Raw genomic sequence first — 72,089 nt, 5'->3', positions numbered from 1 at the left:
ATCTTTGTCATGCATAAGTACTCTCTTCATTCTCCTTGCTATTTGACCCCCTTTTCTAATTAAGACCTCTACTCTCCTGACTAATGCCTCTTCCTCATTAATACTATTGTTGTACGGGTCACAATAATATAAATATAAACTGCTGTTATTTAAAAACACTTTAGTTTGATGTGTTTTTTTTCTTTTTAATGCTTTGGGGATCTTCATACCAACCTTTTTTGCTTTGGCCTTGGTAGCTTCCTCTCCTGTCTCTCTATTTCATGCACACAACTGTAGCATTTATGTTGTTTAGAAGGAAATGGACTCCTTAAAATGTAAGATTATATTCAAGAAGAGTCCTGACATTTTGAGTAGGATTTGTCATGGAACTCCACATGGCGAAGAGTGAATCAGGAACAGTCTTTCTTTATTGTGACTCATTTGCAAAGGTGGGTGTCCTATGGGTAGTCACACCCTTGGGGTGCAAAAGTACAATCCTTTATTTCCTATCCCAAAATGCAAATTGGTCCTCTGATTCCCAGTTGGCTGGGTACTACAGAGGTTACAGACTATACAAAGCCCTATTGCGATCCCTGTCCCTGCTTACATCTCCCACTCCCCACAATTTGGAAACCCAGGCCCCTATTTATTTTTTACCTTATTATGTCAGCGCTCCTTTTACCTGGCATTCTGATATGTTAATCTATACCTAACTTCAGAACAGGTTTTTGCTGGTTAGTCTATTCACCCACCAATTCTACTTTATGGCTTCCTTTGTTCAACTTCCACCTAACCCTTAGATTGCATTCCTTAGGTATCATGTGACTTTTGTGGAAATAAAAAACCAACAACAACTAGCTATTTCTCACCTTTCAGAAAGTAGTTCTTCACTCGAGGGATCATTAAGAGGACAAAGAATCAAGGTGAACCCATCTCATGCTCACAAATGTTTGGGGGGCCGCAATGGGCCAAGAGCCTGAGGTTCCACGGTAAACATGGATAGTAAGTAAAGAACTGACTCTGAGCCTTGAAACCACCATAGAAAGTGTTGGTGGAACTGTGGTTATAGAGGTTGCACCATTCCGTGTGGGGGTGACCTAGAAGTTCTCCATAACTTCTGCCTGCAGTGATCTGAGCTCAGGCAGCAGGGCTTTCTGCAAGGTCTTCATGAATTACTGGGCCATGGGGAAGAGGGAGAGTACAGAGGAGGCAGGCTCCAGCACGGCTACACTGTCTCATTCTCTATTCTCAGGATCACAAGAGATAGTATGTGAAAACTTTTAAAAAACTGTCAAGTGCTATACAAAGGCAGATATGACATCAAATGTTTTGTTGAGGTTTTATTTAGACTCAAGGTGAGACCAGAAAGTGTTGTATACAGAGCTGCTGAAATATGTAGGTAGTCCACCTACCTGAGTTATGTGAAGAGCTCTATACAGCTTGAAGATGATGATAGCTAGCACATATGTAGCACCTATTGTGTGCCAAGCGCTTATAATTATCTTGTTTGATCTTCACAACAACCCTGCAAAGTAGGTGTTATTTCTATCCTTATTTTATAGATCTTAGGTGGGATTTGAACTCAGTTCTTCCTGACTCTAGCTAAGCTCAGTAGTCTACCAGCTAGTTGCTCCACCTACTGACTCTGCCTTGGTGACTGAAATTTCCAAATCAATTACTCCTTTGGATTAAGTCATCAGGAATTCCCCTCATAAAAGGAAAATATCGTCTCCAAGAGTGAATAACATAAAACCCGTCTTCAACATCAATTAACATTTTTGCCATGAGTTAGGTTTTGAATTAGTTCTTGATTTCATTTTTTTTTCAAATTAGCTGTAATCATCTAGTTGGGCTCTGAAGGCAGAGGGCACTAGGCAGGTAAGTTTTGAAGGTGGATGAGGAGGGAAATGTCTAAGATATACTCCTTGGGAGAGTTGTTATGATGCATATGACACTATTGCATGTAGCTCTGGGTAGCTGGGAATAGGAATATCACACTGGTCTGCTGGGAGAAGGAAAGTGTTCCTAGACTAAAAGGGCCCAAAAGGACATGAGAAAGGAAGCTAAAAACAAAAACCAACAACTTTCTTTTCCAATTTTTTCCCCCCAGGGCTAGGGATGGTGACATTTGATAGTGAGTAGGATAATTAAGTGATTGAGTTAAGAGTCAGGAGTTCTGGATTCTAATACTTCTAGTGGTAAGGCCACTAAGTGTTCTCAGTGGAGACAAGTTCATGTATCTGTACCTCTGTTTCCTAATCTGTAAAATGATTGGAATCAGTGATGTTTAAGGCCTCTTTCAGTTCTGAGATTTTGGCCCCCTGAAGTAGGAACACTACTGAGAGTGACCTAGTTTCTCTTTTGAGTCGAAAACACAAATCTGTCCCTATTTCACGATGTCATTTTCCCAGAAGCCTCTGAGAGAAACAGATGAGGCCAGCAACAATTTACTTTTGAGTTACAAAAGCTCCTCTTTCCTGAGTCTGAACCTAAGCTGGAGTTTTTGCCTAGTCTTGCTTCTCTTCACAGAAAATCTCTTTGGGAAATGTGATGAGGAGAATCCTGTTTGTGCTACATTTGTTATCTTTCTTCTCAGCAGTGATTCCGTGATAATAAATGTGTTTAAAAATCCATTACAATGGCGAATCTGTGGATATCAGGTTGCTTTGAATTTGAAGTGGTAGCATAAACAATTTTGGATTTCAAATGAAATTCCTGCTGAAACACCCTTGCTGAAGCATAATGCAAAATGTAAGCAGATTGGAATGAAAGCACTGCAGCTTTGTTTTTAAAATATTGGCATGGATAAAAATGTATTATTCATGTCAACTCTTCCCATTGCTTTTAAAACAGAACATACTTTTTGCAGCCAACCTTGTGTAAAATATGTGTTAGTAGCTTGAGGAACTGTGGCATGTCTGCCCAGCTATTTGCTTACTCACTGTACAGTCTGGAGCTTCCATCACATACTCCACAGGGGTGCCCTCTGGGTTTCAAAGTCTCATTTTGTTTCTACCTTAACGAGGAAACCACCCTTCCCATCCTTGGGGAATGGCTATGGTCTGCATTTCTGTATTGTTAAAATATTTGTGATATAAAACTGCAACATGAAACTCTGAGAAACCCTTATTCTTCTGGATGGTTGAGCTAGTAGGTCTAAAATGTGCCTAAGCTTCTCTAGCTACAGTAACTCTAGTTCATAGTTCCATAGTACTTTACAGTTTGCATCTTATTTTGCAATTTTCATGATAAGCATAAGCAAAAAATATCATCTTGAAGGTAATTGCATCTCAGGTACCAACATTTGTTGCAGAGAATAAAATAACAGAAAAATTTAGGAAGAACTTGACAGAATCCTCCAAACCAAGTCAACACATCTTTGATGCTTATAGGTACTTCAGTGTGAAGGCAGGCACAGGGTAAAATTCAGGTTTAAGAAAGAAGAGAAGCCAAAAAATTTATAGATTCCTTGGATTCATTCCCTTGTACATCAGAACGTGTGCAGAATGCCTATACATCATGAAAACTTCTTCAAAGAATCTTGAGAGTTGGAAGGTTCTGTACATGATAAGCACTGAACAACATCACAGAAAATGAATTTAACTGCATCTTAACTGCCAGGAAATGACTGGTTTTTGGTGAGGAAGACATATTGGAATCAATTGTCTTTGTGTGGGCAAATAATTGACTAGTCAGAACAAAGGCCAAAATCAGCATCAAATTAGAAAGATAAAAATGAGATGAATGAGATAAGGAGAATCAAGTGAAGAAATATTGAAAACAGTATGACAGTCTTAAACCATTTTCCTCACATAGCCCTGTAGGGTAGGCAATGTGATTGTTATTATCCCCATTTTACAGACAAGAAAATGAAGCACAAGGAATTCAAGTGACTCCCATGGTGACCAGAACTCAGACACAGGAACCCTGATTCAAAATCCAGGGCTCTTTCCACTCAGCCATGTTGCATACTGCCTGTGTGACTCTGAGTAAGTCATTCAGCCTCCTTAGGCCTCAGTTTCCTTATCTATAAAATGAGAAGGTTGGATTAAATAGTTTGGATTAAATGTGGTGGCTTCTGGTTCTGAATCTACAATCTTATGACTACCTAAGGTGAGAGCCAGCTTTAATAGCAGCTAATATGTATGCTTAAGCTATTCAGTCAAAGCTAGAAATGAGCATGAATCCATTGGACTAACATTGAAAATCATGACATTACTATTCCCCTAAATGGTGGCATAGATAGAGAAAGGCCTAGGTTCCCATACCCTAAGCATTACAGCTACATTTCTACACCTCCCACTCTCCACCAGTCATTATTTGTATTCACTCTTCCCACATTCATTCCTAACCCTAAATTCATAGAACTCATGACACCATATATAAGTCAATCTGCTCAAAACAGCAGCCTATCTGGCTTACCTATATATTTCAGTGGAAGTTCTGCTATGGCCAGTTTCAACCTCCATACCAGAGTTTGTTCTAAGAAAGAGATAAACAAATTAGGTTGTGTCCAGGTTTTTAATTTCTCTCAAACTGATGACATGCATTGCACTGGGATTACCATTCAGAACTGGCTTGATTTCGGGGTTGGAATACTCAGTTTATATATCTTTTCAACTGGGGCTGATATCACCCCACCTTTCCACAGAGGAAATACCTCTTCTATCAGATCACCCTGCAACCATACCAGACCACTCCCAGCCTCGGGCTATCTAGGTAGAATAATCTGTCTCCATCCAAGGTAGAGCAGAGCACAAAGGAGCTTCCATGGGTTGGGGTTTGACTAGTAGGAGACTCAATGCAATCTCATTATCAGTAATGTCCTTCTGAAGAATTTTGGGAGAAGGGGACTGGGGAAGCTCTGAGCCTCCAAGATACTGATTACTAAGAAAAATCATTTTTTTTTTCCACACCAGCCTTTAGTTTTAGCTGAAGCCCTGGCTCCATGGAAGTGCCCTATACATTCTTTCATGAGAAAGAATGCATAAGAGAACATTTCTACTCTCACCTCTGTGCCCTGTAGTGCCTCATTCTTCCTCCTATGCTGATGAACAGAGCATCTGCTGGGCATAGACTGTTATCAGTACAACAATCCCTTTGCTTTCTCATACTTCTATGGGCCATAGATAGGATCACAGACTTTGAGCTAGAAGGGACCTCAGAACACCCTTATTTTACAGATGAGCAAACTGAGCCCTAGAGAGGTCCACTGACTTCTCAAGTTCATACAGCCTATTCCAGAAGTCTTAGTGCAGTTTTAAGCTTTTAAAGCACTTTTGGAACACCCTGTATTGGTAAATAAGTACTAGATAAAGGATGTAAACATAGATTGCCTGACTCTATATCCTGTATTCTTCCCACTATGTCGTGGCATTTCAATTCAATTTAATTCAGCAAACATTTATTAAATATTCAACTCTATAAGGCACTGTACTAGGTATTGGCGATACCAAGATAAGAAGGAAACAGTTTCTGCTCTCAAGGAGCTCACATTCCGTGGGAGGAATCAAAATGTATAAGGGGAAGTCAATAGAGTAATATAAAGTAATTGTAAGAGACTGAACTCACTAACAAGAGTTGGTTCCAGGGAAAGGGCACTGAATGTGGAATAATGGGACCTGGGATAGAATCCCAACCTGCCACTTATGACCTCTGTCAGTCAACAAGCATTTGTTAAGTGATTTCTACATGCCAGGCACTGTGTTAAGTGCTGGAGATAGAAAGAGAGGCAAATATGCAGTCTTTGTCCTCAGTACTCTTACATTTTTATGGGAGGGACTACAAAAATATTACATGTCCAAGATATATAGTGTAAATGGGAAGTAATTTGTGACCTTGGACAACTTGTTTAAACTCAGTGGTCCTCAGTTCCCACATCTGTAAAATGAGGGTTTGATTAGATAGCCTTTGAGATTTTTCCAAGTTCTTGATTAGTAAGCCTAAGAGCCCATGAATGGCCTCATTTAAGTGTTGGTACCTGAGGGCTGCCTTAAGAGGTTGCATGGGAGCGTTCTAGATGCTGTGGAATGGGGGTAGTTTGTTCAAAGTTTTCTTGGCACTTCTGTTTTTGCTGATTTTAGTTAATATATTTTTTCTGCCTAATAGTATTTTATTTTTTTCCAATTACATGTAAAGATAGTTTTCAACATCCACTTTTATAAGATTTTGAGTTCCAAATTTTTTTTTCCCTCTCTCCCTCCCCTCTGCCCTCCCCAAGACAGCAAGCAGTCTGATTTAGGCTATACATGCACAATCATATTAAACATATTTCCACATTAATCATATTGTGAAAGAGGAATCAGAACAAAAGGGAAAAAACGGAGAAAGAAAAAACAAACAAAAAAGAAAATAGTATGCTTCTATCTACATTCAGACTCCATAGTTCTTTCTAATATTAAAAACATATTCTCAGCTTTAAGGCTAGATGTCATTGTATGTTTTATATATGAAGTAGGTAGATGGTACAGAGTCAGGAAGACTTGATTTCAAATCCTTCGTGGACCTGGCCAAGTTATTTAACCTCTCCTAGACTCAGTTCCTTAATCTATAAGACGGAAATACTAATAAGCACCCATCTCACAAGATTGTTGAGGATCAAAAGTCATAATGATGGGGCACCAGTGATGGACCCCTAAAAGGCCCTGGACTTTCCCAAGTTGCCCAGGTCCCTGGTGTTTGTCTGGGGCACTGTGCTCTTTCCAGTTAATAATCCTTTCAACTGTTCTTGTGTTGTGGCTTTGACCCTGCCCCAATCTCCACTTCTCTGTTACCTCTAACTTAGCCCAGCCCTTCATTGTCTGTTATCTCTAGAGTGCCCCCCCCAATTCTATCTAGGCCCCTTCCCTGTTACCTCTGGGTCAGCCCAGACTATTTGGCCATTCCTAGATTCCATCCAGATCTTCCCACAGTCTTTCTGTATAAAATGTACATCTTGCCTCCATTAAAGTGCTCAGATTCTTTAAGAGTTTGGACCACTTGTCAATAATACAAGCATCACAAATGCTCAGATTTTTAAAATCTGGCCAATAGCATGGATTCTTAAAATCTAGCCCACCTCAACTGGTATTTTAATAAGGCTTGTCTCTGACTGAAAGAAGAGTTGAATTCTTTTGAGGCAAGAACAGCATTTTTTGCCCTTGAATTCCCAGTACCTCTAGACCTTGACAATAACATGCATTGTTTTAAATTTCAAAATGCTCTATATGTGCTAGTTATTAGCGCTATTATACCTATATCCTTGAGCAGGCCATGCATTAAAGAGATGCTTTCACTTCTTTTTCTCTTAGTGTCTTCTTAACTCTCTAAAGTCTGGCTTCTGACTTCATCATTCAACCAAAACTGCTCTCTCCAATGTTACTAACAATTTCCTATTTGCAAAATCTTTTCTTAGTTCTCATATTTCTTGACTTCACTTCAGCCTTTGAAAGTCAATGATTCTCTTCTTGATATTCTCTTCTTTCACAACACACTTTTTCCTGATTCTCCTATTATCTTTCTGGCCACTTCTGAGTCTCCTTTGTTGGATCTTCATTCAGGTCGTGTCTACCAATAGTGTCCCATAGGTCTCTGTCCTAGGCCCTCTTTCTACGTGTAGTTTCACTTGGTGATTTCATCAGCTCCCGTTGATTCAGTTATCATCCCTGTGCTGATGATTTTCAGATCTTCTATCCTGCCCTAATTTCTCTCTCCTGACTTCCAGTCTTGTATCTCCTACTGCTTATTGGACAAGTTGAACTGGATGTTCTGTTGACATCTTAATTTCAGCATGTCCACAACTGAACTCATTATCTTTGCCCCTAAAGCCTCCCCGCTTCGTAACTTCCTTATTGCCATTGAGAACACTCCTCCAGTAACCCAAGCTCCCAACCTAGACATCATCCTTGACTCTTCACTCACTTTTACCCCTGTAGCCAATCCCCTCCCCAGTTATCCAATCTGTTGCCAAGGTTTGTCAATTTCACCTTCGTGACATCTCTTGCTTATGCCTCATTCTTGCTTCTTGTGCTACCACTGCTGGTATAGACCTTCATCACCTCACCCCTGCAATGGCTTGTTGGTTGGTCTCCCAGTCACAATTTTTTCCTTATTCTAGTCCGTCCTCCATTGTCAAAGTAATATTCCTAAAGTGCAGGTCTGACCAAGTCAGCCCCCTACTCAGTAGTGTTAAGTGACTCCCTATGACCTCCAAAATCAGATATAAAATCTTGTGATATTCAAAGCCTTACATAGTCTCCCCCTCTACCTTTCCAGTTTTCTTGCCATTCCCTCCTACTCTGGGACTCTGTGAGTCAATGAATCAAGCCTCTTTACTGCTTCTTGCTCAAGATTTCTCACCTCCTTACTCTGGGCATTTCCACTGAATTTCCCCTATATCTGGAATGTTCTTACCTAATGGCTTCCCTGGCTTCTTTTAAATCTCAGACAAAATTCAATCTACTATAGGATGTCTTTCCCACCGCAGCCAGTCTATTAATTCCAGTGCCTTCCCTCTACTAATTATTTCAAATTTATCCTGTAAATAGTTTGTTGGTGCATAGTTATTTGCATGTTGTCTCCCTCATTAGACTGTGAGCATCTTAAGAGCAAGGATTGTATTTTACCTTTCTCTATGTCCCCAGTGCTTAGCACAGTAGCCGGCACATAGTAAATGCTTAATAAATCCTGATTTTCCTTTGATCATGCACAAATTGTGGACCTTGGTAGATAAGCTGCATTTCTTCCACCTTGCTAGTCACTCAGGCAGCAACCATTTATTAAGAGCCTCCTATGTACCAGACTCTTTGCTAGTTATTGGAGGGGAGAGTACAATGACAAAAATAAAGAACTATCAATAACTTCCTCTGAAGATGCAATGTGAGTGCTACATTTGGAAGGGCTAGGAAATGCATTTTACACACACTCTCTAGAGTGGCACTGTAGTAGCATAGTGAGAAACCTGCCAGGATGTTTTAGAGATATAGTAATCATAATTGCTCCCATTGATAAAGCTCTCTTATTCTGCTGGAATATAGGTGGCAGTATGCTGTGGATGCAAGGTAAGGAGCTGAAGTTAGATTGGAAGGATCAACCAGGTACCAGTGGTCAAAGTAAGGATGCCTTACTCACCTGGTTCTGACTCACAGAGTTGGGGTATCAGTGGCTAATCTTAGCTCATATTCATGTAGCACTTTATGGTTTACTCACTTTAATAAATTCCTTTTGGGTGTATTATCTCCCCCCCCAAAAAAAAAATCCTGTTGAAGGAGTTATAAAAACATCCCTATTTTACAGGCAGCATTAGTATATTGTAGTGGAATAAATGATGGGCTTGGAATCATGAAAACCTTGGTATGCAATCTACTTTTGAAACTAGTTATGAGTCCCTGGGTAAGTCCTTTAAATTCGCTCAGCCTTAGGTTATCCATCTGTAAAATGGGGATAGTAACACTTGTACCTCCCCCTCACAGACTGACATCTTTAAGGCCTGCTGAGAAGCTCAAATAAGTCAATGCAAAACATTTTTATATATGTCAGCTATTTCACAGATGAGGAAACTGAGGCTTTGCTCATACAGCTAGTGTCAGAGCTGGCATTAGAACCTGAACTACCTGACACCATAAACAGGGCTTAAAGAGAGAGGGTCAAGACAAGTAGCAGGTAGAATCTAGACCAACAGCTAAGAACCAGGAGAAGTTCAGAAAGTCAATAATAATAATAATAATGATAATGATGATGATAAAAATAATGATAATAGCTAGCAATTATATAATGTGTAAGGTTCATGAGGCTTCATAAAGGTTCATAAAGTACTTTACAAATATCTCATTTAATCTTCACAATAACCAAGGGAAATAGGAGCTATTATTATCATTCCTTCTATTATCTCTTTTTTACAGATGAGATAACTGAGGTAGATAAAATTTAAATGACTTGCCCAAGGGCAAATAAGTGTCTGAGGCAGGATTTGAACTCCAGCCTACTTGATTCCAGGTCTATCCACTGTGCCATTGGAAGAGACCAAAAACCTGTATTAAGTGCTGGTAGTAAGAAGGACCTCGACAAATGGGACACTGATTTACCTCAATCAGAAATCATGTCTGTGCTTAGTACGGGCTAGTGCAAAGAGTGCTAGTTGTGAAGTTTGGAGGCTTTGGGGGTGGATCTTGGCTTTGTAGCCTGTGTGACCATGTCAGTTATTTGACCTGGGACTTGATTTCTATACCCGTAAAATTGAGTGGGTTGGACCAAATGATTGCTCAGATCCCTTCCAGCTCAAAATCATATGAATCCTATGCTCCTATTGCTGAGTATGACCTTGTAGGTGAAGACAAATGAAGAGAATTACCTGGAGAAGGGATTGAGAGTGGAGAAAGAGGTGGCTAGTCCTCTGAGCATGACAGCTTGCCATGTTTCAGAGCACTCGCACAGACATTAGTACAACAAAGTGAATACTAGCAGCTTTTTTCCCTGCCATCCAACTATGCTGGATGCTTCCAAAGTTTCCCCATTGGGGGCGGGGTATTTCCTCTATCTGTTCCTTTCAGTGTTTTCTATATTTCCCTCCCCCCCCCACCTTTTCTTGCCTTCTCTATTTGTTTTAGGAGAGATTTAAGAAAAAAAATCTTTGAAAAGTCCAGTTTATAAAACAAATAAAGAAGGGGGTACATCTTTGCCTGACAAAAGGAATCACCACAGGAGACCATTACACACCAAGGTTCCCAAATGAATTGCAAAATAAAATTTAATTGAGTCAAACTCTTTCAGGAATAGGTCTGTCACCTAAAGGGAAGTCTACCTGGGAAGCCGTAAAAATATGTAAAAAACTTATTTTGAAAAAAGATAATCTTATATTTATCTACCAACTTATTTTTATTTTGGGAGCCTGCAGGCAATTTACTTTAACTGGGATCTAGAGGTAGGATTGCTGCAGTCTAGAAGCAATTTATATACTTCACTGGACAAGTTACATAGTTCCTCTAATCACTTTTGTATTTTCAGTCCCTGACAATCTCCAGCGGTATTGATTTGAGCTGCAGCTGGGTTTCTGTTTCTGTTTCCGCTTTTGGAAACTTTTACATACTTTATCCAAAGCGAGTTGGCATTTGCCAGGATCTAAGGAGATGAACACAGGAGGAGTTCTAAGTAGAGCGGAATAGCCAGAGCTTGGTGCCCACTGAGAGCAGTAGCTACTGAACAGAAGTGGGTATAGCAAGGCAAAGGCTGAGATGCGTCCAGCTGTGACACGGTATGCGCCAGTCACAGCCCAGGCTGGGCGTCAGAGAATGGGTGAGGATAATCCCCAGTCAGATATTCATAGATTGTTAGAGTTAGTGCAATCCCTTCACTTTTCTGAGGCTCAGAAAGGTGAGATGATTTATCTAAATGTAGACAGCAAGTTAGTGGGAGAGCTAGGCTTTGAATTCACAAGCCCAAACTGCTTGACTTAGTGTTCCTTCCACTGTACCTTAGCTTAGACTGATATCAGGCCCAGAACATTTTCCCTCTTCTTATTATTAAAAGGCTGTCTGTCGTTCAGGGCCCAGCACTGGCATCATCTCTTCCATGGAAGCTTCCCTGACCACCCTAGCCTCACCAAGCTCTTCCTTCTGCGAACTGTTCCATTTAAGAGTCAGTGCCATCAAGTTGAACATTTCACTTGTCTTTCATTGCCTCTCTTATGTTGGTTTTCTCTCTCCATCTAGACTGTAACCTCCTTGAAGGCAGGCCCCCCCCCTCCCTTTTTGATCCCTAGTCCCTAATAACTTACAAATAATAGGCCATAGCTAATGAATGCTTATGGAATTGAATTGCCTTTTTTGTTTTAAAAAAATATTTTGTTTTTTACAATTGCATGTAAAAACAATTTTTAACATTTGCTTTTTAGAATTTAGAATTCCAAATTCTCTCCCTCCCTCTCCTCCCCCCTTCCTGAGACAGTAAGCAATTTTATATCAATTATACTTATGCAATCATGCAAAACATATTTCCATATTAGTCATGTTGTAGAAGAAATGACAAACCAAAAAAATGGAAAAAAAAGAGAAAAGTAATGTGCTTGAATATGCATTCAGACTACATCAGCTCTTTCTCTGGAGGGGCATAGCATTTTTCATCATGAGTCCTTTGGTATTGTATTGGATCATTGTATTGCTGAGAAGAGCTAAGTCATTCACAGTTCTTCATTGTATAATATTGCTGTTACTGTGTACAGTGTTCTCCAGGTTCTGCTAGCTTCACTCTGTATCAGTTCACATAAAACTTTCCAGGTTTTTCTGAAATAATCTTGCTTGTCACTTCTTATAGCACAATAGTATCCCATTACAGTCATATACCACACCTTGTTCAGTCATTCCCCAATTGATGTCTAATTCTTTGCTACCACTAAAAGAGCTGCTATAAAAATTTTTGTATAAATAGGTCTTTTTTCCTTTAAAAAAATCTCTTTGGGAAACAGACCTAGTAGTGGTATTGGTGGGTCAAAGGGTGTGTACAGTTTTATAGCCCTTTGGGCAGAACTCCAAATTGCTCTCCAGAGTGGTCAGACTAGTTCAAAACTCTACCAACAATGCATTAGCGTCCCAATTTCCCCCACATCTCCTCCAATATTTGTCATTTTCTTTTTCAGTTATATTAACCAATCTTATAGGTGTGAGGTGATACCTCAATGTTGTTTTAATTTTCATTGCTCCAGTCTATAGTGATTTAGAACATTTTCTTCACATGAGTATAGCTAGCTTTGATTTCTTCATTTGAAAAGTGCGTGTTTATATCCTTTGACCATTTATCAATTGGGGAATGACTGATATTCTTATAAATTTGACTCAGTTCTTTGTATATTTGAGAAATGAGGCCTTTATCAGAGACACTTGCTGTAAAAATTTCCCCCCGCCTTTCTGCTTTCCTTCTAATCTTGGCTGCATTGGTTTTGTTTATCTAAAACCTTTTAATTTAATATCATAAAAATTATCCATTTTATATTTCAAAATGCTATCATTTGTTTGGTCATAAATTTTTCCCTCATCCATAGATCTAACAGGTAAATTATTTCATATTCCTCTAACTTGCCCATGGTATCACCTTTTATTTTTATTTATTTATTTGGTGAAGCAATCAGGGTTAAATGACTTACTCAAGGTCACACAGCTAGTAAGTGACAAGTGTGTGAGGCTGGATTTGACCTTAGGTCCTCTCGATTCCACTGTGCCACCTGGCTGCCCCTATCACCTTTTATTTTTAAATCATGCACCCATTTTGATCTTATCTTGGTATGAGATGTGGGTCTATGCCTAATTTCTCCAAACTGCTTTCCAGTTTTCCAAAGAGTTTTTTTTATCAAATGTTGAACTTTTTACCCAAAAGCTCAGATCTTTGGGTCTATCAAACACTAGGTTACTGTGGTTACTTAGTACTGTGTATTGTACTATTGCATTGATCCACTGTTCTATTTTGTAGCCAGTACCAGATTGTTTGGATGATTACTACTTTATAATACAGTTTGAGATCTGGTATGACTCAACCACCTTTCTTCACATTTTTTCCCTATAAATTCCCTTGATATTCTTGACCTTTTGATCTTCCAGATGAATTTTGTTATTATTTTTTCTAGTTCTACAAAATATTTTTTGTTAGTTTGACTGGTATGACACTGAATACATAAATTAGTTTAGGCAGAATTGTCATTTTTATTATATTGGCATGAGCAATTGATATTTTTTCAGTTGTTTAAATCTGATTTTATTTGTGTGAAAAATGTTTTGAAATTGTGTTCATTTAGTTCCTGGATTTGTCTTGGCAGGTAGACTTCCAAGTATTTTATGCTGATAACATACAGAAACCATGATGATTTATGTGGGTTTATTTGGTAGCCTGTAACTTTGCTAAAAGTTATTAATTATTTCAACTAGTATTTTAGTTGATTCTCTAGAATTCGCTATCTCATTATATCATTTGCAAAGAGTGATAGTTTTACTTCCTCATTGCTTATTCTAACAACTTCAATTTCTTTTTCTTTTCTTACTGCTAAAGCTAACATTTCTTGTATAATATTGAATAATAGTGGTGATAATGGGCATCTTTGATTCACCACTCATCTTCTAGAGAATGCTTCTAGCTTATTTCCTTTACAGACAATGCTTGCTGGTTGTTTTAGATACATATAACTTACATTTTAAGGAAAACCCCATTTATTCCTATGTTCTCTAGTGGTTTTTTTTTTAACTTTTTTTTTTTTGGTGAGGAAGTTGGGGTTAACTGACTTGCCCAGGGTCACACAGCTAGTAAGTGTCAAGTGTCTGAGGTTGGATTTGAATTCAGGTCCTCCTGACTCCAAGGCTAGAGCTCTATCCACTGCACCACCTAACTGTCTCACTCTAATGTTTTTAATAGGAATGGATGTTGTACTTTCTCAAAAGCTTTTTTAGCATCTATTGAGATAAGCATATGATTTCTGTAGATGTGATTTAGTTTTCCTAAAATTGAGCCAGTCCTGCATTCCTGACATAAATCCCACCTGGTCATAGTGTTTGATCCTTATGATATATTGCTGCATTTGCTGTTATGATATATTGCTTGTATTTTATTTAAAATTTTTTGCATCAATATTCCTTAAGAAAATTGGTCTATAGTTTTTTCCTTGGTTTTTGCTTTTCCTGGTTTAGGTATTAGCACCGTATTTTTGTTGTAAAAAGAATTTAGTAGAACTCCTTCTTTGCCTGTTTTCCAAAATAGTTTATATACCATTGGAATTCATTGTTCTTTACATGTTTGGTGGAATTCACTTGTAAATCCATCTGGCCCTGGGGAGTTTTTCTTAGGAAGTTTGTTGATAGTGTGTTCAATTTCTCTTTCTAAGATGGGTTTATCTAAGTATTCTACTTCCTTTTCTGTTCATCTGGGCAATTTATGTTTTTGTAAATATTCATCCATTTCACTTAGATTGTCAGATTTATTGCCATATAATTGGGCAAAATAGCTCCTAGTAATTGCTTTAATTTCCTCTTCATTGGTGGTGAATTTATCCTTTTCATTTTTGATACTGGTAATTTGTTTTTTTCTTTTTTAAATCAAATTAACTAATGTTTATCTATTTTATTGGTTTTTCATAAAATCAGCTCTTAGTTTTATTAATTCAATAATTTTTTTACTTTCAATTTTATTAATCTCTCCTTTGATTTTCAGGATTTCTAATTTGGTGCTTAATTGAGGATTTTTTAATTTGTTCGTTTTCTAGTTGTTTTAGTTGCATTCCTGATTCATTGATCTGTTCTTTTTCTACTTTATTGATGTGTCATGGAATTGGATCGAGTAAAACATAGTTCCTGCCTTCATGGAGTGGCAGATGATGTACATATACAACCATAACTCTATCTCTTTCTCTGTCTCTCTCTCTCCCTTCCCTTCCTGTCTTTCTCTCTTCCTCCCTGTCCCCACCCCTTCATGTATGTACACACATTTGTATGTGTCTGGGCTATGATTTCATTGATATGGGGACCTCCCAGTGAGAAAACTCCCTTAACCTGTGCAGATTATCAACTGCTGTGCACCTTATAGTTTTTGAACATTGCCTGCAGCACAGAGAGTTTAAAGGACTTGTTGTAGGTGCCATAGTCAGATGTCTCAGGTATGGAACTTGAACCTAGGTCTCCCTGTCTCTGAGACCAGCTGTCTTTCTATCATGCTCTGTTTACTTGTCAAATGAGGAGTTTGGACTACATGACCCCTAAGGTACATTCTGCCTTTTAAATATTCTGTTATTCTGATCTCAGAAGTATATTCAAGAGTGTACAACTTCCTGCGTGAAATCTGAAGGCAATCCAGGACTAGTGATTCTTATTCCCAGTCGGGTAAATGAATAAAGCATTCATTAAACTCTTACTATATACAAAGCATTGTGTTAAGCTCCTGGGGATACAAACAGAAAAGTAAGACAGTCCCTGATCTCTAATGGGGGGAACAACCCATATGGAAGGTCTTATCTGCAAGTCAAATGGAACAGTCCCATGGTGTACTCTTTAGGAGGCAACAGCAAAGCAGATAATACTCCTTCATATTTAATGTTATTTTTACTGATAAATTCATCAGTTTCTGAGGTTGAAGCATTTGACACTGCTAAGGACTTTGGAGACAAAACTTTGTTTTCTGGGTCTTCTATAGATGTGGCTATAGCACCTGCAGGAGTAGTTGCCAGGCTGTATGGCTACAGAGGCTCTTTCTCAGGATGATGGCTGCAGTATTAGACGGGAAGCATCAATTTACTCAAGGGTCTGTCTGCATTGGGGTGTGAAGGGAGATGGTTGTTAAATGGTGGTAGTGGCTCGGCTTTCTTGGTGCCTAGTGCCTGCTATCTCTCCTTAGGGTGCCTTGCTGTAGGTAGGCTGATTTGTCTGCCTATGATTGGCACTTAGTGAGGATAGCTGGTTTCCTCCCCAGGAGTGGCTTGTGAGGCTTACTGATACTTCATGAGGACTTTTGGAACAATACTGTGCCCTTTGGGCTCTTTCCTACTGTTATGTTGTTCAGAGTTCCTAAAACAGTGCTGGCACATAGTAAATGCTCACAAAAGATTGTAGAACTGTCAGAGGACCAAAGCCCTCTCTCAACCTCTCTATAAAAATAGGAGAGAAGAAGGAGGGACTGTGCTGTAAAAGTCCAACAAAGAGAAAGATAGCATCATGAAAAAAGGATGTTCACAAGGAATCAGACTTTCCATGAAGAGGTCAATTTTGGAGCCAACCCATAAAAGGCAGTGGTAGTGCTCCTGTTGTGAGGGGCTGTTTCCCATCTCGAGCAGAGAGAACAATGAAAGATGTCCTTATAAGTGTATAATGGCAGAGCAGAGACAAAGAAGCTATGAGAAGACCTAATACAATAATGTTTACGAAAACTATTTGAAAAGTGGGAAGTCTCTTACAAATATGCTATGACATTATTAACATCATGTCCTTCATGTTACTAATATGTATGAATTCAGATTAGATAATTGTGTTGGGAGGATTCTCTGGAAGGCATTTTATTACCTATCAACCAGTCTCCACAAATGACCACACCCAAATTCATGCCAGAGTATCTGTATTATTCTTAGATAAGGGTCCTAAATTGAGATTTGAAGTGCCCATTAACACAGGAAGTTCAGCATTTTCTAGGTGACTGAGTTATTGTAATCCTGGGCATGCACTTAAACTTTCTCTGTTTCAGTTCCCTTAACTCTAGAATGAGGAGCTTGGAGTTAATGACCTCTGTGGTGCCTTCCAACTTTCGATCTATGATCCTATGAACCTTCAGCTCAATATGGTGGAAAGATCATGGGTTTGGGAGTCAGCTGACTTGGACTCAGTCACTGACAAGCTGTGTGACCTTGGGAAAATCTTTTCAGTTTTCTAGGTCTTAGCGCTTTCATCTATAAAGTAAGAAAGTTTCACTCAGTGACCTGTAACATTAACATGTCAAGATTCTATTACCTGTCATTTCCCACCTGGTTGATCTCCTGGACTTGTCTCCAGTAACTCATCTTTCTTCAAGAATTCATCAACTCTGAAACTCACATTTCCTCAGTAATTCCTTGCTCTGGGCCCCTCTCTTCCTCTGATTGGAGAAAGTAAAGATCAAAGAGCTTCTTCCAGATCCTTCATTTAGGGAGGGGTCCCAGGGAAGCTGTGTTATCATTTCCATCTGGCTTCAGATCTTTGGGGAATACTTTTCCCACCTACCTCTGCAACTCCCCACCCTTTTCTGTTTCTTTTTGTGTGTTGTCTTCTCCCATTAAATTGTATACTCCTTGCTTGAGGGCAGGGGCTGTCTTTTGCCTTTCTTTGTATTCCCAGTACTTCTTAGCATAGTGCCTGACAAAGAGTAAAAGTTTAATAGATGTTTATTGATTGACTGAAAGGGACCAGATCTGGTAAAGCTGGGAGATCAAGCTTTAGGAAAACAAAACAAAATTTTATATATATATATATATATATATATATATATATATATATATATATATATATATATACACACACACACACACAGATATGTATATATCTATGTGTGTGTGTGTGTGTGTGTGTGTGTGTGTGTGTGTGTGTGTTAGGAGAGACGTGCACTATGAACTTTCCAGGACAATGACAGAGTCAGAGAAATGTTGAATATTTGGCTTCTTTGAAAGTTTGATTTAGTTGCCACTTCTTGTAATGGCTTTTTCCTCTTCTAATTTTCTTTACTCTAGTTGTTATTGCTCTCTGTCCTCAAATTATTTTGTGTATTTATCTGTAAATTTTGTATCTCTGCCACCCCCACCCCCATCCCAATAGAATATGAGCTCACTGTGGTCAGAGATTGTTTTTCATTTGGTCTTTGAGTACCCATGAAAAATGAAAAAAAAAAGTAAAAAAGTATTCATTTTCCAATTATACTGACTTGGATATATTTGAGGTCAAATAATTTGCTCTCAGAAAGAATTTTATAGTATAAAAATCCTGCTATAATAGGGTTAGCCTGAGATCTACTCTCCCTCCTCCCAAGTGTTATGGGAGGGTCACTAAATGTAGCTACCATACATTTCTCTCTTGTGTTCTCTTTCATTAGCTCACAAGAATAAAGCTAAACTACCTAAGTCAGGTAACTAGATAGACATAGCATTGTGCAGTCAATGTTCCAATGAGTAGAAATGTCTATTTGTTGGCTATTACTGTGCTAAGGCTTGGGATGGCAGCACCCATTTGATTTTTGTAAAATATGAAATACTTTGGAAATAATAACCCATAAAGTTAACAGAATGTCCACAAGGTGGCACATGAGATGCAAAGATGACAAATTAAAAAGTTCCACCTAAAGGAGATAGCTTGGAGACTAAAGATGAACTTCCTCTATCAGAGCACTCCCTAAGAGAGGATATCCCTATGCTTCACAACCCTAGTACTTGTCCATAATCCACATCCATGCACTAGATGATAGGCTCTTGTATAATCCTTTGGTTGTCTTTGTGCGAGTAAGAGCTTGAAAAATGGAAAAATGTTTGTTGGATTGTGCTGGTGGTAATGGTGGTGGTGGAGAGAAGGGAAGAAGCATTTACATAGTGCTTACTACATGTAGACACTGTGAGCTTTATAAATATTATCTCATTTGATCCTTCCAGGTAGGTATTATGATGAATTAATTATCATAATGTATTAATTATTTAAACATATAAATTGTTTTGTTATATAAAACATATATTTTATATATTAATATTTCTAATTAATGTGTTGATTTAAATATATTATCACTAATAATTTATTGATTAATTATTAATAAAGCACTGTGTGCTTTTTGACTTGGGTGTTGGATCATTTGCTCCAACAACCCTGTGAGGTAGGTGTTATTATTACACTAATTTTACGATTGTAGAGATTGAGGCACAAGTATCATAGTTAGTGAGTATCTGAGGGCAGATTTGAACTCAGGTCTTCTTGATTCCAACCCCAGTGCTTTACTAGTGTACTGCTAGTGGCCTGAGTAGAACTAAAAAGTTTTGTCTCCCCAACCAGAATATAAGCCCTGTGAAAGAACCACCTTCTACTTCTTCCATATCTTTCCAAGGTGTCTAGCACAAAGTAGGTGTTTTTTATGTGCTTGTGGACTGGATACCTGTTAGAACACCAGTATGTATTGCAGCTGGGAGTATAATGGGAAGAACACTGGATTTAGAGTAAGAATCCTTTCACTAAAATCTGGCACTGTTTACTAGCTGTGTAATCTTAGGGAGTGTTCCTAGGCTTTTGTTTCCTCACCTAGAAGATGGGAGATAAATGATAATAACTGACATTTATAAAGTGACTGAAAGTTTGTAAAGTGCTTAACATACGTGATCCCATGTGAGCCTCACAATGACTCTGTTAGGGAGGCACTACAGGTTTTATTATCACCCCCATTTTGTAGATGAGGACACTGAAACTTAATGGTTAAGATAATTACCTATGGACGTAGAGCTAGTAAACACCAGAAGGGGGATTTGCAACAAGGTCTTGATTTGAAGCCCAACATTCCATCTATTATACCATACTGCCGCCCTTAGATCACCTCATGAGTCTCTTCCAGTTTGGAATCTTATTATACTATGGTGGGAGTGACTTCTATTATAACGTATAACTTATAACAAGGCAAGCCAGGTGATGCAGTGCATATAGCATTGGGCTTGGAATCAGGAGGACGTAATTTCGTGAGTTCAAATCTGGCCTCAGACACTTAACTGGCTTTGTGACCTTGGGTAAGTCACTTAACCTCTGCCTTAATCTACTGGAGAAAGAAATGGCAAACCACACCAGTATCTTTACTAAGAAAACTCCATGGGTGGTATGGTCCATGGAGTCATAGATATAGAAACAACTGAACAACTAATATGCCACCTGGGGTTCTTGTGAGATTTTAAAAGAAATAATCTATGCAGGAATTCTTTACATGCTGTAAAACATTATACAGATGCAAGGGATTATGATTATTTTGACATAGTAGCTACCCATACTTTTTAGGATTTTGTTTTAAGTTGTGGCTAAGAACAAAGTTAAATGTGAAGTCATCATATCTTTAGGTCATTTATAAAATGAGACGATTTGACTTTGAGGTTCCTCTTAGCTTTAAATCTAAGATTCTGTGGTCTCTTTTCCCCAGGGCATTCATCTTTCAGCAGGGGGTGCCCTAGCACTTCTAGATTCCTGAGAGATCATAGGATAACATTACTATACAAAATGTGTAATATCCGGCTAATGTAAACCATTAACCTGAAGACCTGGCTAGCATTAATTGTAAGATGAATTGGCAGCCATTTGAGGTAGAATTGCACTTTTAAATTTCTGGTTGTGGCTCTGAAGATTGACTTGGTAAATTAAACTTCCCATTTTGAAGGTGTGGTGGGATGTTCTGGTATTCAGCTTTACACTGATTGAATCTTGAACATTAACTGGTCCCTGAGGCTAGCATTGGACATTAGTTTGTTGAACATTAGCCAGAACATAGGTATCTCCTAGGATTCTCATTGAATTTTTATCTTTTATTGCCTCATTGCCATCAGGAAAAGCTTTACGTGTTGGAGAGATGCTAGGTCAACCTCAGTGTATTCTGTAGCACAAATTCAAATCTTGTGGACAAATGGTAAGGAGGCTGTTGCTTGCTAATGCTGGAAAGCTCTAGCAAATGAAATTATAAAGTATAAAGCCTCTTTATTTGGTTTCCTTGTCTAGGGGAGGAAGTATTTCCTTATTTCTAACCCACATTTCCATGCCCATAAATGTAAACCCAATTTTATCTTTTATTCTTGAGCAATGGAAATTTTGACTTAGGTCTCCCCAGTTGAACTGTTAATACTTCAATATGTCTGGAGGATCAGTGGAAAAGGTCATTCAAGAGTTAGAAAACATCATTCCAGCCTTCAGAGTTAATTTGGTTTATAGCTCCCTGAATTAGAAGCCAAAGCCCTGTAATGTGTGAAGTCTACGTGTGTCTGTTACAGAAGATGAATCATACTCCGGAATGAATTTGTTGAAGTCACAGAATCATAGAATGTTAGGGTCAGAGAGTGCATCTCAAAAGAACTTAATGCTGTTTTTTCTTCAGTGAAGCATGAGGCTAGCAAAAAGACCAGCCTAGTTCTCAGTGAACAGATGGGAAAGATATTTGTGTATTAATGGAGTCAGTATCATGTAGTGGAATGACCCCTGGCCTGGGATTAAGAAGACATATTCAAGCTCTGGTGCTGCCACTGATTTAGCTGTGTGATCTTGGACAAATCACTTTAATAACAACAATATCATCAGTAAAAATCAATAGCTCACACTGATAAAGTGCTTTAAAGTTTGCCAAGGGCTTTACTTGAGTTCCAGTTCTCCCATCTTAAAAATGAGGGTAATGATACTTATATCTTACTGTACACAGCATTGACAGGAGGATTGAAGGACATTAGTGCTTGCAACTGTAAAATGATATGTACTTTCCTCATCCCCCTGCCAGCTGCGATAGCCTGCCCCACAATTGCCCTGTATTTATTTCATGTATATGCACTCTTTCCCAATAGAATGCAAATTTCTGAGTGTAGGTATTGCACTTTTATCTGTCTCCCCAGAGCTAATACAGTGACTGATACATGGTAGGCACCTAAAAGATGCTTATTGTTTGATAGATTGCTATTATTATGATGATTATTAAAACTAGTATTCTTGCCTCCACAGATCATGGTCATAATTATGGAACAGATCAGGCTTCCTTTTGTTGTGGCCCTTTCCACACTTTTCTACCACATGCCTTGTTTCTCTAGACCTGCACTCCTCATCCCTGAATCCTCATACTTTTACCGTGAACTAGGCCTTGTGGCTGACATACTTCCCATTCCCTTTACCTTTCAGAAACAAACCAAAAAAACCCCTTCCCTGTCCTGTTTCTCAACCCCTCAGGGGCAGCAGGCTTTTTGTGCTTTTTAAAGCATTGGCTAGCTCATCTGATAAAATGAAGACTGATATAGTACACTGTACCATAATAGAAAGGTTGGTGGGCAGGGATTTGGGGGACCTGAGATCTAGTCCCAGCTGCCTTACTAACCAGGTATATGACTTGGGCTAAGCTGCCTTGTATTTCTGAGCCTTAGTTTCCTTGGCTGTAAAATAAGGACACTGGAAGGTTGTTATCTTTTAGCCTTATGGGCCTATGATTTCTATAATTCGTAAAGGGCAAGAGTAGGCTGTGATAGAAAAAAAGGAGACAGAAAAAATTGCAGTAATTCTCAACTGGGGACTAGGAGCTGCACTTGGTTGTGGAATGAATGAAAAGCTGCTGCTGAATTTCTCCCTACATCTGGGGATGAGCCTAGGCATAGCTGTAGAGCATATATGATGTTCTTGGCTCAGTGCCCAGGATCCTTAGGAGGTATTGGCATAGAATTAACCCCATGAAACATACTCTACAGAGAGAAAGGATGGTTGTAGTAGTTCAGGTGTCTCTTGGGAAGGAGCGTGAGGGAGGCATGTATGAAGGAGTGATTCCTGCAGAGTATATGTTGATTGATAAGACTTTCAAGTATGGTTTCTGTAAGGATGCTGGTGTGCTTATGTGTGTGGTGTATTTATGTATATATATGTATATATATACACACACACACACATTTTGATATATACATATGCACATATATGATACATGCTATATATACACACATAATAAGTGATATATATGTATACATATGTATACAGATATAAATATAGCTTGTGGTACATACATATGTATATATGTATACACTCACACTCAACTGGATTTGGATTAAAGGAAGAGATTTGGACTAGGCGGATTTTTTTTCTAGTCAATTGGAGTAAAGTGACTTGTTCAGGGTCACACAGCTAGTGTCAGGTGTTTGGTCTGAGGCTGGATTTGAACTCAGGTCCTCCTGACTTCAGGGCCAGTGCTCTATCCACTGTGCTGACTATGTGGTTTTTTTAAGTTGATCCCAAGCCTGAATCTATACATAGAGGCAACTACATGGTGCAGAGGATAGTGCCCTGATCCTGGATTGAGGAAGAATTTAGTTCATGCCCAGCCTCTGACATTTATTAGTTGCGTGACTTTGAACAAGGCCCTTAACTGCTTTTTTCCTCAGTTTCCTTATCTGTAAAACGGACAGTACCTACGTCTGTGTTGTTGTGAGGCTAAGATGAGATAACACTTATAAAGCCCTTTACCAACTTTGAAACACTATATAAATGCTTATTACTATTACCATTATTATCATTTTAGCCAATGATTGACAGTGGAAAATGAAAGGGAGATGTGTGTTCTCATCTTCCGTCTTTGGACGCTCCTTGTTGCCATGTCCCTCTCACCTCTCCTTGTCTTGTTTGTGCACTGACCAGTGATCTCAAATGCTGGCTCTGCTTGGAGGCTTCTTTTTTTTTTAGCTCTTTTGATTCATAAGCTTTCCAACATTGGAAGAACAAGTAGATTTCATCTGTTCTCTGCAAAGGCTTCTTGGCTCTGAGAGTCATTGAGAGAAACCCCTAAAGGTAGATGAGACAGTTCACTCTTCTGTCACTCCCTGTTGCCTTTTTTTTTTTTCAATCTTTTGCTCCATCTCCTATTCTTCTTCCCCCTTGGTCCCTTGACAGTTTTTACTTCTTCCAAAGGTGTGACTCAGGATCTGATAACAGTCAAAATACTGTTCCTGGAAGCATGTGTTACAGTGGAGAGGGAGCTGAATTTGGAGGCAGGAAGTCTGTGTTTAAATCCTGACTCTGCAACTTACTGTTTGAGTGTTGTTCACTTGTTTTTCAGTTGTGCTGACTCTTTGTGACTCTATTAGGGTTTTTTTCTTTTTCTTTTTCTTTTCTTTTTTTCTTTTTCTTTTTTTTTTTTGTTGAGGCAATTGGAGTTAAATGACTTGCCCAGGGTCACACAGCTAGTAAGTGTCAAATGTCTGGTCTGAGACCGGATTTGAACTCAGGTCCTCTTGACTCCAGGGCCAGTGTTCTATTCACTGGGACACCTAGCTGCCCCTATTAGGGATTTTCTTAGCAAAGACACTGGAGTGGTTTGCCATCTCTTTCTCCAGCTGATTTTATAGATGAGGAACTGAGGCAAACAGGGTTAAGTGACTTTCCTAGGGTCACATAGCTAGTAAATGTCTGAGGCTGGATTTGAACTGAGGAAGATGAGTCTTTCTGACTTCAGGTCTCCCACTCTATACACTGTACCACCTAGCTCAGTGACCTAGGTTAAGTCACCTAACCTTTTTGGGACTCAGGCTACTTACCCATACAATCAGAGGGGGTGGATTACACAGTTTCTGAGTTGCTTCCAACTCAGAATCTTTGAAGCCATGTCTGTAAATAGTTACAGAGCATGTAAACATGAAAGTACCTGTAATAGAGGTGGCCTCTAGCTGGGGCCAAAGTTTCCTCAAATGGAGCACTGCCCCAAATTTCCAAATGTGGTATGGCTTTGGCCAGAGTTATGTTTCTGTGCATCAGTCCTTATAAGGAGATTTGATGAATGTGGCATTTATCAATGAGATAGGAAAGTCCCAGTTAAACAGGGAGTGCCTGCTAATTATTAGCATAATGTGAAAAATAAATGGTGCTTGTTAACATTGGTGCTATTAGGATGTTATCTTATTTGAAATCCTTTTTACCAAATGATTAAGTAGCTATTGAAAGGGTGGCATGCCCAAGAGGGCCTTGATTTTTATTTGCTATTTTTTGTATATGCACATGCCCACCGAGTTTTTGATGCTACATAGGTGGAGAGACGTATGTGCCAGGCTATTTTTCTACATTTTGTAGCTAAATTCATCCACAACCAATTGTAAGAATGCCACTGGGAGGAGATTCTCTTGTTATAAATAATTCACCCACTTAATTAAAAATTCTAACTGAAGTGGCACTGGGTTAATTTTTTGTGTTGTTGTTATTGTTTGCAAAATTTAAGAAGCTTTTGATTATCCTACTACCTCTTATCTGGAAAAATAATTTATTCAGCTCTAGTCTTAGAGTTGTTGGCTTTTATGGAAGTATAACTGTTTTGATAAATTAAGACATTTTCTGCTTGCAGATGGCAAATATTGTGCTAATTGCTTCAAACCTTAAGGAGCCATAGAACACCCTCTATTAGATCCATGGTCACTCAGAAGAGATAGACCTAGCCACCCACAAAGAAAGCACCAAATGGACGAAGGATACAAATTACCCAGACTACAACATTCAGTTGGCTGGGCAGCCAATTGAATTAGTCCATCAGTGCATGTACCTTAGATATTGCAAATGGACAATGATCTGGGCCCAGAACTGAATAGAGAAGGTGACCAGTGGATTGCATTTGGGAAATGGTGATGTGCTTTCAGTGGTCCCAAGCTGCCCCATGACACATTTAAACTGTCTTTTCTTTCACTGTTATTCTCCCAATGATGCAACATAACCGTAAATCACGGAACACGGTGGTCTCCAGAGAAACACAATTTTGAGTGACTCAAAGGGCAATGGAGACATACATGATGCATATACATAAGTACATAGACTGCAGCATTATTAACGGTGACTGGCATGCAAAAAATAGAGTAAAAAACCCTTTAAAAATATGTATTTTGGGGCAGCTAGGTGGCACAATGAATTCTATTCACTGGCTCTTGAGGCAGGAGTACCTGAGTTTAAATCAAGCCTCAGACACTTAATAGTGTGTGATCCTGGGCAAGTCACTTAACCCAGACTGCCTCAAAAAAAAATCGGTATTTCAGTTATTATAATATCTCATGTTTATGTAGTGTTATATTTAATATTAATTTTTATATCATAATGTGATATGCTCATGTAATATTTATGATCTTCAAAGAGCTTTTCTCACAGTAATCCTGTGATAGACTTAATGTTAAATATTATTAATCCTATTTTACTGATAAGAAAACTGAAGTTCTGGAGTTTAGAGGAGTTTCTTGTTTTTACATAATTCACTCAGTTTCAGAAGTTGGATGTGAACCCAGGTTCTTTCTGATTTCAATTCTAGAATTTTTTCCACTATATCATAGTGATGGGAAAAAGAGTCTGGTTCCTCATGTATTGATAGTGAAGAGTAGAGTGCCCAAGTGCTGCACCTAAGGCCCATGAGATTTTAAAAATCTAAAGGAAGTCCTACCGCACACCAGATAGATTCTCTGTGAAGTGTTTATGGAAGTTGGTGGATAAGAGTTGCATAAGAGGAGAAGGCTATTGATAAGTTGTAATCTGTATTAGTGGAGAGAGTGCCTTTCATTGCTCCATCAAAGGTATTAAGTTCCAATTACTATTTAATTTGGAGACTTACATACAGTTTCATATTCTCTAGTGTTGATTTAGTCTGACAATTCAAATAGGAAAATGAAGAGGTGCAGGAGGAGGAAAAGATAGATCCCACTCAGAAAAGATAAAAAGATACTTGAGTTTGATGGTATATAGGGCTGTCTTGCCAGCATCATTGTGAAGTAGGCAGCATTTACAGGGCTCTTCTGTCCCCTTTCTCACTTTCTGCCTTGCTTTGTAATACCCTGCCTTGACCTGCCATCAACTCAAGATATCAACATTTTATTTTTCTACCCCCTTGTTGCTAAACTTATAGAAAAAAAGTATCCTCTAGTGTCACTCCCTCAGCACTTAGTATTTCTTCAACCATCTGCAACCTGGTGGGTACTGAAGCTGCTTTCTTCAAAGTCACCAGTTACTTTTTAATTGCCAAATCCGGTGACCTTTTCCCATTTTCATCTTCTTTGACCTTTCTATAGGATTTGTCAGTTGAACTTTAATTAGCACTTGAATCTTGGATTCCATGACTCTCTCTCTTCTAATCCTCTTTTAGCTTATTTGACTAATAATACTTCCTTGTCTGATTCACTCTACTCCCTTCCCTTTTCCTCTCTTCCCATCACCAAGTATAGGCCTGTTTTAAGGCTGTGCTTTCTGTTTTTTCTTCATTCTCTATACTCTTTCCTTTGGTGATCTCATCCACTCACTGTTACTTTTATCAGCTTGGCTCCTGTGATCAGTTAAGAGATAGGTCAGGCCAATTCTCAGACATGCAATTTGGGCAACTTACATTAAAAGAATGCACTAGGATGCAGGTGTGAGCCTGGGCTAGCAACTACCGAGGGGGACCTTCATTAAGGAGTACATAAGGATTACTCTGTTCCTCAATGTCTTCTTGGAATGGCTGAGAAGACTTGGGTCCTTTGACCTGCTGAATAGGTAAACATTGTGTGTTTGAGTGAAACTCTTGCTAAGGCAGTCATTGTGAATGCCTTCATTGGGAAGAAGGACACAAGAAGTTGATATTTTCTATGTCTCTTCCATGTAATTTCCATTTTACTGGCTAAGAGTAAAGCTGGTCTTACAAACCACAACTTGGATTTAAGTGCCTCACTATACCAAAGAAAAAAACAGCTTGCTGTTCCTATCCATGGCAACTCATGTTGTGTATATGTGTGAGTGTGTGTGTGTGTGTGTGTGTGTGTGTGTGTGTGTGTGTGGCTATGTCCAGTGTCTTCTGATTCTTCTTGAAGAAAGTATGTGTGGTTAAATGGGTGGGTGGCTTATAAATTATAAGCGTCTACTTTCATTTCTTAATATTGAACCATATTTTCAAACATATTTGTACCTTCCTGCCTTTGTATTAAAGATTATATTGACTTTATAGGATCTAAATAAGTTCTTCATAGTATTTCTCTACCTCTTCATCCCCTCAAACAGAAGTTAGTGAATAAGATGAAACTATCTTCATGAAAGTCTTTTAAAAAGTATGCTTATGATTAATATTTCAAGGCAAAATGACAAGTGCAGCATGAAATGGCATTTCTTGTTGCTCTTGTGTAAATGAATTCAGGTTGGTCAACTTGTTTGTCTCTCCAAGGAGAAAATGGTTGCATTTACCTACGTCTTTCTTATCTACTTGTTTCATTGAAAGTGAAAATGTCAATATTGCTCTAGTTGAGTTCACTCATCAGCAGTGTTGTTTTTTGGATAATAATTTCACTTTTAGAGGAACAATAGTTCTCTGAATTATTTTTATTATTATTATTGGCGAGGCAATTGGGCTTAAGTGACTTGCCCAGGGTCACACAGCTAGTAAGTGTCAAATGTCTGGTCTGAGACTGGATTTGATCTCAGGTCCTCCTGACTCCAGGGCTGGTGCTCTATCCATTGCGCCACCTAGCTGCCCCATCTCTTAATAATTAAAGATAGTCTTAGAACATATGATTGTTAGATCTCCTTTTTCTGACATTTCATCACTGTATTGTAGAAGCAGAAGAGGTATACATAGGATTGAAAGCTTTTCTTTTTCCTTTTTTTCATGTGTTTACATAGCCAAAGATGTCATCATCTAGTTACCAGCCTTCTAGCAATGAACCTCTCCTTCCTTAGGCAAACTCTCCTTCAAAGACCAAACAGAGCTTACCAGTGGGACTCTACTTCCAGCCTTTCCAACACTGTTGAACTTTCCAGAGCTTGGCCTCTGTTGACATAGCCTTCAAGAACTCAGGGTTACATTCCTACCTTATTAGGTATTTTGCTTTTGTTGTTCAGTCATTTTTTAGTTGTGTCCAACTTGGCAAAGATACCAGAGCAGTTTGCCATTTCCTTCTCCAGCTCTTTTTGCAGATGAGGAAACTGAGGCAAACGGGGTTAAGTGACTTGCCCAGGGTCACATAGCTAGTGTTTGAAGTCAGATTTGAACTCAGCAAGATGAGTCTTCCTGATTCCAGGCCCAGCACTCTATCCTCTGTGCCATCTAGCTGCTTCTGATTAGGTATTAGAGTAGGACTTTTATGGAGATTTTTACTTTTGTAAAAACTTTACATTTGTGCCTGTCAAATTTCATTTTATTAGATATGGCCCAGTGTTTTAGACTATTGAGAGAACTCTTTTGGATTCTGATTCTGTCATTTAACATGTTAGCTGGTCTTTCTACTTTGAGTCATCTGAACATTTGATAAGCATGCCATCCATAGCTTTAGCTAAAAATATGAAACAGGAGGACCAAGAATTAGATTTTTGGGACAGTTCTCTAGACTACTCTCTAAGTTGACTCCTTGCTGAAGGGTCCTGAGGGAACTGTTCTGGACTTGTAAATAATAAAGGTGTCTGATGTCTTCCTGAGACACATATCTGAGATGTGATAGAGAGACTCCCCAAAACTTGAAAATTTGGCACCCTCTATCAATTCCAGGGTTTCATGTGGTAATAAATGATACTGCCAGAAGAAAACTATAAAGAAATGCTAAGAAGTATGCTTGGCCAAGACATTGGAGATCTTAGGGGAACAGGTGGTGTTTTCATCACTGTTATTGATTGATAGTGGAGCCTCCCAAACAGAAGTTTGATCTTTCTAGATCTTATTTTCCTCATCTCTAAAATAAGAGATTTGGACTAGTTGACCTTTAAGGTTAACTCCCAGCCCTACGTCTATTATCTTGTTGTCCTAGGAAAGGCAGATTTGGAAGAAGAACGTCTGTTTAAGCATAGTGTCTCCAAACAGGATTTGAATTTCTAAATCATTGTTGAAAAGATAGGAATGATAGAAGGAAGGATGATAAGGAGCTCAAGAAAACGATCCCAAACTGGCATGGAGGAATAATAAAGTAGTCATGAAAGACTTCCATTACCAAGTCATCCGGTACAACTCTCTTTACGCCAAAAGTAGCATACTCTTTGGATTCTTGATTCGCCTTAATGATAATTTCATTCTTCAGAAGGTGAAGGATTGACACAGCAAATTATTTCTAGCCTCTGATTTTGACCAATGTGGAGGAACTAACTGCTAGAGTAAAAGTGGTGGGAACTTTGAGGAAAATGATCATTCTATTTTGGAATTTGTGGAAGATAAAGGGAGAAAAGCCAGATTAGCTTAATGTACATTCTAGATTTTAGCAGAGCAGATTTCAGTGTATTCAAAGAAGGTCTAGGTTGGATTCCATGGCCTGACATTCTAAAGCAGTAGTTGTCTCCCAAAGGTTTGTAAATTTCTTAAGAATTAATTCAGAAGACAGAAATAGAAATTATTTTGATGAAGAGCAAAAGTAGAATTTGTTTAAGGAAATGTATGTGGATGTACAGGAAACTTTTATCAGTGAACCTAAATAATAATAAAAAAAAAGACCTATAAAGAAGATAGAACCAAGTTTTGGTAATGCATGATGAATGCCAAAGATTGGCATGGGTCTATAGTATGAGGATAACTAAGGCTTTTCTGAATAAATGCACTGAGGCTGATGGTAAATTTTAACAACTGCTAAAAGGATGTTTTGGGGGGGACAAGGCGAAGATCAAAGAAGGCATAGGACCATGGTTTAGGGTAAATTGAATGATATTAATAAATAGTGGAGAGAAAACAAAACTACCCAACTCTTATTTAGTTTGTTTTCTCTTTTAAGGATAGTGACCTTTAGACAGGGCAGGATAACACAAAAATGGTTAACAGGGAGTTAAAACTGAAGATAAATAAAGAGGTGGTAAGAGAGAACTGAATGGCATTCAACTAATTGAAGTCACCAGGCCAAGATGAACTACAACCTAGAATATTGCAAAAACTGAAAGATGAGATGGCATAGTCATTGCCAGTCATCTTTGGAAGAGGATGGAGAAAAGGACATGCCACAATCCTAAAAACAGTCTGTGCCTTCTAGGAGCTTAGAATCCAATGGAGAAAGACAAAACACCAAAGAAAGATTTAAAAAGGTTGGTGGTGATATAGAGACGTCAGTCAGAAAAGTCCCAAGGTAATGCAGCCAGGTGAGAAATGAGATGTCTGGGTGGAAGTCTCTCCCTAAGTGGAATTTTGGAGTTTCCAGTCAGAGAGACAGAAGGTAGTGTAGTGTAGTATAGACAAGGTATAGTAGCAAGATTAATGAGGTCTCACAGGATGATGAGGTTATCCCAATAAGGAGCTCTCTGGGGACATGGTGGAGAAGTCCCTCAGAAAAGTCCCAAGGTAGTACAGACAGATGAGAAATGAGGACACAGTGTTCACCATGAAATTTTCCCATTCCTTTTGCGGTAACCATGATTGAGAAATAAAAGTACGTGAATGGAGAAACACATAAAATTATTCTTATTTGTCAGAATGGTAATACTTTGGTAACATTTTTTGACTTTGTGATCATGCCCCCTTAGTGTCCTTATTTGTAAAATGAGTTGGAGGTGAATTAGATTGAGAGAGGAAGTATGGTGTAGTAGTGGATAGAACATTGTGCTTGGAATCAGGAAGACCTGGTTAAAATTCTTCCTCAGATACTGATGAGCTGTGTGACCCTTGATAAGTCCCTTAATTTCTCCATGCTTTGGTTTCTTCATCTGTAAAATGGGGATGATAATACCTGTAACACTTAGCTTACAGGGTTGTTGTAAGGCTTAAATGAGATAATGTATGTAGATACATTTATAATGTATGTAGTTATAATGTATGTAGATACATTTAATTTTTTTTGGGGGGGGTAGGCAGTGGGGTTAAATGACTTGACCAGGGTCACACAGCTAGTAAGTATCAAGTGTCTGAGATCAGATTTGAACTCAGCTCCTCTTGACTCCAGGGCCCGGGCTGCATTTGTTGCACTACCTAGTTGCCTTGTAGATATATTTAAGATAATGTATGTAGAACTTGGAAAGCTTTAAAGCATTATATAAATGTCAGTTATAATAACAACATCTATTATTATTATCTCTATGTTCCCTCCAACTCTAAAATTTTGTGAATCTTATTTCCAGAGAGCTACTGATATCTTAGTGTGAATTAGGAGAACAGTGATTATACCTATTCCTTCTCTCTCCTCATATTATCCCTAATAATGGCGTCTTGAGCCTGTTTTTTGAAGCCCATTTTTCTTGTCAAGCAGAAATCAAACTCACCCTTAAAAAGAAATTTGGCCAGGCATGTTTGCACAAGATTCCAATGAGGGCTAAAACACTTGGAGTAGATAGCTCTAGAACTGAAAGGGACCTCAGAGAGCATCCAGTCTAACACTTGTTTTATAGATGAGGAAACTGAGGCCCCCTGGAAGTGAAGTGACTTGCCTGGTGTCACTAGGTACTAAATAGCGTAGGTATTTCTTCTGAGTCCAGAGCCCACATTCTTAGAGCTCTTCCCCAGTTAGAACGCTCAGGCAGCATTTGTGACAAGCTATAGTGGCTGAATCATCACCATAGCTGAGACTAATTAGGACTGATTTCAGGACTCAGGGCTTGGATTAACCCAATCAGAAACTTCTCAGTGTCCTGAGTGCTGATACTTTAGCTTAAAAACCAGTGTGCCCTTTAGCTCATGCCCAGCTCTCGCCTGGTGTGATTTGATTGATCATCTACCATTTTCCCACTGTTGGTGCTCTGTGCACGTAAGTGACATTTCCTGGAATCAAACTCTTTAAAAGCTTAGAGAAGTGAGTGCTGGCTGTGATGGGTAGGTGATTTATTAAGCTGCTGGGTCATTTGGGGTTTCTTCGACTGTGGTACAGATGTGGTTTTGTGTCCCAGATGATGATAAATGATGCCTGGTCTTTGGGAAGGCCTCTGGGTTTGGTTAGCAGTGCTATTTCCTTGGTCTAGAGTAGGCCCACATAACCAGTATTAGAGCAGGCACTGGCAGATGCATTGTGGATATAGAACTCTTCAATGCACCCTACCACTTTGGATTCAGTAGTAATAATAATACCAAACGAATAGCTCATATTTAGATATCACTTTGAAGTTTGTCAAACATTTTACATATATTTTGATCCTTACAACAGTCCTGTGAGCCAGGTGCTATTGCTTTAACACCAATTTTATAGAAGAAAAAACTTCCTCTCAGGTTAACTGTCTGATAAAGAATTATCATAATACCTCACATTGATTTAGTGCTTTAAGGTTTATAAAGCACTTTCCCCACCATACTGAAGAAGCATTATTACCTCCCTTATACGGATGGCGGAATTGAGGCCTAGAAAGTTTAAGTGACCCATCAAACATCACCCAACTAGTAAATGTTGAAGGTAGGATTTACGTGAAGGTCATAGGACCATACAGCCACCAAAGTCTGATTATGTCACCTCCCTACCCCAAAACTGGTGCGGCTCCCTATCGTTTCTAAGGTAAAATACAACTCCTATTTAGAATGTAAAGCCCTTCACCCCTTGACCCCAACCTACCTTTCCTACTTTTTTTTTTATACATTATTTCTCTTTACTCATTTTGTGGCCTAGCCAAACTGAATATTCTGCTGTTCTTCATGTATTTCCCATTTCCAAGTATTTGCACGGATAGACCCTGTGACTAGAATTCATTTCTTCCTCACCACAGCCTTTCGAAATTCCTGGTTTCCTTCAACTTAACTGAAGCACCATTTTCTGTGTGAGGGTGTTGTTCCTGGTCCCTTCAGTTGCTAGTGTTTCCCTGACTCTTACCCCCAGGTTGCCTTGTGTCTGTTTTAGATATACCTACATATGTGACTGTTGCCTCCTCTGCTAGATTGTAAGCTCCTTGAAGGTAGGGACTATTTTGTTTTTCAAGTGCCTAGAACAATTCCCAACACATAGTAAATGCTTGTTGATTGATTCAAATCCCATTTCTCTTCCACAACACCACTCTGTTTTTCTAAATATAATCAAGCCATATCAGAATCCAAGACTAGGAAATGGGCATGTATACATGGTTCCTCTGTCTCCTGGTTGTTGCAAATCAGAATGTGACTGAAGTTTGCTGCCTTTGAAAGACTACTTGACTGGGATTTAGAAGAATGGGAATCTCATCCTGGCTTTGCCATTCACTCATTGTGTCCTATCTGAACATCTCAGAGCAGGAGCAGAACCGGCAGGGAAAGCAAGGGTTTCATGGAAGAGATCAGAAGTTTTAAAACAAAGGACAAAGATGGAAAGCAAAACTTGCTAGTTCAACTAAACAGCAAACAAGGTTAGAAGGAGTATGGCAGACTTTGGTTAGTAATTGAAAGCAACCTCTGTGGAGACACGTCAGTGGAGAAACAAAGGGTAATAAAGCTGGTAAGGCCAGTCAATGCAGGGACAGAACAAGTGGGCATTCAGTGTGGAGGCAGCCAAGTGCATATCTGAGTCATTCAGATGCTGGAATGCTCAGCAGCTTGGTAAGCCTGGGAGTGTGAGGTTGGTCACATCTCTCCACTTCACTTAATGCAGCATAGCTAGGTTGGATAATTGTGTGAGTTGAGAAAAGTCACACCATATTCCTGACTCATATTAGACCTGGAGTTCACTAAAACTCCCAGAAACTCACTTCCTCCCTCCCTCCCTCCCTCCCTCCCTCCCTCCCTCCCTCCCTCCCTCTCTCTCTCTCTCTCTCTCTCTCTCTCTCTCTCTCTCTCTCTCTCTCTCTCTCTCTCTCTCAGTGAGGTAATTGAGGTTATCTGACTTGCCCAGAGTCACACAGCTAGGAAGTATTATGTGTCTGAAGCCAGATTTGAACTCAGGTCCTCCTGATTCCAGGGCCAATGCTCTATCCACTGCACCACTTAGCTGCCCCCAGAAACTTTTTCTTACGGAATGCTTTTATTTATAAAATACTGCACATTTAAGCTCCTGTGTTCCTTCTCTCAGAGTATTTGCAGGTGAAGCTTATCTCTCTCACTTTGGAATGGAAGGCTTAGTATTCTGATAAAAGGGATTGTGAACAAAATTAACATCAACAAGCATTTATTAAATGTGTCCTAGGTGTCAGGCACTGTATGTACTAAGTACTGGGTTACAAAGAAGAGAAAAGCCATAGTCCCTCCACTTAAGAAGCTCACATTTTAAAGAGGGAAAACAACATAAAAACAACTGTGTAATAATATAATCAAAAAAGTGTCCCAAAAGTCTTAGTGCAGTTTTCCACTATTAATGCTTAATAGAGTCTTTGCCATTAGGGAAGTTCCTATGTTTTGGGTAAAACAATGCATAAACCTCATGAGATAGCTAAACTATTAGAATAATCTGCTAATTGTTTTCCGTTCCTTGTCTGTCCCCATTCCTGGCCATCCTCCACTCAGCTACCACAGTGATTTTTCTAAAGCACAGGTTTGGCCCCATTCACAATCTGACCCCTTTTTATATTTCTGGTCTCCTTACACTTGATGCCCCTCTACATACTCTACCATTCAGCAACACTAGCTGTTCTTTGCAAGGGACACTCCATCTCCCAACATTACACCTTTTCACTAGCATAGAGGCTCTCCCTCTTAATCTCCTCTGTATCCTGACTTCTTTGGCTCCCTTCAAGGTTCAGCTCAAATCTCATCTTCTATAAGAAACCTTTCTAGTCCCCACCACTCCTTGATCTGGTGCTTTTCCTCTTAGATTACCTCCAATTTACTAGGTGCTATAGATATATAGATGAGGATGGTAATCGACAGATGATGGAGAGATAGAGATAGAGATAAAGAGGGTGTCCCAAAAATCCTAGTGGAATTTTAAGCATAAATAGCTTGCTAAAGGTTAAGAACTCTTATAAATGAAGTTTTGATTATACCTCTTAGTTGTCATAGTACTTTTCGCTCTATGAAATTATCTTAGGAAACCACTGGAGTTTATTTTAGGGGATGTGTTTGACATGGCCAGAGGTCATACCTGTTCTTTAGGAAGATCGTTTTGGCAACTGAGTGGAAGATGGACTGGAATGGGGACAGACTTGAGGAAGTGAGTGTTGAATTACTCCAAGGTAGGAGAATTGAACTTAGTGATGATAATAGTGGCCCTAATTGGAACAGAATATAGACAAGGCAAATCCTCATCTATCCTTTCCTTGATAAATTTAGATTTTCCAATTTAGATCTCTGTATGAAATAGAACATCAAACTAAAAAACGTGTTGTGGTTGCTTGAAAAAGATTGTTGGATCTGGGTCTTGTTCCAGGCTCTATTATCAATTAGCTATATAACCTTGGGTGAGTCACTTCCCTTCTGGCCTCAGTGTCCTCGTATGTAAAATGGGGGAGAAGGCTCTTAACTTTTTTAATGTCGTTGACCCCTTTGGCAGTTTGGTGAAGCCTATGGGCCCCTTCTCTGAATAATATCCTTAAATGCATAAAATAAAATACATAGGATTACAAAGGAAACCAATTGTATGGAATATATATATATATATATATGTATGTATGTACACATATATACATATATGTATGTATATGTATATTCATACATATATGTATGTATAGTGTTCACAGACCCCAGGTAAAGAACCCTTGCTCTAGGTCTTCATGAGGATTCTTTGTCTATTCATTTTTATTTGCCCTTCTTTTTATGTGGTCATAATGAGTGTGTTCTCCATTCTAGAAGTTTCCTTTTTTTATTCTGCATTATTTCAGAAGACTTTCCAGATTTCTTTACATTCCCCCAGGAGAACGGAAACTCTTTGAGGGCAGAGACTTTTTGTTTGGTGTTAGTATTCTTTGAACCTAGTAGGTCCTTAATTAATGCTTGTTAAATGGACTTAATTTATTCAAATTGTCAATTCTAATTATTTTCTAGTCAGACATTTGTAACTGTAGTTCAAGAACGTCTAAAGTTTGTTGTGTAGATTGGGGAATCATCTGTGTAAAGATGACAACAGAAGCCATGATCAGTTTACCAAATAAGACAGTATAGAACAACAAGACAAGAAGTATGAGGATTAAATCTTGGGGGATTAAGGTAATTAGGTGATGTGATTTAGGAAGAGGCAGCAAACAAGACTGAGAAGTAATAGGTAGGAAGAGAACTAAGAGAGAACAGCATCGCAAAAACCTAGAAAGAGCATCTAAGAGGAGGTCATTAATAGTGCTAGAGGCTGCAGAGGTTAAGAAGCATTAGGTTTGGGAAAAAGTTGGGTTTGGCAATTAAGAGATCTTTGATAACTTTGTACATGGTAATTTCAGTTGAATGTTGAGGTCAAGAGTCAGACTGCAGAGGGTTTAGAAGAGAATGAGAGATAGGAAATGGAAGTAGCAAGAACAGGTGGCTCTTTCAAGTTTATCCCCCAAAGGGAGAAGAGATATTGGGTAATAGCTAGCAGAGATAACAAGATCAAATAAGGATATCTTAAGAATGGGGGTGGGGAATGGAGATGTGTTTGTAGGTGACACAGAAGGGACCAGTAGGAAGGGATAAATTGGAGATAGAAGAGAAATAGTGGGGAATAATGAGGAAAGGGAGGGGGGAAGGGAGCTCTTACAGAATGGTGTAATTTTTTTTTTTTTTCAGTGAGGTGAGATCCTTAGCTGAGCACATGGAAGCACAGGTTGCCTTGGATGGCTTGAGGAGAGATGATTTTTGGAATAGCTTCTGGTAAGATGAGATTAGCAAACAGATCAGAGGGGAATAAAATGGTTGTCTTGCAGCTTGTGTGGGTTCGGTTAAGATCAGAAAACAAATTGGCCCCCTAACTAAGGTTCAATTAAATAATGTTTGTTAACAGTTCAGGATTAGCTAGAAGGGTTCCTGACTGTATCTAAGTATTTGTATTTCTTTATGTCTTTTTCTACAATTGTATTTTTCAATATGGCATATTTTAATTCTTGTAATTAACTATTTTAATACAGGTTTCTACTTAGTAGACAAATAAAGATTGAGTGAAAAGGGGTACTATTTTTTTTAAAATTTAACTAATTATGCTTAAGGATCCCTTATCTGTTTAAATCACAGGATCATTACCAAGATACTACATGGTTGCCACTTACCCCAATGGCAGGCAAAACATCCAAAAGGAAATAAATAGACTTCAAAATTCTTACTGTACAAATTTAAGCCTATAAAGTAAGAGTAAACAACAGAACAGTTTTTATGGTATTTTCTGAAGCCTTGGAATAATAAATTAGAAGAAATTGATCTAAGTTCTAAAATAAAAAGAAATAAAATAAAAAAGAAAAAAGTTCTAAATAATAAAATAAAAAGTCAAATTTCTAAATTCTTGACAAGGAGAGATCATTTTTACTATAATACCCTTTCGTGTGTGTGCATATCTTGTATAAGCTCTGTGTTTCTCTCCACATATGATCATAATTTCTAGGAAGATAATCTAAATGTTCCTAAAATATCCAACCTACAAACTGAATTGATGTGGACCTCTTTTTCTTTCAATACTTATCTTCCACTTCAATAACATTACAAAAAGAATATCAATAGTAGGCACATTCAGTATTGTCTTTGACAGTCTATTGTCAATTTGGGGCCTTAGCAGAGCTGGATGCTACCGAGTGACCTACTCCTAAAACTTGATTTGACATTTTCCCCGTCTAGGCTCATAAGTGTGAGCATTGTTATTTCCAGTGTCTGACCTTACCAGTGACTAAGGGAAATCATTTGAAATAAAAAAGACCTCTCTCCTGGCCATCTATCTTCTTTTCCTTGTCCCAGCTCCTCTTCTTCTGTGGCTAATAACTTCTCATCTGAATGGAAGTCCATTTTCTACAGCTCCTTTGTATGATTGCCGATGGAGTCACTATTCTGTAACGATGATAAAATGTCACAAGTGATTTTTTTTTCTATCACATATTGGATTTGGCCTAAGATTGTTGGGACATTACTGTGATGAGGAGAGATCCTCCTCTTTGAAGCTCAAAACAAATGAGGCTGGTTCCCATGTGAAGCATGCAGTTTGGCACAGTGAAAAGTATGATAGGTCAGAAAAGTGTGATGCTATCAGAGATCTGATTCAAACCCCAGTTTTGTCATTTAATATCTGCATGACCTTGGGCAAGTCACTTCAACTCTTTCATGATTCTTAAAATGAGTTTCCTGATTCTTAAAATGAGAGTGTTAGATGAAATTCCTTTTAAGATCCTTTCTACCTCTAAATCTTTGAAACAATGAAATTCCTGGAAAGTTGCCTTTGAATTGCTAACTTGTAGATGGCTCCCATACTGCATACACACACACACACACACACACACACACACACACACATATATATATATATATATAAAATTTTTTTTTGTGGCAGGGCTAGGCAATGGGGTTAAGTGACTTGCTAGTCACACAGCTAGTGAGGCTGGATTTTGAATTCAGGTCTTCCTGACTCCAGGGCCAGTGCTCTATCCACTGCACCACCTAGTTGCCTCCCATTGCATATATTTTTTTAAACAATTGAGGAAGAAAACAAAATTTTTACCCCCAAACCTAAGTATATGTGTGGAATATTGTTTGATAAGACTTATGAGGAGGCATAGTTGGAGTTTGTATCTTGTCTGCAGTATCTTTTATATTAAAAAGACTGTGGATAAAAATAGATTATTTCATAGGGAATGGGTTCAATGTTTAATAGCACCATGAATTTTTATAATGGCTTACAGTTCTCAAAATATGTTCTCACACATTCTCTTTTGATCTTCATGGCAATCCTGTGAGATGGACTGGGAAGTTGTTTCATGCCTTAACAAATTGGAGATCAAAGAGATGAAATGATTGTCTAGGATCACATCTTGAACTTCCACTATCATAGAATCTTGGATGCTAGAGCTAGAAAAGGTCATTTAGTTAACTACCTCATTTTACAGATTATGGAACTGAGGATGAGAGATGATGTGATTTACAAAGTGTCATGGAGATTACTAACTATTGGCTTTGAATGCAGAATCATAGCATTTGAATCTCTGATCTTTGAATCATAGCCATAATTTGAACTCAGGGTGTTTGAATCCTAGTCTGGTACTTTTCCTCTTATGATACATTTCATCCCTTGAGATATGCTTGAGGTTCCTTTCTTGGAAAAAAAACCACAGTACTTTAGTTATTCATGCTATTCCTTTTCCACTCTGAACAGTAAGAGAGACTGATCTCTCTCTCTCTCTGTAATCTCTCTCTTTCTGTTCCATTTCCCATCATATATTTCCTTACTGCCTTTTTGTCCCTTCCATCTTTTTCTTTCATTGATGTCTTCTCTTCCTCTTCTCCTTTGTTCTATCTCTCATTCTTCCCTTTATTTTTTCCCTCTACTCATCCTATCATCCTCCATCCTTTTGCCCCCAGCTCTGCATTTTTCTCTCCCTATTTCTATATTCCTCATTTCCCATCTCTCCTTTTTCTCTTAAATGCCAAAGTGAAAGATACCTAGTAACACCATATTCAAGGTTTGGAGCAAAAGGTCATAGGCCATTCAAGTTCCTTTTTTTTTCTCATCTTAATCCTGAAAATGATCTGTATACGTGGTTAGAAAAACAGAGAAAAACATACTTTTATTACTGGGGAGTTGGCTTACTAGCTGTCCAGTGCATATGCTCCTTTTCCTACTTCTGTGCTTTTGAAGTGACTGTTTTCTATGCTCAGAAAGCACTCCCTCCTTGTTTCCACTTTTTGGATTACCTGGTTGTCTTCATGATTCAGCTTAAGGACCATTTTCTACATGAAATCTTTCTTGCTTTCCCCAGCTATTAGGGTACTTCCTCCAAAAACTAAGTTGTATTTACTTTGTATACAAATGTATATACATACATCTTATCTCTCTCTCTCTCTCTCTCTCTCTCTCTCTCTCTCTCTCTCTCTCTGTCTCTCTCTCTCTGTCTCTCTCTGTCTCTCTCTCTCTCTCTCTCTCTCTCTCTCTCTGTCTCTCTGTCTCTCTGTCTCTCTGTCTCTCTCTCTCTCTCTCTCTCTCTCTCTTTCTCTCCCTCCTCTCTCTCTCCCTCTCCCTCTCCCTCTCCCTCTCCCTCTCTCCCTTTCTTTCCCCCTTCTCTCTCTGTGTCTGTCTCTGTCCTGTCTCTCTCTCTCTCCCTCCCTTCTTCTCTCTCTGTCTCTCTGTCTCTTCCCCTTCTCTGTCTCTGTCTCTCTCCCCCCTTCTCTCTCTCTCTCTTTCTCTCCCTCCTCTCTCTCTCTCTCTCTCTCTCTCTCTCTCTCTCCTCTGTCTCTCTCTCTCTCTCTCTCTCTCTCTCTCTCTCTCTCTCTCTCTGTTTCTCTCCCTCCTCTCTCTCTCCCTCTCCCTCTCTCCCTTTCTTTCCCCCTTCTCTCTCTGTGTCTGTCTCTGTCCTGTCTCTCTCTCTCTCCTCCCTTCTTCTCTCTCTGTCTCTCTGTCTCTTCCCTTCTCTGTCTCTGTCTCTCTCCCCCTTCTCTCTCTTCTCTTCTTCTCTCTCTCTTCTCTCTCTCTCTCTCTCTCTCTCCTCTCTCTTCCTCTCTCTCCTCTTCTCTCTTCTCTCTCTCTTCTCTCTCTGTCTCTCTTTCTGTCTTTCTCCTCCCCCTCTCCCCCCTCTGTCTTTTTCTCTCTCTGTCTCTCTGTCTCTGTCTCTGGCTCTGTCTCTGTCTGTCCCCCCCCCCCATTACAATGTAAACTCCCTGAAGGCAGGAACTCTTCCACTGTTTTCCTTGTATTTCCAGCACTTAGTTTGGTGCTCAGCACTTGGTAAGTGTTTAATAAACAAATGGTTATTTACTGACTGGTGGATTGATCATATGTTAAATACTCTTATCCCCTGGCAGGTGTATATTGGAGATCAAGTCTACTAGATCATGTTTGTATCCATGAAAAATTAAGAGAAAAGGAGCCACATTTTGAGTTTGTAAGTATGAAATTATGAAATACCCAGATTTGGGAAAATGACAATGGGGCAGGGTAGGAGAATAACTGACTTGAATTTCTTAGGTAATTATCTTAGTCACAAAAGTCTTATACTTTTTTTTTGTTGCATGGATAACCAGAGACACAATACACTTAAGTGACTTTTACATCATAAAGAAAATCAATAAACACATTAAAACATATTCAAAATAGCTAACAGAAATAAAAATTCAAACAGGTTTAAGATTCTACCTAACTCCCATTAAATAGTCAAAAAAAAAAAGACAAAATTCAATGCTGGTGTGGTTGTGGTAAGATAGGTCTTCTATATTCTGCTTGTGAAGTTGTTAATTGGGCCAATCTTTCCTGACATCAATATGAAATTATATAATAAGCATTACAAAATCTTGTATACCCTTTAACCCTGTGGTCCCCCTGATAGGACTATACCTTAAGAAGGTTATTAATGGGGAAAAAAGACCTATCTGTGCAAAAAATATTTAAAACAGCATTATTTGTAAAAAAAAATTCTGGAAATAATATAGATGTCCACGAAATGGGAAATGACTGAGCAAATGATGGTATATGAATGTAATAGTGTATTATTATTGGGCACTGAGGAATTAGAAAAATTCAGAAATACATATGGAGGATTTGTAGGAATTGCTTTAGAGTTAAGAAAGCAGAACCAAAAAAACAATATATATGATTGGTTCAATTGAAGGTAACAATAATGCATATGGAGTATAGAAGGTCAACATATCCGTGTTATTTATATGATAAAGTAGGTCCAAAAGAATGAGAAGGACAAGAAATATGAGTACTGCTATGTTAAGGTTGACACAGTCATATTTATATAGTCATGGTAAGAGAGAAAGTTTACAGATATATACAATTTATAGTCTCTTCTTTCTTCTTGCATGTTATTTTTTCTCTTTTCTAATTGTCTTTTTTATTTGAATAACCACACTTGTCAAGGGGAGCTAAGATAACATGTATATTTGGAAAGAGATGGAAAAAAGTGAGTCTGAGGTTGAGTTGCTTCTGTTAGTGCTTGGAGCCATTGCTCCACTGCAGCTCTATGGCTATTCTCGGAAGTAGTCTTGACATTTTCAGTAAACATTTGCTTTCCATTGATGAAGAGGGCTCCTCATTAGGAAGGAGACAGATGGCAAAATAAAATATGCGTGGGAAGCTGTTTCCCATAAGAGGAAATGTTGTGAAACTAGTGACAGTGCCTAGTAGGCACTCAGGAAATATGCAGTTGGTTTATTGGGAGAAAGGGGTCTGGCCTTACCAGTAGGAGGACTAATCAGTCGTACCACCTGGTGTGATAAAAGAAGCCCCTGGAAAGTCCTTGCCTCCTCATTTCTCTCCCATTGATGTCTCAAATTTCACAATTAGTAATTAATTTGCTTGGGTTTAAGCATTGCCCTCTTAATGTGGTCTTATAAAATGCAAATAACTCTGAAAATGGTAACCCATTGATCCTTTATACTCCAAATAGAATGTCTTTCACAAGAGAGACATATGCAGTAGGAGTATATGGGACACTGGGAAGTAGAGTTGGATGGCAAATGGAAAGTTTGAGATGGCAAAGACCAGTGGAGAAGGGGGGGCATTGAAAATAAACCTGCACTGTTTTTACAGTTTTGGAGGGCCTGCCTAGTAATGTGTCCTCATGAAGCACTTTGATCCTAGGACAAGGTATTCAGTGTGTGATGCTAGGAGTCAAATTCACTTGATAGGGACATCTTGGAAGTATGCCATCATGTACTAGTATCAATAATAAGCATCAAAAGGCTAATGTTACAGCTTCCCTAATTTTTGAATTATAAATCAACTGTAATCCTTTACTGTGAAGGGGGTATGTGGAGGTAGGAAGTGTAAGAATGAATCGCACTTAATGTTAGCAAATTTGGTATGCTCAGAAGCATGGCTGTCCCTCTGGATGCTCATTAAATGAGTTGATCTTCTTAATGCTACACTTTATCATATGAATTCCAAGACTGGGACATTGTATCCAGTTCTCAAAAATCATCTACCCATGGATTCACTGTGCAGTCTTGTTGAGGACAGATGTCAAAGCATTTCTAAAGGTTTTTTTTTTCTTATTCTGTTACTGTTTGAATTACAAACAAAAACTTTGCTGAGACAAATCTTGTCTAAGCTAGGGAAGTAATCTTCCCTGAATTGTACTGGCCTGTCAGGTGTCTGAAAAAAAGAAAATTTAAAAAAACCTAGTATTTATGCCAGTTATAATACTAATTTTTCTTGTTTGTTGAAGAAAGATATTTTGGAAGAAGCTGAAATAGATATGAGACAGAACAGTGCAGAAATGTTGCTTTTAAAGAACTCTTTATGGTCTAGTGCCTGAAATCTTTGCATTAGGATCAGAAACAAAGAACATCAGCATTGGAAGCACCCTCAGATATTGTCTAATTCATTTGCCATGCACAAAAATCTCAAATTGCTATGTTATTCTAATATTTCTCTTGAATTCCAGTCCTGTAGCATCAACTGCCTGTTGAACATCCACACTTGGACCGTCTGTAGGTATCTGGAAATAAGCACATCCAAAATGGAACTGATTATCTTCTCCACTAAAACATATCCCTCCTCCACCATCCTCCCAGTAATTTTGATTCATAGCATTGGAGTAATATAGACTTCTCCCTCTTTCCTAACTTTTGTATCCAATCAGTTGTCCAGTGTTGTCAATTCTACCTCCCTGATAACTATCACATCTGTCCTATCTTCTTTTATCGCATGGCCACTACCTTATTTCATATCTTCATCACTTTTCATCTAGATGATGATTATATCTTAGTAATTGGTCTCCTGATTCTGGTCCCTCCCTTGGAGTATAGATCCTCCATACAGATGACTAAAGGACAGGTCTGGTCATGTCATTTCTGTCTCAGAAACTTTCATTGCTACTCTGTTGTCTCTAGGATAATATACAAACTCTTCAAACTGCTATTTAAGGACCTCTTCAATCTAATTCTAGCCTATCTTTTCAACCTTATTTCCTTTACTCTGTTTTATTTTTTTAAAACATAGATTACTAATTGGATAAATCAGGGAAGTGCTGGAGATATAGTTCCACTAAATTTTAGCACTGTGTTTAATAAAGTATCACGCTATTCTTGTGGGGGAAAAATGATGCAGAGGTATAGAATAAAATGACAATACAATCAGAGTTAGACGTGGTTGAATGACTTGAATTAGACACCCGGTTCAGTGTCAGCCTAGAAAGTTTCCAGTGGAGTGCCCCAGGAAGCTTGCTTGGTCCTGTACTATTTAATGTTTATTACTAATGAGTTAGATAATGGCATAAATGGAATGAGTACCAAATTTGATAATAATGGAAATTGTGAAGAATGTATAACATGCTGGAAGATAGGATTCAAAAAGACCTTTTTTTGAGAATTAGGTTTAATCTAAAAGAGATGAACTTGAAAAGAGACGTATTAAAAATGACTTCACAAGTAGAAGAAGCAGAAGTAAGAGAGAGCATTTCATCTGAAAAAATCTGGCAGTTAGGGTGAACTGTGAGTTCACATGAATCACCAGGATGATATTGGAGCCAAAAAAGCTACTATGAATTTTGGCAACATTGAAAGAGGCATTGCTTCCAGCAATGAGGCGATAGTGCTGCCATATCCTGCCCCAGTCATAAAACATCTAGCATAATGTATGGAATTTTTTGTTTGTTTTTACATGTACCACAATTTTATTTTTTGGTTACTTTTTGAGTTCCAAGATTTCTCCTAACCTGCATTAGAGAAGACCAACATTTGGTATAGATACATAATGTGGAATCATACAATACATACTTTCATATATCGGTTCTTTCTCTGGAGGTGGTTAGCATTCTCTTTCATGAGTCCTTTGTAGTTGATTTGAATGATCACATTACTCAAAATTGCTTAGTCATTCAGTTATTCTTTGAACAATTATGCTGTTACTGTATACAATGTTCCCTTGGTTCTGCTTGATTTACATTTCGTGCAAATCTTTCCATATTTTTCTAAAATCAACCTGCTCCTATTTTCTTACAGCACATTAGTATTTCATCACAATCATATACCACAACTTATTCAGCCATTCTGCAATTGATGGGAATCCCCTCAATTTCCAGTTCTTTGCCACCATGGATTGAGTTTTGAGGAATGACACCAGTAAGCTGGTGAACACACAGTACAGGGCAATGACACTGGCAAAGAGTGTTGAGTCCATGACATATACAGATTAATTGAAGGAACTGGGGACGTTTAGGCCAGAGATTAGAAGATTCTGGGGAGAAAGGATAGGTCTCTTCATGTATTTTGAAGGCTCTCATGCTTCTTACTTTGTTTAGCACCAGGAGGAAGAAATAGGAGCAAGGGGTAGATGTTGAAAGGAGGTTGGTCAATTTCAACTTGATTTCAGGAAAAACTTCCACATGATAAGAGCCATCTGAAAGTGGAATGAGCTGCTCTGGGATGTAGTGCATTCCCTTTCCTTGGAGATCTTTAAATAAAAGCTGGATGACCACTTGTTGGGTATATCAGAGTGCTGACTCCCCTTCTCTTCTCCCTGCTTGGCTTAGTTGCCTGATAAATTCCCTTCTAGCTCTGAAATTTTACAATTCTAACAGACTACTGTGTTAGGTCTGGCTAGAGATATGCTGGGCATAGTACAGAAAGTTTACAATCTTATTAGGGAGAAAATGCTTCCATACTTCAAGTAATTAGATAAAATGGAAGAAAGCCCAGAAACCATAAGCAAAGTGATAATCTGAGAGTAATCAAGGAAAAAAGGCATGATGGTGACAGCAAATACTCTGACCTGCCTAAAAAAAGGAGACATCAGTGTTGATAGGAGTTAACAGTGCTGAGATAAGTATTGAAGGATGAATAGTGTAATAAAACCAATTTAAATGTCTGTTAAAATATTTAAGTTTTTTTTTTATTTTGTCCTGGACTCCTAGTTTCTAAAACAAAATCTCCCTGGTTACCCTAAGCTACCTTCTCAAGCTGTTGATAGTGGAAAACAGGCTCTCAGAGAAGGAAACAAATAATTTATACAAATTAAATTATTGCTAGCTCTAGGTAAAAAAGTTTTATTGCTAGTCAATGTGGGAGTGAAGAGAATTCAAAGGGGCCGCTACATATGTCTTCTTGACTGGATGAATATAGTCAAGCAGACTTTTTGTACTTTCATTGGCAAAACATACATAGTTAACCACAAGCAGAAAAAGTAGGAGAAATGCTAAGAGCAAGGAAGTTGAAAGTGACAAGCTAGGACCTTTCCTGTGATAAGCTAGAATGGCAAAGGCAAGGTGAATAGACAGTTTGTATTTGAGACAGAGTTGCTGGTTGCTGAGTGATAACCAGGTGGGGAAAAAATTAAGGTTAAGCCAGTTTGAAGGATAAGGCACCCCTCCCCTTGCCTTAGGAAAGATGCATTAACAGACACTCAGAATCAGTATGAGTTGATAAAAGAAAAATTTAAGATTATGTGGAAATATACCAATTTATATTCCTTTGTTTTATATTCATCAGTACATATTTATATAGAGCTTATTATATGCCAGGCACTGTACTAAGTGCTGGGGATACAAAGAAATAGCAAACACTTTCCCTATGTTCAAGGAGCTTACATTTTTTAGTAACAGTAATTTATACAGCGATTTCCCTAATGAAATGTTTCCATATGCATAATTTCATTTGATCCTCTTAACAACCTTGTAAATTAAGAAGGATAGGTAAGATTATTCTTATTTTCTGGTTGAGAAATCTGAGGCTCAGAGAGGTTATATAACTATTAAGAGGCAGAGTCAGAACTTGAACTCAGATCTTTTGTTTCCTACAGTAGTGTTCTGTCCACTATACTATGATGAAACATCACCTTTAATAATTATGTGTCTGTTATCTCTCCCATCTAAGCAATAGTCACTAGATAGCAAGAATCATGCCATTGATTTCTCTTGTACCCCTCAACATTTTGCATAGGGCTGATTGCATAGTTGTCCTCAGTACTTGTTGACTTGATTTAGCTGATGAAATCAAGTTAGGATACACCAGTTACCAGAGAAGTGCGCTTTTTCCTCTGGCTGCTGATATCTGCATCGGAAATGTCTGAGGAGAAGGGCCACTTGGTAGTGAGAGCCAAGTTAGCAAATTACTGCCACGAAAAGCACAGGTGTTTAAGCAGCTGCCAGTTAGTTAGCTCACATAACCAGAGAAAGGAGGTTGTGAAGAAAAGATGAGGTAGGGGGAAGTGGGGCTGAAATGAGAGGGAAAAGAGATTGTAGACTTCAGTAGGGCCAAGATGCCTGTCTGTATTCAGGGTCATTATTTGTATTCAGTGAGTCTACTTTGAGATCCTCATAGTTTTCCTAATTTATTTTATTTGGTCACCCTCAACCCAGCAGCTACTTTGTCCTGGCTGCCTCACTTGGTGTATGATGTAAAGATCAGTTCAAATGCTCTGACAGTTCAGTCCAGTTATTGAATAGCTGCAGTTGTCTAAAGTTCAAGATCTGGCTCACAAATCTTTATTCCTATTGGTTTTTAGAGGAGGGTGAACCCCCCCAAATAACTCAAAATCTCACCCATAGTTAACATTTATATTCAATTTTATATATAAGCCCTCTGAGATTTGTAAAGTGCCATTCTTGCAAAAATGCTCTGAGTTTCAAGTACTATTGTCTATTTTAAAGATGGGGTAACTGAGGATTTTTGTTGAATGATTTGCCTAAGGTTACAAGATGAATTTACATCATCCTAGGCAAGTTATAACCTTTGCTCACCTGGAATATGGGGACAATAATGGTACCTATTTCCCAGAGCTATTGGAAGGATCAAAGGAGATACTATCTGTAAAGTGCTTTGCAAACCTCAAAGAGCTCTATAAATGCTTGCTATCAGGTGAAAAAGGAGGGAAAGAGGGGGAAAGAATACTCCCTCATTCACTTGCATCATTATTTGTGATTACACAATGACAATCTAGAATGATCCTTGGAATGGTTATTCTTAACCATGGTATAATTGAAAGAAGAGTAAACTTGAAATTTAGAAACCAAAGTTGTAGTCCTAGCCCTGCTGCTTTCTATCTTTGAGGCCATAGTTGTCTCATGAGTTGTCTCATCTCAATGAATCTGCAAATGGTATAATTATACTTTTACCAGCCTTTTTTGAGGGTGGTTATGGATGAGGTCATCATAAACTTAACATGCTCTAGAAACGGAAATTGTCATTCTCCATGTTCATCAGCTACAAACATGCTTAGGGGTTATCAGGGTTTTGGACTGACTGCTCATATCTATAGCTACTGGAATTTGATTCATGAGATAGCATAGTACTCGTGAACAACTTGTCCTTTTGACAGTTTTTTGAAGTGGGTATCTTTATCTTTGGTACCCCTTTCTTCCTTTTTGTGTCCCTCACATATATAAAACCCTTTATAGGTTATAAAGCCCTTTATGTATGTACCCTAGAAGAATTTTGCCTCAAATCCTTACCTCTGTAAATTCACCTTGGGCTCAGGAAGGAGGCACAGAGAGTTCTACAGGGAGTAGGTTTCTAGATCTTGTTACCAGAAATGAGATTTCCCCTTGTGACCATGCTGATTCCTTTGTCAAAGGGCAGAATGAAATAGACAATGGTCTTTTCTTCTCTGTTTAGTATTAGGAACTTCTTGGAGTCAAGAGACAAGTTGCAGTGGTAGAAGCAGCCATGAGTGAAGATTATCTAACAGGTAGGAGGATGCTGGAGCAACTGGAAACAGTATGAGACATACAATCACTTAAACTTGAGTGCATGGAGCTCTACAGACTGTTATGAATCCTGGTTACAGTTCCAGGGTGCCAGGAAGAAGCTTTACTTTTTTTTGTTGTTGTTATTTTGTTGTTCCTAGGATAGAGACCAAAATCTCTTTTCCTTTCTGTTTTTGAGCCCCTGATGTGGGAACTTGAAGGTTTTCCCTATCTGCATGGAAGATCTTGGAGGGAAGAGAGAGAAGGAATGGATAAAAGAGATAGTTATGTCTGTTGCAACAGGATTAAAAGAGTTATATCTATTTTCTTTTTCTTTTATGTACATTAAATCTGCAGTTAACCTTTATGTGATATGTCTAAACCTTTGGTTACAGTGGGAAGTGAAGTGAGGTACTGAATACTGGGGAGGCAGTAGAGATGCTTTTAGAAGTCCCTACTTTTAAATGTTAATATTTCAGCTTCTAAATTAGGACTTGAACAAAGAGAAGCCTATTTCATGTCAATATGACAATTTGGGCACAAGGAAAGCAGCCTTAGGCGGTGAGACTTTCTGAGGCTTTAAGCATTTTCTAGTGGCTATGAAAAGGTAGACTAGCCCTATGTAGGAAGAGCGTTCTGGTACAGTACCATCTATTGACTAGTCTAGGTATTTTACTCTGAGGTAATTCACCTGACAGCAAGCATGAATCTCAGGTAATTTGCTAATGTAATAGCACGAACAAGTGAAATCCAAATACCCATACTTTAAGTGAGTGCCATGTATGCATAATTTCCTTTAATCCTCACAGAAATCTTGTGAAGGTATTTTTTAAAATCAGACCTCTGGCATCATTTGTATAGGGTACTCCTATAAAGAAACTCCATTACTCTTCACCTTATGTTCTTAGAGACTTACTTGGGGGTACTAAGCAGCAAAGTTCCTTGCCTAGGATATCATAATCTGTAGGTGGTGTCTGAGGCAAGAAAACTCAGATCTTCTTGGCTGCAAGGTTATCTCTTTATCCACCACACCATGATGTACCTCATTGAGGGTACTACTGTCCCTATTTTAAAAAATAATGAAATTGAGAGAGGTCAGGGGTCCTGGCTTACACAGTGAATGACAGATTAATGACTTAAGCCTAGAATTTTTGAGTCTAAAGCCATTATTCTTTTTTTTCCCCCTTTGGTGAGGCAATTGGGGGTAAGTGACTTGCCCAGGGTCACACAGCTAGTAAGTAGTGTCAAGTGTCTGAGGCCGGATTTGTACTCAGGCCCTCCTGACTCCAAGGCTGAAGCACTATCCACTGTGCCATCTAGATGCCCCTTGAAGCCATTATTCTTTACACAGTGTTTCAACTATCTCTTTGAGTTCATTCTCATCCTGTCTCCTAAAGTATCTAGTATCCTCACCCTGGTACCTGGCTGCTCAGGCCTCCCACTCTGACATCCTACCATAAAGACAGGGCTCAGGCTCTGGAATCCTCCTGAACTCTGAACCCTTGTCCCATCAAAACTTTGTGCTTTTGTATCTCATTCCTTCATGGCTTTGCACAATGAGATGGTGGGTAATGGGTTGATTAGAAAAAAGTCTCTCAGCCATGAGTTAGCAGGAAATATCTCAATTGAGTCAACATACAAAGCTTGGGAAGGTGGCCTTTAAGGAGTAATGTGAATGGAGGATATTTCTAATACTACAGGAGGTCAATGCAGTAGATACTTTTAGTTTAGGGAGAGGGCATCTGATATTCCTTAAACCTCTCCATATAGAGGCTTCTGGCTTGGATCCATTCTGTGGAAATTAGAGGAGGAAATGAAGAAAGAGGAAGACTATGCTTTCATACATTTATAATCATTTCAAGCATTTAAGTCCCGGAAAATGAACACTTTAAAGTCCCTTAGAGCCAGCTCAATGCGCAGTTACAGTTTAGAACAGGAAATTCATTATCAGGCCAGTCAGATTCCATTCACAATAATTTGCCAGCTTTGTTTTTATATTCATTGTCCTTCTCTTTATCAGCTTATATTAGGAAGTAGCTAATTGGGTCACCTTAAACTTCGCTATGCAGAATTAATTTGTTGGAATATATTTCTATTCAGAAACACAGAAAGACAGAATCTCAGTGTAGGAAGGTACTGTATAGGCCTTTTAGTCCAACTCGTATTTGAACAAGAATCCCATTTATTGTATTCTGCGGTAAATTAGTCATCTAGCCTTTGCTTCAAGAACTCCAGTGAAGGGAAACCCACTATCTCTCAAGTCAACCAGTTCTACTTTTGGATAACTCTGATTGATAAAAGTTTTTCTTTAATCAGTCTAAGCTTAACACTTAAATTTCTAACCTTTACTCCTAGTTTTGACTTCCAGGGCCAAGCAGATAATTTCTGTTCCTTTTTCTGCCTTTCCTGAATAGATACACAATCTTGAAACAAATATGTATAGTACAGCGACAACAGTCACCACATTACCTATATCTGTGTCCTGAGTCCATTTGCTCTCTGTCAAGAGGTGCGAGCTATACTTTGTTATTAGGCTTCTGAGGTCACTGTTTGTTGCTTTGATTAGAATTCTGAGATATTTCAAAGTTGTTTTTCTTCCTGTTACTATTGTTCTTCTGCCCCTGTTTTTCATTTTGCATCAGTTCATATACATCTTCTCATGTTTCTCTGAATCATGTTTCTTGATCCTGATTGTGTTTTTCCCCAGTTTTGTGCCATCTGCAGATTTGATAACAATGCCACAATGCCATCTATATATTTATCTGAATCACCGATAAAAATAGTAGGTAGTACCAAACTGATTTAAACCCCTTTAGAGTCTCAGCATGCCTTCTGTTATTGTGGAGGGTAGGAAGGAAAAATTGCTTTTCTTTGTTCATAAAAACTTTTTTTTTGGATACATAGACATGAAATAAAACATGGATCTTGAAGAAGCTGTAGATGAGTTGGTAGACCCAATTCATTAAATCAATCTAATTTCCTCTGTAAAGAGCCCTATTTTCCCCTAGGTATTAGTGTTCTCTATATCCTCATATTATTTCATATTTCCTTGTGCATAAACTTCTATCCCCCTCCCCTCCTAGTAGAAGATGTGAGGTCCTTAAGGACAGGGAAGATTTCATGTTTTGGCTTCGTATCATCAGCACCTGTTAGAGTCTATTGTGCATAATGGGAACTCAGTAAATGGTTGCTGATTTGAGTTAATTTCACAAAGTTTTTTGAATGTCTAAGACCCTGGGCTAGGTCCCAAAGTTGGAAATAGACAGGAGGAGGGAGACAAAGAGATGTGACATCGTTCCTGACCTCAAAGATATTATAGTTTAGGTTTTGGTTATTAAGATAACATTCCTCTTGAATAGGCTGCTTTTGGTCCCAGTTAATTTCCTTTTTCATCTTCTCCTGGACAGCTTTAACAAAAGCTGGTTTTTGTACCTTTTTGAATAGGTTGGTTTTTTTCTTTGTATTCATCCCTGTTCTTGATTTCCTTTCATGCTGAACTAGTCTCAGGAGAGCCTCTCAGTTATCCTCTTCTTCTATGTTCCTCTTTGCTTGTGCAACCTCTTCTTAATGCACACTGTGACCTACCCCAAGAAGGGCCATCAATCCCCTTCAGTTTGAAGTTAATGCTCCACTGCCTTTAATAGCCCCCAGCTATCCTTTACACTTCTGTTTATTCCTTCTTTAGGTTTCACTGTGCTTTTCCTTTACTTCCTTCCATCTTATTATTAACTGGGACAAATGGAATATTTCTTTATGTCTCCCTCTTTATTCCCCTCTCCCAACTGATATAGATTAATTGTCTGCTGGATGTTTTAATGCTTGGTAAATCACCATGATTGTGATTGATTTAATTTTTTGGAGGAGGCCAGCTTTGGGTAAAAATTTGAAGTTGGTGTTGTTCATATTTAATGAGCCTGGCTTTTTCTCTAATGGTTTCTTCTCTCCTGTCTGCCCCCATCCCTTCTGCCCATCTGGTTACCAGTGTTCTAATGCTTTCCCAGTTTCTCTTTTCTTTTTTACATGGAGGAAAAATGGAGCTGGTAAACTCATCAACATTTTAAGTTTTCAGGACTCAATTTGTTCCTCCACTAAGGACAATGTATGTTAAAAAAAGATACAAGGAACAAGTATGGTCTAGCCAACAGATGAGGAAATTGAGTCCATGTAATGTTTAAGCTGCTAAAAGCTGTAGGATTCCAATGTCTCTCAGTTCCTCAATTCTGAAGACCCCTTACATTTTCCTCTGAAATTTAGTAGAGAGGGGAAAGATATATCTACAAAACAAATCTCTGGGGGGCAGGTAGGTGGCGCAGTGGATAGAGCACCAGCCCTGAAGTCAGGAGGACCTGAGTTCAAATCTTGTCTCAGACCAGACACTTGACACTTATTAGCTGTGTGACTCTGGGCAAGTCACTTAACCCCAATTGCCTAAAAACAACAACAAAAAACCCCCCAAAAAACAAAACCCAAAACAAACAAACAAACAAAAAAATCCCCCAATCTCTGGGAACAATTTTTTTCTCTTTCCTATCTGTCTAGATATGTTCCTGGCTTTTCATATGTGGATAGGAAAGCCTGAAGGGGATATGGGGTTCATTTTGATACTATGTTAACTATTAAATTTTTGCTTAGTACAATGAAGAGGACGCTGGACCTGAGTTTAAATCCTGCATCTGCCACTTACTACCTGTGCTAACTCAAGCAAGTCGTTTAATGTCTCAATATCCTCATCTGTAAAATATCCTTATCTGTAAAAAGAGAGAATTTGACTAGATGATGTCCAAGGTTCCTTTCATCTCTAAGTCTCTGATCCTATAATCTTTAAAAAAAAAACCCAAATATATGGATACCAGACTCTAAAGACTCTGATAATAACAATGGTGGTAATGATGATAATAATTTCACCTTATATTTGGTGCTTTATATACTTAATTTTTAAAGAAAAATTAACTTTCATTTTTTCAATCAACAGCAATTAATTTTCTCTCTCTTTCACAGCCACCCACCCATCCCTCAATTTACAAAAAGAAAAAAGAAAAAGAAAATTCTTGTTACAAACAGGTATTGTCAAGCAAAACCAATTCCTGAATTGGCTATGTCCCCTCCAAAATTCTCAGACTATATGTTGAGTCCATAACCTCTCTTTTAGTATATGGGTAGCACACAGTGAAGTACTTTTAAATGTTTAACAATTGGATCTCCGAAAAGGCATAGCACATTTGTAAGTTTAATCTGCATTATTAACATTGCTTCTATCACTTTATTACATCTAGATAATCAATAAAACAATAAATTAACCCCTGATTTGTAGCATTTGTAGATTTCCAAAGTGTGAATGCTCACTCACACAGACTGAAAATTTAAGAATTGGCTTTTGGGAAATGGTTGTAGCTGGCTCTAGAACAACTCTGGCAGCATTATTTATCATTGAGTTTTCTTGATTCATGATTGTTCATTGTGTTGAGAGTTTTTGAGTCTTTCAAATTTATTCATCTTTACCATAATGTTGTTACTGTATAAACTGTTCTGACTCTGTTCTTTTCACTTAGCATTAGGTCATGCAAGTCTTTTTAGGTTTCTCTGAAATGATTCCCCTATTCATTATAAAACAGTAGTCTATAATTTATTTAGCATAGTTTGTTCAGTCATTCCCCAGTTGGTAGGTACCCCTCAGTTTCTAATTCCTTAAAAATAAAAAGAACTGTTATGAATATTTTTGTACATCCTTGGATTTCATTTTGCTTAGGACTAATTTCTCTCTAAATCTGTTCTCTCTCTTATTCTACACTTCTCCCTTCTCCCTTTTACCCCTTCCTTTCCTGTTGAGGAAATATATTTCTGTACTCAATTCTCTATGTATTTCTCCCTTTGTACATTTCAAATGAGAATGCTGTTCAACTGTCGTCTACTACTCTCACCTCTTTTTCCTTGTCAATACAGACTTTTACTTGCACACCTCAATTATGTGAGATATTTTCCACCATCCTTCTTCTTCCTTTTCCTATCAGAGTATCTTCTTCCTTTTCATTTCTATTCTTAAGATAATTATATCAGAACAGAACCATTCACAGGCCCTCTGCCTAATTAGACTCCCTTTGTCCAAGTAGACATTCCCTTGTGATGATTCCGAGGGGTGCTGAGAGGGTGTGTTTATCATCTCCCCGTGTTAAAACGTAAACAATTTGTACTTAGTCTCTCATGTTTATCTTATCTCTTGACTAATGGGTTCTTCCAAGTTTTTGTGCAGCTTTGGTCTTTTTATCAAGGATGCTTAGGTAAAACGCACTGTTATTTGGCTAATCTCATACCTCTTGGGTTAAGTTGTTTATTTCCTTTCCAACTCTTTCTTCAATAGTTTTCATTTCTTTTCCAACTTTTTTTCCCTCTAGGGTTCTCTTTTTACTTATAAAAACATTTTAAATTGTTGCTTCATCTCTTCCAGGAATTCTAATTGAATTTGTGCCCAATTATAACCAATGCTTTTCTTCAGGATTTTGATTCTAGATGTTTTATAATCATTCTCTTCTTCTGGGTTTATGTCTTGAGCATCCCTGTCTTCATAATCATTTTATATAGTGGGCTTTTTGTTTACTCATTCTTCCAGCCTTTGTAAGGGCGTGGTTCTGTACACTTTTGAAGGGAATATCTGGGCTGGTCTTACTAATGATTCTTGGGGGGGGGGTGTTATTGAGTGTCATGTAATTCCAGAATCTTCCAGGCAGCCTGAGCTTAGGACCTGCAGCTTTTCAGTTCTTTCACTGTTGTCTGATCCAGGGCAAAGTCTGATTTTTACCTTCTTGGTCTGAGCTCGATAAATTCCTGACCTGGATTTGGGAAGGAGCAACATGCCTTTTGGCCTTCCCCAATTGGATTTTGAGTAAACTACTTCTGGACTCAGCCACTATCAACCAAATTTGATTCTGAGCAACAGAACTGTAGGTTCCCTTGTGGTCTGAGATTCCGGTCCTGGCTATTCTACTGTAGGCCTCAAATTAGGCTGGAAACTAGAACTGAGACCCCATTCTGCTTCAAAGCAGTGCAGCTGCTGTTTGCTTCTAAATTTGTTCCTTGCTTAGTACATGACTTAGGGTCCAGGACAACTCTTACCCTGGAATGCCATCCCAAGGCACAGATCTTCTTTGGATTTGTGTGGTGCAGAACCAGGTAGTAAGCAACCAAGTGGCCTGTGGACAGACATTCCTATACCCTGAATAATTTGAGGCTTTTCTAGGCTGGATTTGAGACTTCTTGCCCTGGTACACAGCTTCTCCCTGTGCTAGAATGCTCCTCAAACTGTTCTTGGCTAGACGCCATCTCCAATGTTTAGTAGACCTCTTTTTTCTATCTCCCTTAGCCAACCAGGACTGTTAAAATGATATATTTTTTTTCTTGGACTTTTTGATCATGACTTGGTTGGTGTATTTTCTAAATCTGTTTGAAAGATTATTGAGTTAGAGTTTATCTACACTTCTTCCTCCTATTTTGCAATCTTGACTCTGACTGCTTCATATATTTCTTTAATAGGGCAGTTGGGTGTAATGGAAAGAATGTAGGACTTGGGGTTAGGAAAACTTGGTTTGAGTTTCAGCTACAACATTTTTAGCTGAGTGCCCATGACAAAGTAATATCACTTCTATGATTCTCTCTCTCTCTCTCTCTCTCTCTCTCTCTCTCCCCCCCCCCATGTGAGAGGGGGATAATACTTACAGTACCTACTTCACAGTACTGTTGTAACCAAAATGCATTATAAAACTTAAAATACTCTAGAAATGTGAGCTATTATTGGAATTTAAAACTTTAATATTCACTGTATAACTTAACTTTGCATATAACCCTTTGAAACAACACAAGAATTTTGTCAGGAAAATAGTAGTATTCTCCTTGTTCAGCAGAGGTGGAAACAGAGGTCATAGATAGTCAGTATCTTAGCCCAAGTGCTTACAGGCAACTTAGAGGCTTTGTTGGAATAGAATTTACTTCATATATTTTATGATTCTATTCTTTGGAATGAACCATATATGTTGAATTTGAAGTTTTTATCCAAAATGGCTTTTCATTGTATAGCATGAAACAATTTAAAAAGGATATTTGAGGGACTATGCTGGTAAACCCATTGTCCATCAGTAAAAGCAATGATGTCTTTGTCAGGGACACAAAGTTCTGTGTTTTGCTCATATTAGTGCAAACATACCCCATGAAGGAGGTAAACCATTGGGAAAGGGAAGAAAACCAGAAATTGCCTTCTGAGGTAGAGAAGGAGTAGTTTTTTTTTTTTGGCTAGGAAAAGGGGTTAAGTGACTTGCCCAGGGTCACACAGCTAGTGTCAAGTGTCTGAGGCTGGATTTGAACTCAGGTCCTCCTGACTCCAGGGCTGATGCTCTGTCCACTGCACCACCTGGCTGCCCCTAGAAGGAGTAGTTTAGGGAGGAAAGCAAGTCTAAAATAAAAAACTAGATTCGTGCCAGGTTGTCTATGGAACACCAAATTCAAGGATCTACAATACATAGGAAGTCTTGGTTGCTCATCTAAGGACTTACTACCTATAAGTTAGAACAACATCAAGAAAGAAGGAAGAAAAACATTTATTAAGTATCTACTATGTGCCAGGCACTGTGCTAAGTACTTTATGACTGTTATCTCATTTGATACCCACAACAGCCCTGGGAGGGAGGTACTAATGTTATCCCCATTTTATAGGTGAGGAAACTGAAGCAGGCAAGGGTTATATGACTTGCATAGGGTCACATAATAAGTGTCTGAGGCAGGATTTGAATTCATATCTTCCTGACTCCAGGCCCAATACTCAATCTATTGAGCCACTTGGCTGCCAAAATGTAGAAATTGTTAGGGAGTTGATCATTTATCTAACAATCTGATTTCCCCCAAATTTTACTTTTTGGTGAGATTACTTGCAAATAGCATCCATTCCAAGCACTGATACTCCAATATGGTCATAAGCATGGTTTGTCATTCCTCTTCTTGACTCAGCCAATCCAGTTGGGTCACAGACTCATACACAAAGGGCACTTTGGAGGAAAGCATCATTGTCATGAGTAAAAATTATATATTTAGGGTACATTCTTACTTTTGCTATTGAACCTGATACATATTTATTGTGCATGAATTTTTCAAGACCATTTTAGGATCTATTCATATTTTCATCCTATGGCAGGTACAAAAAGTTTATTATGTAGAAGTATGTCCTTTTTGGTGTCCCATAGCTACATCTTTCAATATTCTAGCACTTAAAGGAAAGTCCACAATAGGAAATAATTGAAAGAAGGAAAGAACTGGAAGTAAGAGGGGTTAGGGAAGGCTTACTGTAGAAGAGAGGATTTTAGTTGGGACTTAAAGGAAGCCAAGGAATTCACTAGAGGGAGCAGAGGAGGAGGAGTGTTTCAGGCATAAGGGACAGCCAAAGGAAATGCCAAGAGATGGAGTGTCTTGTTTGTGGAGCATCCAGGAAGCCAATTTCACTGGATCAAAGTAAGGTATTAGAAGACTGGAAAGGTAAGAGTAGGCTAGGTAATGAAGGGCTTTGAATGCCAGCCAAAACTGGGTAAAATGGCAGAGCATTTTGTTTTTGCTCCTGAAGGCAACAGGAAGCCCCTGGAATTTATTGAATGGTTTGATGTGATCAGATGTGTGTTTTAGAAAAATCACTTCAGTGGCTGAATGGAGAATGGATTGGAGTGGGGAGAGACCTGAGGCAGCCATTGCAGTAATCAGGGCGTGAGATGATGAGGGTCTACATAATAAAGCATAGCTAATATTACATGTTAGACTTAAGTCAATATGTGGTCGCAGGGATCCTTGGGTACTGATTAGCAGTTATTTTTTTTTATGTTTGAGTTTTATAGCACTGGTCTGGAGGACTCAGTGTCCTCCCTCTGCTATGATAACGCAGCAAAGGAGAACCACAGTATTATACATTTAGACTTGAGAGGGAGTTCAGGGGCCATCTAGTCCAAGTCCCTCATTTTATGGATGAGGAAACTGAGGCTTGGGGAAACAAAGTGGTTTGCTGAAGGCCCCACAGTTAGAAAGTGTCATAGACAGAAATCGAACTAGGCCTTTTGACTCCAAAACCAATTCTATTTCCACTGTATTGTGTTGCCTAGTGATGGAAGTTTTCACTGTCTCAAGGACCTGTGACAACATTAACCCCTGCATAACTTTGATTTTTCGTTTTTGAGAGCTGTTAATGGCAAAAAAAAAAAATTCATCATTCATCAGCCAGCCTGGTAATGAGCTACTACCAGGCCAAACCTTTCCAACTTGATAGAACTTATCAGAGATTGATTAGTTTTCATTGCCATAGCCTTTGAGAACCCAGTATTGCCCTCACAAAGTGATGCACAAGAATAGGGCTTTAATGTTATGCATTAACTTAATTAGTTCATGGATTTCATCACATACAAATGATGAGCCTCCATTGTTAGATAAAATGTATCCTGAGTAGTTTCTTAATGATGATTGCTATATGTAAAAATTCAGACTGTTTCCAAAATATTACATGCATCTGTTCGAACTTGTCTAGAATTATTGACAGAAACCCATGAATGAGTTGGAAAATGAGTAAAATAGAATATGGAGTGACAAAATGTGAATGGGTAAAAAAAAAATGAGTATTCTTCTGCCTCCATTCAGCCTTGTTTGTCTAGACTGAATAATCCTATTTTTTTCCTAGTCTTTCCTCACAGGCTTTCTCTTTCTCCATTAACAGCCACAATTCATTTCCTTGACCACTCCATAGACCTTTTCTCCACCTTTTCCAGCTCTATAATGATAATAGCAACCAGAACCAAATACAGTGTCCAAGATACAGATACACCAGGTTTCAATACAAATTTATAACATCTTTACCATGTTCTCCAAGTAAGATTGTCTAAAGCGGAGACTTTTAACCTCAGTGTGTGTGTGTGTGTGTGTGAAAAGGACTCCTCTGGCAGTCTGATGAGGCCTATGGATCTCTACTTGGAATAATATTTTTAAATGCATAAAATATATATGTGTGTATACATATGTATATATATATGTATGTATATATATGTATATATATATATATATAGTATTAGGAAGGAAACCAATTATACTAAAATATAATTATCCACATATTTTAAAAAAATCAAGGACCCCAGGTTAAGAATTTATGCCCTAAAGGGTCTTTTTTTTTTGATACACAGAGATTATGGATAAAGGAACTTAGGAAACCAGTTATTGAAGATGAGTAGTGCACTGTCTGCAGAAGAAGTTCCTGTACTACTACTCAGCATGAGTAGAAGATCGAAGAACTCTCCCCTAAGCCAGACTTGAAAAGCTTTCATCTATCTTATTACCTTTGTGCAATGGGAGAATTGGGGGAGGATAGAGCAAAGCATTAAAAAATAAATTATGGAATATTTGCTGAATGCCTACTATGTACTTACTACTATTCTGGAAACTATGGGGAATGCAAAAAAACCCAACAAAATAATTTCTGCGATCAAATAACTTAGAACCTAGATGAATAGTCCAAAGCACATGTTCATGAAATGATGAATAGTGAACTGCCCAATTCTGTGGAATGCAAAGGAGATTGATGGAGACTGAAAACAGTGAAGCATCATGGTGAAATTGAGACTTGCCCATGGCTTTGAAGGATTAGCAAATATGGAGATAAATAGGAGAGTATTCCAGGCAGAAGAAATAGTATGGATAAAAGCAAGGAAGTTGAAAAGAAGGGAAAAAAGCATTTATTAAATGCCTGCTATATAATACAGCCAGACACTATGCTAAGCATTTTGCAAGTATTTTCTCATTTGGGCCTCACCAAACTCTGTAAGATAGGTGATATTATTATCACTATTTCATCATTGAAGAAACTGAGGCAATCAGTGCTTAAATAATTTTTAAAAATTTTTGTTGTATTTTGAATTTATTTAGTATTTAATTTTCTCCCAGTTACATGTAAAAACCATTTTTAACATTTGATTTTTAAAACTTTGAGTTCCAAATTCTCTCCCTTCCTGTTTCCTCCTCCCCATTGAGAAGGCAAGCAATTTGATAGAGGTTCTACATGTATAGTTATACAAAACATTTCCATATTAGTCATGTTGTGAAGGAAAACACAGATTAAAACAAACTCAAGAAAAATAGAGTTAAAAAAAGAACGCTTCAATCTTTTATTCAAATACCATCAGTTCTTTCTCTGGGGATGGATAGCATTTTTTATTATAAGTACTTCAGAGTTGTCTTGGATCATAATATTGCTGAGAACAGCTAAGTCATCTTACAATAATGCTGTTACTTTGTACACAGTACATTTCACTTTGCATCAGCTCATGTAAATCTTTCCAGGTTTTTCTGAAAGCATCCTGCTCATCATTTCTTATAGCACAGTAGTATTCCATCACTATCACATACCACAATTTGTTCAGCCATTCCCCAATTGATGGGCATCTTCTCAATGACCAGTTCTTTAGTGCTTAAATCGTTTACCTGGAGTCATACAGCTAGTAAGTTTCTGAGAGCAGATTTGAATTTACCTTTCTGACTCAAGGCATCATACTCTATCTACTGTGCCACCTTGCTGGCTCTGAACATGTTGTATTTGTGAAACAATGAATGTCTGAACTAGCCTGCAGAGTTGGCATTAAAGTTATAGTATGAATAAATTTGGATTATTAGAGTGGGGCCAATTTGTTTAGAACTTTGAAAGCAAAGTACTTTAGATTTGATATGCTAGGGAAATGGGATCCGTTTTAGATTCTTAATCAAAGGAGTTAAAATGGCACTTAAGGATGATTAATGGTGTGCAAGATGGATTAAAATGTGTTGTTTTCAAATGTCACCTCCTTCATGAAGTCTACCCTAATTCTTTTCCTTCTTTGAACTTCCTGTTAAGATCCTGCATGGAAGTTATTTTCCACATGTATGTATTTACAGGTTTTTTTGTTTCCCTCATAGACTGCAAGCTACATGAGGCCCTGAACAGGTCTATGTAAATATTGTAAAAAGTTGTAAGTAGCTTAAATGTTGTAAGCATGTAAAAAGTTGATGTGAATTAAATTTAACTGAAATTGTGGCTAGTCATACTAATAATTTGAGAACAGTATCATAAAATCATGGATTTAGAGTTAGAACAGATTTCAGAGATAACTATTTTAAAGATGAGAAAATCAAGGACCAGAGAAGTTAAGTGATTTCTACTAAAGATACACATGGTAATCACCTAGCTAGGACTGGAAGCCAGGTCTTTTGACTCCAAATTCAGTACCCTAACTGGAACTATCTTGTAGCTTCATGCTGTTGAAATTGCTCCCCAGGTCAATGTATGAATTAATGTAGAAATGATGTATCACAGCTGAGCTCATCATTTTAAGACTACAATCTTAACATTTGTAATCACTCCAAGATATCTGTCATAATGGGTTATTGTAAACTGAGGACATAATCAGTGGAATGAGTATTTGCTGTTTTGTTAGGCAAATGGCAAATCATAGTTTCTTTTCAATGGAATTAATTGTTCCATCTGTCACTGGCTTGTGTGGCTGAGTGAACATTGGTTCCCCTTTTTCCACAACCTGACGAATGGTTTTGGAGAATAGAAGTGATAGAGAGAATGCTGCTCCAGGATGAGAAGACATATCAAAAGAATTAGCCACCAAAATCTCCTTTATTTCAACAAGACATTCATTCTGCTGCTCAGATGAAGTGGCCTTATCACAATGAATTAATAAGTGTCTATTTCCATTGTAGATGCTAGGAAGAATTACTATAATAGAGAAGAGTAGTGTGTTGATTGGTTTCTCTCAATCATTCTGGTCTGGTCAGACCCATTTCCTCATATCACCTATATCCTCCTTCTAAATGTTTGCTCATTCACCCACCTATAATGCCATAAAATTTTCTTCCATTTCTTCAAATTCTACTTGTTTTTCAAGCTCAGTTCTCACCTCCTCTGTGTCCTTTCTATTCTCTGAGCCTCTATAGTGTAAAAGCTAGCACCTGATTATCTGTGGTCTTCTTATTCTCTGATTGCTAATGTGTTAGTCATATGTCCCCAATTTGATTGTAGGCTTCTTGAGGTCAAGGGCCATGTATGACTTTTACTTCTCTATCTCCTCAGTACTTAGCTCTTATTGAGTGATTGGTGGAGGAAAAAAAACCCCTAAAAACAAAACTTCCTTAATGCCAGTACTATAACCTATTTCATCCATACTTTATGTATTTTAACATATCTGGGGATCAAACTATCTCATATGCTCGGTCACTGAATCAGTAATCTAAACCAAAAGCTAGAAAGGACCTCAGATTGTATCTAATCCAAGTCACTCATTTTATAGGGAGCAAACTGAGTCCCAGAGAAAATAAATAACTTGCCCAAAGTCACATAGGTAGCTAGCATCACAGGTGGGATTGGAAGTTTTGTTCTTTGGCGTGAGAGCCAGTGCTGTTTTCACCGTATTGCTGCTTCTTTCCTTTTTGGTATATTCCTATGCTTCTCTGAGTTGATTTAACTATATTCCCAGGGTATGTTTTGTGTTTGTTCTTCTAGGCAGGACTGATTTCCTGAGTGTTCTCTGCCTGGGATTGACACAGAGAATAGGGCAATGCAATCATTTAGGGGAAAAGCTATTCCTAAGATAGGTCACTTGTGTACGCCTGGAACATCTGACTGTGGCCTTCCTCCTTTCTCCAATGATATGTCTACAACAAAGCCCATGAGTTCTGACAAGTGGGGAAAAGGGAACCAGGATTTTTACTTTTTTCCTCTTTTTCCCCTTCAGAATATTTTCCTTTGAGCTTTGAGGGTAGGGGGGGCAAAATAAGAGGAAGTGAAGAAAGGGGGAGCATTCAGACTGGGGAGAGAAAAACAGAATGTGATGCTCTAGAGAATTTGTAGTTGTTATGAAGTGGAGGAGAATGAAAGCTGCTAAAAATAGAACTATAGTATTTATGCATCACCACTATGAACATTCCACCGTGGTTTGGATCCAACAAGGTTATTTCAGTCATTGTTCTGGACATGTGGGTTGAGATCAATACATAGGCAGAGTTTTAACTAGAATCTAAATGGATTAACCTTTGATAAGAACAATATTTATTCTACGTAAGCTGGAATGGTTTCCCTTTAAAGAAGCAAGGTGGCCAACCTTGGGACTTGGTTGGTCCAGAGAACCAGAGATATAATAAGCCTAGCCTATATGGAGTTATGCTTTGGAAGTGTAGTGCAATTTTTATTGTCCTTTGGGATCATCTTTCTGACCCAGTATTTCCATTGTCATAGTGAATGAGGAGGTATCCTGTCAACCAGGAATTGTATCCTGTTTGACCTTTTTCAAAGTGAAGTTATTTTTTATTGCATTTTAAGATCCATGAATGTTGCATTGCATTCCAGTCCTGAAACTGAATCACTGAACTGCCCTGAGCTGGGCCTGGCCCAGAAGGCAGCCAGATCTATGCTATTCTACTCTGCTGGCTTTGAATTAAAATGTAATCTTGTGTGAAAAGCCTTGATCTGGCCAGGAATTTACATAATCGTATTACTGCCTATTTTAGGAATAAAAAAAATTTGCCAAGCACTTGTAGGGAAAAGTGATTCTTGTATATGGGCATCAAACCTTTAGGAGGCTTGGAGCTTTACCCATATTAATCAGTAAAGGACATTAATTAATAATTTACTATGTTAAAGGGACTTAATGCTATTATTGTTGTCCATCCTTTGTACTTGAGAGGACCAATGGCATCATGATGTTGGGGTCAAGGTACATTTGGTCTGACTGTGGCTGATAAGTCCCATGCAAACTTAGATGGCTCTCCCATAGGTCAGTCACATATAGTCCATTTGAACATTTGGCATGGAGATGTCTCCAGATTTGTGCATTTTATGTCTCTTTTGTGCTACTGCAATTCTGCTTTGCTCACAGAGTACAGTGTCTTCTTTGATATGGGTACACCATGCTGGGTGGTCCTGTGCCAGAATCTCCCATGTATTACCATCTAACTAAAGTTCTTCACAGAGAGCTTGTGAGCTTCTTGTACTGCTTCTTCTGACCTCTATGTGAGTGCGTATGAATTCTCCATAAAATAGACTTTTAGGTAAACATGTGTTTGGCATTCAGGCTATGTGATCAGAACATTGCAGTTGTTCTCTCTGCAGTAGAATTTAAATGTTTGGCAGTTCAGCTCAAGAGAAGACTTCAGTGTTTGGTGCCTTATCTTGCCAGGTAATCTTCAGAATTTTCCTAAGACAATTCCAATAGAGGCAGTTCAATTTTCTGTCACAGTGCTGGTAGACTGTCCAGGTTTCACAGACATACAACAATGAATTCAGCAAAATGGCTCTATACACCTTCAGTTTGGTATGCAGCCTAATACCTTTCCTCCCCCACACTTTCTTTGGGAGTCTCCTACATGCTGAACTAGCTCTGGCAATGGATCAACCTTATCATCTCTGTGGCTATCCCTGGAAAGCAGACTGCTAAGGTCAGTGAATTTATCCACAGCATTCAAAATTTCTTCATTTGCTGTAACCATCACATGTGGATGGTGCAGTGCTGGCTGATGGAGAACCAATCCTCAGAGGTTACACTGAGTACACAGTCATCTGTGAACAAAAAGTTGTATACCAACTCTTCCTCCACTTTATTCTTGGCTTGTAGGTTTTTCAAGTTAAATAATTTACCATCAGTGCAGTAGCTGACCTTCATGCCTCTTTCATCCCCACTGAAGGTGTCTGGCCACATCATAGAAAACATCATGCTAAAGAGCTTGGGAGCAAGCACACCACTCTGCTTCACTCCACTGGTGGCTGAGAAAGGATGAGAACATCATCTTTGTCCAGAACCCATGCAGGCATGCCATTGTGAAACTGGTGTATATTACTGATGAACTTCTTCAGGCAATCAGATTTTGCCATGATCTTCCACAAGCCCTCATGACCGACAGATTCAGAGGCCTTGGTCAAGTCAACAAACATTGTGTACAGACCTCTGTTTTGTTCCTGGCATTTCTCCTGGAGTTGTCAGGCAGCAAATACCATATCAGCTATTACTCAGCCCTTTCTGAAGCCACACAGGCTCTCAAGATGACCATCTTGACTAAGAGAGTAAGGCACAGATTACCTTCTGTAACTGTCACAAGACAAATTGTTTCCTCTAAAGAGATGGACAATCGAGGCATTCTTAATCTCCTGGAGGATAACCTCCTCTTGCCATATAGCTCAGAAGATTTCCATCAGCTTCTGTATGCAATGGACCTCCTGCCTTGTAGATCTCTTCTGGGACGGAATCGGCACCAGGTGCTTTGTCATGTGACAGGAGCCTATGCCATTTGAAACTTCCTCTTCAGTTGGAAGTTTGGCTAGAGAGGGCTTGATTTCAACTCGAGGTATGTGGTCATTTTTGGCATTGATTTGGCATTGATTGATGACAGTCTGTTGAAAACACTATGGAAGTATTCAGCCCATATCTCCAGGATCATGTCCTTATCACTGATCAGTGTGGTTCCATTAGCACTGAGAAGTTTAGATGTACCAGAGGTCTTTGGCTCATAAATAATCTTCATGGCATTATAGAAATAGTTTGGATTGTTGCTATTGGCATAATACTGAATCTCATCCGCCCTCTTACTGAGCCAAGAATTCTGCATCCCTATAAGTTTTCACTTAATTTTACTTTTGATAGAGTTAAATGCTGTCTTTTTAGAGACAGTTAAACTGTCCTTCTGGTAAGTCCTGTAGAGAACTTATCTGAAATTTAGCTTCTTCTAAATTTCCCCATCATTTGCATCAAACGAATCCTGAAGTTTGTGAGTGTCCTGGACCAGATGAGCAAATATTGTGCTGTACGCCTAATGCTACATCTGGGCTCTTAAAACACATCTATAAAGTGGTGGAGCAGGGTTTCAGAATAAATGGTATATCAGAAATACAGCTAAAGCTGTCTTTGAAAGGTCATCTTATCTCAGACTCAGCCCTTTCTGGAGTACTGACCCTATGTCACAAAAGGAAAGTGCCAAGCACTAATTCAAAGTACCAAGCATTTGGGGAAGAGACATGCATGCTTATATATTCTCCCTGGCTGCTTCACTGATGGTTAGACACCAGCAAAGACACACAAAGTCAAGTCCTTGTCATGGAAATTTCCCCTAAGGTAACCCAGGCAACCTATAGGTACCCTTACCATGTCCTACAGCTTTACTTGAGTTTTACCCTCGCTCTGAACAATATAAATCACTTAAAATCCCCCAAATTAGTCTCACAAAAATCTCCCAACATTAGGAATAATCTTCCATGCTCTTTAAATATTCCAGGTAAAATAGACCCTTTGTGCTGATGCAAGGTAATTTAAGTAGCCCTGCTACATGATTTCCTCTACTTTCTCCTAGTTTTAATGTTGACTACTGGAGTAGTATTTCCTAACCTTGGTGCTGACTGATTCTAGGACTAACATCTAATTGGGTATCAAGAATAGATATTATAAACTCTATTATGGTAGACTATCATATGTTTAACTGACTTCCTTATTTCCTAGCATACTGCTAAGCACATATTTTCATGTTCAAAAACATCTGTTGAATGAATAGGATATATAAGAAATGGACAGAAATGCTGTTAACTGAAATGGGAAAGGATTGCAGAAATACTGGGGTGAAACTGATGAAGGAAGTGTTAGTAACCGTTGTAGTCATGATAGGTAATGCCAAAGTGGTATAGTGGACAGAATGCTGGACTAAAGTTCAGGAAGACTTGGGTTCAAACTGTGCCACTGACACTAAATTGCCATGTGACCCTGGACAAATCTTTTGAAGTCTTTCAGATTCTGTATCCTTGTTTGTAAGGTGAGCAAAAATAATACATATAACATCTACACCAAAAGGTTGTTGTGAGGCTCAGATGTGACTATGTATATAAATAACAATAAATTTTAAAGTGCTATATGAATGTCTGTTATTATAATTTTAGTGTTACAGATTTGGAGTTTGGTAAATGCAGGCTTTAACTTGATTAGGATAGGAGGATTAGGGGGCAAGTTAGCTAGTGGTAGCCATCAGTGTAGTCTGGGCTGAAGTATCCTAGGAAAGGTAGAAATGGGAACTAAACTCTGTGATACAGAATGTAGCAGAAAGTGAGCATAGTATTGGGAGTCTGGAAAACAGCATTTAGTCCAGTGCTCTGCCAGTAATTTGCTACCATTAAAAAACACCTAATGTCTCTGGGCCTCAGTTTCTTCATCTGTCAAATAACTACAGTGATGATGATAGCTCTCATTTAAAGTTTGTAATGCTCTTTCCTTACAGCAACTCTATTAGGCCATCAAGTGACAATTTTCAGGCATGTTATAGAAGGAAATTGAAGCAATAGGGAGATGTTGCACTAAATGACTTATGCAGTAACTTCCTGACCTAATACTAGATGGATATACACGTGACATGTGAGCAGCACTTCTCCCCTATTACCACTCCTTTCTCTCTTGTTATTTTCTTTGCATTACATATCTCTCTCATAAAGCAAAACTCCGAAGCAAGGAAAGTTTATTTGGTGTACCCCTCCATTCTCTGTGCTATCCTTCTGCTTTGAAGCACATTTCCAGAACAATGACTGGATTCAAATTATGAGGCAATGTGTCATCACTCCTTTTCCATAAGATGCTTCACAACGTTGTTATGCAATTAGACTATCAGTGGTTTAGAGAAAGGAAGAAATTTGCCCAGGGTCAGACAGCTCCTTAGTGGTTAAAAGCTCAGGTCTCTTGTTCTTAGGACAAGGCTCTTTTTAACACACCACAGTGGCTCTCTTTGGATTCAGAATTATGGAAAAAAGATTCCATTAATCACAAGACTATCATGACCGGGTCCCCTTAGAGCTTAAATTATTGGCAGATTTATATGTAAGTTTCCAAGGATGAACAGAAAGGGTATACGTACATACACACAAGATGCAAAGAGAAGTTCTGAATTTATGAAAAGACATATGTTACAGTTTTGCATAGAGATTCCTTGGACCCTTATAATGCCATTCCTCCAGGACTGCTCTCAGAAAGAGGTCCAGGCACTATAAATATTGAGTTTTCATGCTAACAATGGCATTAATCTCAATTCATGGATTAGGTTTTGAATGCAGTTGCCAGGAATACAATCTCCTTTGTTTAGTGGTGGTGATAGTAGTGGTGGCAGTAGTAGTAGTAGTAGTAGTAGCAGCAGCAGCAGCGGCAGTAGTAGTAGTAGTAGTAGTAGTAGTAGTAGTAGTAGTAGTAGTAGTAGTAGTAGTAGTAGTATTCAGAGTTAGAATGCCTGTGTTCTAATCCTGGCTCTGCAGCAAACCCTGGATGGCCTTCAAAAATTCACTTCATTTCCCTGGGCCTCAGCTGATGCGGATAGGCAAGAAGACCTCCAAGGTCTCTTCCAACTCTGAATTTTATTCTCTGAAACTAGGAAATGTATTTTCCCAGGTTCTAAGATATGAATGAAATAAACTTGATCAGAGGCCCCAAAAGAGGACTATTACATGATGAATGAATATAGGAAGCATCTAACTGGATCTTAACAAAAACCCTGTGAGGTAGAAGTTCATATTTATCCTATTTTATAGATGAGGAAGCTAAAAACATAATAGTTACATCAATTGGGTCACATAACTATTGCATTATGGAATCTTGTAATCTTAGATGTAGAGTTGTAAGGCACTTCAAAGGCCAGGTGGTCCATTTTACAAATGAATAAACTGAGGTCTAGCAAGGTGTAGTCACTTGCCTAAGGTCATACAGTGGTAAGTATCAAAGATGGGATTTGAACCCTGGTCCCCTGACTCCAGAGCTAGCATCTGAGGTAGGATTCAAACCTTTTTTTTTTCTGGTTCCAAGTCCGGTGCTCTATTCTTAGGATCACACTGCCTAAATATTCTGTTTCGCTGAGAAGGCATGTAGCATGGTCTTTAAGAAAAACGTGGAGCATCTTTATATGCCTTTGATCCTAAGGGGAAAATTCTTCCCCTTCCAGCAAGAGCACAGTCTCATTTTATATAGGATGTTCCCCATGTAATTTTGTGAGAATGATGCAAGGTCCTACTTGTTTCCAGTGGTTACCCTCTTTTGCTTATCATCATATTCTATCCTGAAGAAGCCTGAGATGTGAGAAATGGGTTAGGGGAATACAATCTAACAGTGGAATGCCATAGTAGGCTTCAGCCTGTAGTTTAGTAATAGTTAGGGCTTTACTGATGGGGTAAGTCCTCTTAGGTGCATAATGTTATACAGAATGGATATACTAGATGCTGACACTGGCAGCGCAGAATAAATCTATGAGTCAAAACAGCATTTAAAAATTGGGAATCAAACCAAGAAAAGGGGGAGGGTCACCAAAACCTCAAGAGGAAAGTCTGAGTTAGCAAAAGAGGTAAGAATGAAACAAGCTGAATGGAAAAGGCTAATATGCCAAAGCAGGAATGGGCAGAGGCAGTGTTTCAGTAGATGAAGCTTGGGCACCGATTCTGGCCTAGGTTCTGACATATAGTTCCAGAAATTCCACTAACGGAATTGCTCCTTTGTGTTAAAGCTGCTATGTCCCTCTGCCTGCTGCTGGGCACTCTCTTCTTTGGGAATAGGGAATTGAGAGTATGCTAAGCTGATACAATTGGATAGGTGGCTCTAGGCTGGATCTAGAAAACAGCTTCATTACTGCTCAGTTCTGCTGATTTTGGTATACACTTTGTCTAGGAACTGGTATATCACAGGTTACCAGCTAACCCTGGACTCCACAATCTTGCCTTCCCCAGCCCCCTTTTAAACTATACTGAAAAAAGCAATCTTCAAGAGGCAGGATAGTATAATGGAAAATGCTGGATTTGGAGTCAGAGGATATGGCTTAAATGATAGCTTTGATACTATTTCCCAGTGACCTTGGGTAAATTATTTAGCCTCTGTTGGCCTCAGTTTCTTTATCTGTGAAATGAGAGGGTAGGAAACTAGATGGTTTCTACATTCCTTTCAAGTTCTAAGTCTGTGATCCTGTGGGCCTATGATTTTTCCCAGAAAATTTCTATTAATATATAAATGTTACCTGGGCACAGATTCCTTGTCAGATTGTGTATTGTCAACCAGCAAAAAGTAGGGTGGGAGGGGATGATCATATTAGTTCCAAACAAGTACACCTGGCATAGGAGGGGTTAATCTAGAATATCAGTGGAACAGTTTGGCAGTCAGTCAAGAAGGGGACATGCTGAAACCAGTGACCTAGGCAAAACAAACAGTTTATATAGCACTTCTATAGCCTGGAGCATGTGCCAAGACCTGTTAAAATGCTAGTACTGTTGACTGACAGAAGGCTGTACAGGTAGATATTTCTAGAATTCCAAAATAAGGTCAAGTTGCCTACCTGAAAACAAAATTAAAGGGCAGAGTCATGAAGATCAAGGCAGTTTAGAAATCAATGCTAAGGGGCAGCTAGGTGGTGCAGTGGATAGAG

The 72,089-nt window shown here is 38.5% G+C and overlaps 1 long non-coding RNA gene across 1 annotated transcript; it reads left to right on the top strand.

Annotated features, from left to right (window-relative positions):
- The first annotated feature begins 36,750 nt into the window (after nucleotides 1–36,750).
- On the top strand, nucleotides 36,751–49,645 carry LOC110223893 (uncharacterized). The gene is made up of 3 exons (XR_002328822.2): nucleotides 36,751–36,819; nucleotides 41,821–41,900; nucleotides 49,573–49,645. It is a non-coding gene; the product is annotated as an uncharacterized LOC110223893 (long non-coding RNA).
- The last annotated feature ends 22,444 nt before the right edge of the window (nucleotides 49,646–72,089 follow it).

The sequence above is a fragment of the Phascolarctos cinereus genome, unplaced genomic scaffold (assembly GCF_003287225.1).
Source record: "Phascolarctos cinereus isolate Bilbo 61053 unplaced genomic scaffold, phaCin_HiC Scaffold_1;HRSCAF=81, whole genome shotgun sequence".
Taxonomy (NCBI): Eukaryota; Metazoa; Chordata; class Mammalia; order Diprotodontia; family Phascolarctidae; genus Phascolarctos; species Phascolarctos cinereus.
The sequence above is the reverse complement of the archived record's forward strand: the minus strand, read 5'-3'. Positions and strand labels throughout refer to the sequence as shown.